The 67,829-nt window shown below is 41.0% G+C and overlaps 2 protein-coding genes and 1 pseudogene across 2 annotated transcripts; all 3 read right to left on the bottom strand.

Annotated features, from left to right (window-relative positions):
• Window positions 1-5,107: 5,107 nt before the first annotated feature.
• On the bottom strand, window positions 5,108-5,870 carry LOC109904814 (olfactory receptor 4E1-like; annotated as a pseudogene).
• A 9,970-nt stretch (window positions 5,871-15,840) lies between these two features.
• On the bottom strand, window positions 15,841-42,976 carry LOC116353708 (olfactory receptor 6N1-like). The gene is made up of 3 exons (XM_031791423.1): window positions 42,829-42,976; window positions 17,175-17,230; window positions 15,841-16,683 (listed from the first exon to the last, which is right to left on the bottom strand). Exons 1-3 carry the CDS (start codon window positions 42,974-42,976, stop codon window positions 15,841-15,843), a joined length of 1,047 nt encoding a protein of 348 aa, XP_031647283.1.
• A 10,261-nt stretch (window positions 42,977-53,237) lies between these two features.
• Window positions 53,238-54,456, bottom strand: LOC109904812 (olfactory receptor 1D2-like). Its single transcript, XM_031789419.1, has one exon. The coding sequence runs from the start codon at window positions 54,192-54,194 to the stop codon at window positions 53,256-53,258; it is 939 nt and encodes a 312-aa protein (XP_031645279.1). The 5' UTR covers window positions 54,195-54,456; the 3' UTR covers window positions 53,238-53,255.
• Window positions 54,457-67,829: the final 13,373 nt, after the last annotated feature.

Here is a 67,829-nt window from a genome sequence, read left to right as displayed (position 1 = left end):
CCCACCTGGGTTTGAACTTGGGGTATACTGATGTTTGTGATTTGCCACAAAGTCTGTTGAATTTCAGAAGTCCCCCCTCTGCACATTCATTACCTATAATACATCCCTGCGCAGCAAAACAGCGCCAGCTCCAAAGTAATTTTAGTTATCTGCATAACGTATACCTGGAGATTCAGGAAGCGGGTACAGAATGTGAGTTTAATAATAATCAACATGAAAAAAATACTAAACAGGAGAAGTGTACTGAACGTAACAAAAAACCAAAATGCCTGATGAGGGCTATATGAAGGGAGAGTAATCAGGGTGGTGATGATGTCCAGATGTGCTTAACGATTGGGAGCAGGTGTGCGCAATGATTGTTGCCAGGACTGGTGGCTAGTAGACCGGTGATGTCGGGCTGACCGTGGCCCCTAAGGCGAGGAGCAGGCCAGTCTGGACAGCAGAGATGGAAATCCCGGATGATGTTGGGGTCCAGGATGTGGACCCAAGAGCGCTCCTCAGGACCGTACCCCTCCTAGTCTACCAGGTACTGGAGCCAACCTCCATGACATCAGGAGTCCACGAGGGGCTTAACAACATAGGCGGAGGTTCCCTCGATGTCCATGGGGGGGAGGGGTGTTGCAGGGGATGGCGTCATCTAGGGGACCAGGAATCACCAGCCTGAGGGTAACATGAAAGCAGGGTGAGACAGGCAGTTGGTGGAGAGTTCTAAACGATAGGTTACCTCATTGACCCTCCGGAGGACCTTGAAGGGGCCCAGAAACCGGGGGCTCAGCTTCCGGCAGGACAGGCAGGAAGGGAGGTTCCTGATGGAGAGCCAGATGCGATGGAACACGGGAGGCTCACCGCGGTGGCAGTCCACCAGATCCTTCTGAAGGTGGGCTGGAGCCTCATGTGAGCGGCGTTCCACACCTCTGCTCGCCGGAACCACTTGTCAACTGCAGGGGCTGCGGTCCGGCTCAGAGTCTTCGGAGCCAAGGCCAGCTGATATCCCAGAACGCACTGGAAGGGAGTCAACCCGGTGTAGGTGTGACGAAGTGAGTTCTGTCCGTAATCCACCCAGGGAAATAACTGGGCCCACTCACCCTACCGGTCCTGGCAGTGATTCCTCAGCAACCTCCCCAACTCTTGGTTGGTTTTCTCCACCTGCCTGTTAAACTGAGGCCAGTACCTGGATGTGAGGCTGACCTTGGCCCCCAGCTTCACCATGAAGGCTTTCCAGACCCGCAACGGGAATTGGGGACCACAGATGGAAATTATGTCCTCCGGAAGGTCATTGAATGCATAACGAACATGAGTTGACATAGTGGGCGACGTCCTATGCCAAGGTGGGTCACCAGTATTTATTGGAGAGGGATTAGATGGTGCGGGGTGATACCCGGGTGTCCAGCAGCGAGGGATGTGTGTACCAGGTCAACAACCGATCTCTCACCCCTGTGGGGACATAGATGCGCTCTGGAGGGTAGGTGGCAGGAGCGAGTACCTTCCAGAGCCTGACAGATGTCCACATCTGCGTCCCAAAACACGGGGCCAACGGTACTGGAGGACCGATTGATGGGCTGGAGGACACTCACAGGACCCTCCACTGACGTGGAACCACAGGGTGTGGTAAAGCAGGTCGTCTGCATCCTGGTCCCTACGCGGTGGTTCTCATCTTTGACCAGGAGATGGTAGGGTTATGAAGTTTGAGCAAGTTGACAATCAGTTAATCTGAATATTCTATTATCATTGATTTAATTTACTTATAGTTGTCTAATGTTGGTGGGGTATATTATTTGGTTTTAATTGTACTCCAGAATCACTACAAGTATAATAGTTTTTCTTGAGTGTATTTTTAACAGAGCTGAAATTTACTTTGAAGTGTAAAGTGTAGGAATACATGTGAAATCAGTCATTGACAGACATGGTGGCATAGCAGGAATATCGGAATGCTATGCAGAAAGAGGTTGTGAGTTCAAATCCCAGGTGAGGACATATTTGAATAGTAATTACTGTATGAATGAACATGCACAATGTAATAATTTATGTCAAAAATGTTAGTTGAAAACATATGCTATGTTTTATATGGTAAAAGCACTGTGTAGGGGGGTTTCACTAACATTGCAAAAGACAAAGAACTGTGAATGGATCAGTGGTTCACAAATCAGGGGCTTGACAACAGTAGCAAGGGTGATGTGTAATGAAACAAGGGAATGCATGCTCTGGATATATTTGTTTTTTGGGGGGGGATGTTTCTTTTCTACCGTCAAGTGAAGTCCCCGGGAAAAACTGGGAACTAGACAAAATATCCAGGGGACAATGACACAATGTCCCAAGAATGTCCTACAAACGCAGTGGCGAACCGAGACTATTCAACCTTGTCCTTCAGAGGGAACAAAGATTTTAATAGCCCACATTGAACCAGACCAAAAAATCGAGAAAAATAACAGACAACATAGCTTCACTTAATGAGCTGAAATTCGAAGGGGATGGCCAGCATAGATGGGTGGGATGGGATGAGAGAAACTGAGGGTTGGAATCTGGAACTGAAAATGAGTGAGAGTGAAGTTGCTCCGTAAAATGACGGTATAAAATGACGGTAAAATGACGGTATAAAAACAAAAATTCAACAATGACACGAAAAAGGTTGTAACATCCAATGCCTGAGCTGGTTGCTCCTGTGAGTCGCTCTGGATGGGCACATCTGCTAGATGACTAAAATGTAATGTAAGTGTTGAGAAGCTTCACCGCAGGTGGATTGTTTAAAATTGTAAAAAAAAATGTTGTTTAAAATGTAAAAATATATATATTTTAAAAAAATTATAACATCATCCACCTTGAAGTTGATAACATCTGCTGCTGATGCAGTTGTTGTCGCCATTGTCACACTATTAAAACACACGCTAGCTACTAGTGGGAAGATTACTGCTTGCTATTGACACTGATTCTTTACTCTTGCGCACTTAGTAGTGACGTACATAGATAAGTCACTTTTTTGCTGTTGTACAGTACCACTCATTGCAAGTCAAAATGTGGTTGGTTCATTCCATTCTCACTCCACAATTATGCTCTAATACAGTTGAATGGCAGGGAAAGGGGATACCTAGTCAGTTCACAACTGAATGCATTCAACCAAATTGTGTCTTCCGCATTTAACCCAACCCCTCTGAATCTACATCATCAGTGCCCAGGGAGCAGTTGTTGTCGGGGGTTAACTGCCTTGAATGGGAGATTTTTGCACCTTACCAGCCCAAGGATTCGAATCATTGACCTATCGGGTACTGACACAACACTCTTAACCGCTAGGCTACCTGCCAAACCAGCTTCTGAAGGCCTAGGCAATGGCTGGCTGAACTAGCTGGATTTTCTACCCAGAGACCACCAAAGAAAAAATCCTGATATTTTCGCTTCAGTATTAACCATACTCTTTTACAAAATGAATAAAAAAAACAGAAGAGATGCAATCAGAATATAATTAAATTATTGAAAAGTCATTGGGGAAGCCCCCAGGATAAACCAGGAACAAAACAAAACCTCTAGGGGACCATGACACAACGTCCTGACCACCAATTTTGTGACGTTCTGGGGACGTCCTAACAACAAATTCCTGCCAAGGCCTAGTTCCTTTTTACAAGCCTGCCTGGTTTTAATGATCCTAATGCCATCACTCACAGGAAATCACTCACAGAATGAGAAGTATGGCTGGTGGCATTGTCATGCTGGAGGGTCATGTCACAATGAGCCTGCAGGAAGGGTACCACATGAGGGAGGAGGATGTCTTCCCTGTAACACACAGTGTTGAGATTGCCTGCAATGACAACAAGCTCAGTCTGAGGATGCTGTGGCACACCGCCCCAGACCATGACGGACCCTCCACCTCCAAATCTATCCCACTCCAGAGTATAGGCCTCGGTGTAACATTCATTCCTTCGACGATAAACGTGAATCCGACCATCACCCCTGAAGAGACAAAACACGACTCGTCAGTGAAGAGCACATTTTGCCAGTCCAGCGACGGTGGGTTTCTGCCCATAGGTGACCTTGTTGCTGGTGATGTCTGGTGAGGACCTGCCTTACAACATGCCTACAAGCCCTCAGTCCAGCCTCTCTCAGCCTGTTGCGGACAGACTGAGTACTCATGTAGGGATTGTGCATTCCTGGTGTAACTCGGGCAGTTGTTGTTGCCATCCTGTACCTGACAGGTGTGATGTTTGGATGTACCGATCCTGTGCAGGTGTTGTTACACGTGGTCTACCATGGCAATGACGAACAGCGCTTTCCCTGTAGCGCTTTCTTAGTCATCTCACAGTATGGACATTGCAATTTATTGCCCTGGCCACATCTGCAGTCGTCATGCCTCCTTGCAGCATGCCTAAGGCACGTTCACGCAGATGAGCAGGGACCCTGGGCATCTTTCTTTTGGTGTTTTTCAGTAGAAAGGCCTTTATAGTGTCTTAAGTTTTTTCATAATTGTGACCTTCAATGCCTACCGTCTGTAAGCTGTTACTGTCTTAACAACCGTTTTACAGGTGCATGTTCATTAGTTGTTTATGGTTCATTGAACAAGCATGGGAAACAGTGTTGAAACCCTTTACAATGAAGATCTGTGAAGTTATTTGGATTTTTACGAATTATCTTTGAAAGACAGGGTCCTGAAAAAGGGACGTTTCTTTTTTTGCTGAGTTTATATACTGCTATATACAGCTATTTTCACTTAGTTGGCCAGCGTAAGCCAAACACCTGAATCTGTCATTAACAACAAATGAGAGGGTCAAAGTTTTTCCACATAATGTCCATGAAAAATTATTCTGACTAAGGCCATTGATGGCAAAACATCATGATTTTAATTAAATTAAATTAAATTAGATTGTTTTATTGATTTAGATTTTAGATTTATTGATTTAGATTGATTGATTTAGATTTTTAGATAAAGTACCAAGAGTTTAATTGTGAGCGAGTTGCACCTTTTCCTTCCTAATGTCCAAATTACACATGAACATTGTTAATATATCTTTACGTAAAATAAAGTATATTGCACATTTTAGATCAACAAGAAAAATATGTTGATACACACAAGTGCATCACTACAATACATTTAGCATAGGGCAGGAAATTTAAGGTTGAACATCTATGCAACTTTATTCAGAATCAGAGTGAGTTTCATTCCATATATGATAAGGTTCACAAGAGGAGGCACAACTAGGAACTCCACTGCCATGATATTCCTCAGGGCCAGCAGGCTGGTGTTTCTGCCATAGCGAGCGTACATCCCATCCAAGGTGATGGATATGGTGAAGTTAGTCAGCGTGATTAGATGAGGTCTGCATGAACTTCCTCCTCTCCGCCCGGGAACGCATAGGAAATCAGGACGAATAATGTTTGAGAGACGTGAGAAAACGTGACAATGAAGAAGCAGAGGATGGTCAGAGTGGTGTCCACACATGAGAGCTTCACGACCGCCCAGTTTGAGCAGTGGAGTTTATTGCCGTAGACGCCACAGAGGGGTAACCCATCCCAATGCTATTTTCTAGCCATGAAAAAAGCCACGTAAGAAAAAGCAGTGTCCATACTTTGAGTGGTCATGATAGAATGGTATTGTAACGGCTTGCAGATGGCAACATACCTGTCATATGTCATCACTGTCAAGCTGGTGAATTCACAGAAAGCATAGGAGTAGATGACATATCTGGGTCAGGCACCCAATGTACATGAGAGTCAAATAAAAGGTCATAAAGTATCGTCGGGTAGAAAGCTGAAATGCCATAGATACCATTAATACACAGATTACAGAGGAATAAATACAACATTTTCGACAGAAAAATGTTAACAATCAGTGTCAGATTGACAAAAATGGTGAAGAGGTATAGGATGAGAGTCAATTCGAAGTAAATATGCCACGTTCAGTCCATGCAGCACAAACACTATCTCCTGGGTGGAGTTTAATACCATTTTTTGGGGCACTTTGCTACATTTTGAACATTACTTGTTGAGAGCATGGCCATATTTCTAATTGGAAATTTGGACCACATGGGTTCATTTTTCTTTGTCTTTAAAGGCTTTCCACAAAATGCTCAGATCTCAGCCAATTTTAGCTCAGGTCTGTGCAATTGTTTTTTTTTTACCACTGCTCAGCTCCATGAAGTGAATCAGAGGAGGGCTAGACTTTGGTAGTAGCTAGTTTTTGCACGAGTTAATGATTAAATCAAATGTTATGAAAAACATTTCAATTGCAAAATGCACTGTACAATATTGTCCGAAAAAAATGGTCTTTGTACAAAATACTATCTACCCCCAGCGGACTGTTCACAGGCCTCATGGCAGATGACCTCTTGATTGGCACAACACATCCAGCCAGGGGCATCATGCTCCCCAAAATGTTGAGGGGGCACTGATGAGCAAAATGTATATCTTTGAATATATCCACAAGTGTCACGGAACTCGTCTGAAGTCAATAACTCTGATGTGCCAATTTCTTTCTGTACCGTCCGAACCGTTTGAGCTTCAGCTGTTCCTCCTTTAAAAGTTTTGAGCTTGCACCGTGGGACTTAGAGGTACCCAGCATCACGGCTTCATTGCTCCAGACTACCACAAGGGGATGTTAGAGCACTCATTAAGCATTTGGGTCCCAAGGTTTTTATATGACCAACCATATCGAGTGGTTCCAATGACAAATTTTGACGTGAGCCACCCTTGGCTTGTGGCATTCTTCAACAAAGATGGCTGAAAAAACATTACGGTGGAACCAGATGTAAATTGTTATAACGTCATAACGAGTCAAGCAAAACATTTACAATTGAGAGGAATATGTTAATGCAGAGACAAACGTATGTGCATATTGAGGTCATGAATTTAAATTGATGAAAATCGCTATTTAGAAAGTTATCTGACTAGCTAACATTAGCCAGTTAGCAAGTGTTAGGAGAATTCATTTGTAATGTGTTGTTTAATGTTTTAGGGACTCCTGAGAAAACCAGCAAACCAGGCTGTCGTAATGTGAAACAGTGGCTGTAAAGAATCTAGCTAGCTAAAGCATTTACTGAAAATTGAATGTACAATTGTGTAAGCTTGCCTTGCAATGCAGCTGAAGTAACATAGCTAGCTAACTATTTACTTGCTTATTGTGTAGTGGAGGATAAAAATAACCGTATGCCTGTGGATGTGTGGCCAATCTGTGTATGAACCCTAAAACATTGGACCCTGAACTAATATTCATAACAATCGATGAACCTCAGCTATCATAGTTGTTGTATCAACTTCAAGCCTGAATGACATTAATGAAGCCTATGGATTGAGTAGAATATAATAACTTTATTGTGCCAAGGATGCAAGTCCTATATACACATGTACTGTAGTTATTACCATGCATGAGATTCCCACATTGTAGCCTGTACATTGAATCTATTCACTGATCATGTACTCTTCCTTGGCAGTTCAGGTATAAATCTCTGAGACATTCTTTTTCAGTCATATAAAACTCCATTATTTGAATGATGCTGTGTCTGCATGTATGTATTAGAATTATACACTTCAACAGTGTTTACCATTCCTGCTCCTGGGACATCAATGATTACACATTGTAACTATGCAATAGACTAGAAACATGATTGATTTGTATTTCATATATACAGAAAAAAAACTATGCATCTAACTCACATCAATTGCATTCATCTGAGGACACAGGATAGTATTTCAATGAGATAATTAATTTCAACAAGTGGAGAATGTGAAACGTTTTATTGAGAGAAGTTCATTATCCAGGTGTTATAAATACATAAATGCATTATAATTATGATAATTGTAATATTATAAATACAAGTTCAATCTGTACTTCAATGCACATATGGTGTGCATTATAAAACGAGGAAGAAAGACAAGGTGGGGAGAGAGGTGTAGAAGACAGAAAGGGAAAGAGGTAAGAACAGCGGCAGACAGCATTTGATTCATGAATTACAGTGCTACCCTAACATTCTCTCAGTTCATCACAATTGCTGTGTCTCGTAACCAGCCTTGGGGCCCGATGATTATCTTAAGAGAGGGTGAGGTGGCGATGACGGGACTGGCTTCCTCTCTCACATCAAAACATACCTGCAGACGAGTGACAGATGGATAGAGAGAGAGCATGAGTAAGCCTTGTTTTTTTAATGGTAATTTATTCTTATTTCAATGTAAAACATCTCTTTAATAATACTTCCTGTTGATCTGACCAAGTGACATCTCACCTATGATCATGCTGTGCCCTCTGTGTCAGGCAGTTCAGATGCGGGAGGGGTTCACCAAAACAACTGATATAACCTAGAAGATTTAGGGAGAAGGGGGAGAGGGATGAAGTGAAGAAGAGAGACTGTTATTGTGTGTGTGTGGTCTCACCTGGTGTCCACACTAAGTGGCTACAGAGTACTTTATGCTGAAAAACAGACACATGAGGACAAACAATAGAAGATAATGTCAATAGAAGATACTGTATGTGACGCAGACACCTATCGGAGTGTGCCTGAAACATTTAAATATAGAGGGCTATGTGTCTCACCACTTGGTTATTGCAAGTCTAACCCCCAGGGAACTCATGACTTGGCAGCAACAGATAGTCCAGTGAAAATGGCTGTGTTTATGTGGTGTAAATCTGAAAATTAGCAGCTGACATCTTAATTTTTTTAAATTAATGCATGTGAGACAGGTTCCATGTACAACAAGACAGGTGGAGATGGAGAAAAATAACACAGAACAGTTTAATTACCTCTGGTTATGGACACTTTTGCCAGCAATAAAGCTTCCACGGCCTGTTCGTCGGACAGTGAACATCTGGCAATATCTACATTTTCGACCCCCTGGTCAGCTCGCTCTCTGAAAGTAAAGAAAACAGCTTATTTTTGTTATTGATATGAAAACAATAACTGAGATATGACTGTTCAATCTAAAGCAGCATATGTCATTTTTAGGATACTTCAATACAGCCCAGTGCTGCTTACCTGAGATGCCATCTTCGTAGGTGTCCGCTTTGACTTCCTTTGTGTCGGAAAAAAAGTTGCTTTCAGAACAATTATTTTTGATAGAAAAAAAAGAAGGTTTTCCTCTTGACAAAAAGACATAGCATATAACAATTTGCCTGTGAATAACCACATCTTCATGCAAACGTGCTACTGTATGAAGAATTCTTGACGCACAACCGAAGATGCTGCCATATCCTGCCAGCACACCCACATGCGAGCCACTCAGGAGCAGAATGATGACACGTGGAAGAGGGAAAGGAATGAGATGGGAACAACAATTTGTTGCAAGTTGGGGAGGAGGGCTAATAGCTGAACAATAGACTATTCAACCTTTACTAAACCTAGGTGTGAAACCCCCCCTCCTATCACAGACCAGATTATCCCTAACGACCAAGGGGTAGCTTGCTACTCAATGTAATAAAGTAATTACTTTTCAAACAAGTTACCTTACATGTTATGTTGGCTGACAATTTGTTAGCTACGCTGTCCTTACGAACCACATAGCATATCATTACAGCAGTATATACCGGCATGTTAGCTTGCTACCTAACGTTAGTAGTTATACATCAAACTTGCCAGTATATTAACTATAGGCTATCTAACTACCCAACGTTTGACTTTATTATTCTCGTCATTCTTAGCTTAGCTAAATGGTATAGTTTTTGTGCTTTCTCAATGGACATTTGGGTGTTTTCGTAAATTCGCTCTGGCTCTCTATAGGCTGGACAGTAGAACGAGTCAAAATTTACCCAAGGCTGAAAAACGGCTTAAGAATGTTTGCTAAACTGGAACACTAGAGCGAGCCCATGGCAAATTAATGGAATCGAACGTTCGCAGAGCCTGTTTTGACTGGAGTGATGCTTAGAATTAAAAATGTATCCCTTTTTATTTTACCACTACAATCTGTTCGTCGTACGAAACTGGAAAAAAACGACTTGTGTAGAAAGTAAACATCCGCACCTCGATGGTGTCAACTGTGCTTATGTCTGTGTTCTGAAAAAGTAGGGAAAAATAAAAACTTTGGACTATTTCTGGTCTAGCGATCGATGACAAACGAGCTCGCTGCCCAGACTTACATAATGACAAAGAGGAGATTCCTGATTAAAATGGTGACCGTGTAACAGTTTTGCTTCCGTCCCTCTCCTCACTCCTACCTGGGCTGGAACCAGGGACCCTCTACACACATAGACAACAGCCACCCTCGAACCATCATTAACCATCGCTCCACAAATGCCGCAGCCCTTACAGAGCAAGGGGAACAACTACTTCAAGGTCTCAGAGTGAGTGATGTCACCGATTGAAACGCTATTAGCGCGCACTCTGCTAACTAGCTAGCCATTTCACACCGGTTACACCCAACTTGAAAAAAATCTAAATATACACATTGCGAGATATTTGGTGAAATAGACAGACATGCCTATATTTCCACCATAGGAAACAATGGGAAGACCGCAGAGTTCCAATATTATTTTGGTTGTTTACATTTTGTTGTTTACATTTGAACTATAAAACAATGTGAGCAGGTCTCATTGCCAACAATAGAGAAGTAGGCATTGTGACATTGAAAAATAAGCTTGGAATAGAATGTTCGGAAGGCGAGTTGGTGCCACAGTGCTCAGTAGATCTAATAGGATCTGGCAGTGTGAAAAATAAACTAAAATGAGGCCTGTTTTTTTGCGATTACTTCAAAACGACAGCAAACAGCTGGGAAATATGGTCATATTATGAAACTGGGCTCCACGGCGGATGCAATGAACTCGTTTTTTTTTTATCAGAAAATAACTTTGTTAAAAATGTCATGTGTCCAGCCTACTATCTACACAGATTTCAGAGCACACTCGTCTAAGTGTACCAGAGCGCAGAATAATTACTTTATGAGCACTCAACACCCATTGAATATGGCCGGTGTCAGTAAATGGTCAGAGTGGTCTCATTTGTGTCTGGAAGTAGCTAGCCAACGTTAGCTTGGGTGTTTGACTGCCGTTGTAAGGCCAGAACACTCAAATCAACCCAACTCCTCGGCCCGAATGTCCAGTATGTGCTCTGAGAGGGCAACTGTCTGATTTTACAAACTGACAATATTTCTCTGAATGGGAAACATCATAATATTATAATATTATTAATCATAATATTATTAATAATATTAATCTAATTAATTAAGCCAAATTTCTTGAAATCAATCCCATATACTATGTATTACAAAAATGGTTTTAAATTCTCTGGTAATGCCAATACGGAACACTATCAAATGCGTCTCAGAGATGCAAACTAGCAATAACTTGCAGAAACAGAAGAAATGGCTGAGAATTAAATGACGTTCCACAGAATGCTGCAGCAGCAGGCAGGGTGTGCCGCAGTATGACACAACTTTTAAAGGAGGAACCACTGTACATACTAATATGACCCCACTATGGAAAGGGGAGACTCATGAACTCGATGGCGTTCTCTGTTTTGCTCAGTGTCACGGGACTCATCTGAAGGTAACCCATGGAAGTATGGAGGTAGTTTTGTGCCAACAAAAATAAGGGGTTAAACATGTGTCCAAAAAAACACAAATATTTCCTTAGCTATTTTATATCTCCTAGATATATACCTGACACTTCAAAACCTTATTCGTTGTGATTTATGTTTGGATTGTCTTTTTGGACATTTATGACTGTGTTATTAATTGCGTTTTGATGGGCTGTAGTAATAAAGGCCAAATTCTAAATTTTATCAAATAATTTGTCAATATTTATTTTTCAAATACCTAAAGATCCTACAGCTGTAGTACACAGTCCTGACTAATATTAGGCTTAGGGATGACTGAAACACCTGCAACTTGACAGATGGCCACTTGTTTTAGTTTTGTTGGAAAATGCAATCATTACAAAGACAACTCATTTGGGATTTCAGTGTTTTGAAATGCACTCTATATGGGAATTTCTTCAAGGGAAGGTAAAACATTATATGTAATATTCTGTGTTTGATATATAACATAGTGCATACCACATAGAAACGCAGAGACATTGGGATGTTAAGTAACGACTTGGAGGCCTGTTCATTATCCTCATGCCTTAGGGTATGTAGAAGCTGGTCAATTGAGCAGGAAAACATGTGTACTGTATTTGTTTGGCCGTCAGTCTTCAGAAAACAGGTCATTAGTCCATTGTGTCTCTCAATTCCCTTGAAAAGCTTACAGCAACACCTACCTGTGAGATCAGAGAGAATGAAACAACAACAAAGGTAGGCCTTGGTTACTGTCTCTTGTCTCTTGTTAGGCCAATTGAAGGGTTAGTCCCAGGGAGGTTTACAGTGGCATTAGTCTTAATGGCCTCCCTTCAGACTGGTCAGATGTGAATGATGCAACAATACTGAACAGGGCCTAACAAGAAGTTGGCTGCACCGGAAAGATACTACAAACACATATTGTTGACACACACTATGTTGACCTGTGGCCTGAGAGTGAAAATTATGATAAGGTCAAGAATATGTAAAGGGGTGTTAGCTTCTCAAGCTCGATCTATCTGCTAGGAGAATAAAAATGGAGACAATTTCAACCAATGTGTTGAACTTTGGCTTGAACTGTGTGTCATCAAAAAGCTCTGTCACAAATACGCAATAGGGAAATTGGCATGTTCAGATATCTTGTACGTTAACATATACACCTCAACTATAAAGATTATTAGAATCTATTCTTACACAATAATCATTGCAGTTTGCCTAAATGTAACCAAATCTGGACAAACTGAAGCGATGACAACATGCTTCCCACATGTAGTAACTTTAAAAAACAGCAGATTTGATATTGAGTCATATATCACACCAAATTGGGGTGAAACTATCTGTATTTCTTTATTATTTCACCTGCTGTAAATTCAATAAACTATGAAGATAGAACACAAAAGATTGTCATTGCAATACAGAACAAGATATTTGTATATTGTGGACGATACATTTTTTTATTTACAGTGGGAGAAAAACAATTGATTAAATATAGTATATATTCTGTTATTACATGTAAAACGTGTATTTTGATACATCTGTAGGTGATATAAAGTTCTACACTTAATCTTGAGAAAAATAAGGTGTATCAACAATTCAGGACAACTGAAAGCTATGTGACACTCTATTGTTGCAAAACAAACATTGTTGCAAAACAGAGGTAACTACCCCTGGCACTGAAATAAAATAGTTAAAACTAGTTTGAGGTGTCTGTTATTGAATTTTGCACTTCCGTTGAACCCTATACTGCAACAACGTAGCTCTTTATAGTAGGCTATTTTACATCCTGTTGTGCTAGAAGAAGAAAAAATCACAACTACCACTACATCAGAGAGGGAAGAGCCCACAAAGCTACAATCAATGGTTGGCTAGTCAATATGTCAATCCAACTCAAGGTTTGTCCAATAACAAGTGTAAATCGTTTGATTTACTGCCTGAAGCTATACATAGCCTACTTTGTGCCATTTCTAAAACAATTATTCATACCACCATAAATCTGTAAAAAAATAATAATAATAATTTAAAAAAAAATTCAACTTCAGAATATGAATATGTAATATACGTTAATCTTGGATTTCTAAAAATGTAGTGATGTGATATTTCTGTTCGGTATTTCTTATATCTTGTTTATGCACATTATATCACTCTAAATGTGTAGCCTACATTCAACCATACTTTCTACATGCATATTATTCCTATTGCATCAATGCAACAATGAATTTTCTTCCAAAGTGGTTGTGAATATCCACTTATTTTGAGAGATACACTGAGGAGGCCTGGTCATAAGCACATAGATGCTTAATAATATTTAATAACCTAAAAAAAAGTGTATCTAATGGAACCAGCAGCCAAAGGATGGAAGACCGATATTCTGATGTTTTTTGAGAGCGCAATGTGAGTTTTTATTAGAGTCAGTATAGCAATGTAACATTATTGATCTGTCAGTTTTCCTATATAATTCCCTACATTTCACACTGACATGGTATAAACAGCTCTACAGGCCTCACTGTTATAGTGCATAGTCAGTACACAACATTATGCTCATCATGTCTTAGCATGATCAGACAGCAAGGGAAGGCCAGTCTAAAGAGCTCAGGTGACTTTTGCAGTATATTAATACAATCAGTGAATAGATACAAAGATCCATCTTGAGTTTATGGGTAGGCTACAGTCTGAGATCTGGGAATAATGGTCATTTCAATTATTGAACCATTGATTCTATTCTTGGATAATATAATGTATAAATGTACACCAAAGCAATTCATTGTCATGCCTCATCTGAGTTGGCTACATTCTGGCAGACTATGTTCTTTTGTCTCAGCATGTCTATAGATTCTTACTTTCCCTGTTTTTGTTTGCTTGGAAATGTTGATATTAAAATAAGAAACTATGTAACCATATATAGCAACTAAGAAATGCATTGCCATTAATTGGAAAGTTGGTCATCCTCCCACAATGTCACAAAGGATGGCAGAAATGTCAAGTTATGTATCACTAGATTTGATTTATTACAAGATTAAGAGTATACTGTACAACTTTGATAAGGTCTGGGTTACTTATGGAATGGAATGGAATACTGTATGACAAATGGGGTCTGTAATGAAAACATATTTTTAAAGTCAGTCACAAAATATAGATGTTTATACCACGAGACACCTATCTGATTTGCGCCTGTCTCTGTGGATGAATCCATTGAAGAGGCTGCGGGGAGGCCACCGTTCAAGAATATGGGGATTGTGGCTCTCTTCCTCCATATTCATTGTTGCATAACTTCAATGTGTGCATTGTTTGCCACCTCTATCAATACCCCATTACAAATATCACCAGTAGGAGCCTACATTTACTGTTAATTCACAATATTTCTAATCTGCAATGTTTATTTAGTTACGGTAATTTACCGTCTCAATGCCGGAGTGGATATTTGTATTGCAGAACTCACAACCTATGCTATATTGTGAGAAACAAGTTTTTGTTAATTTAATTTCATTTATGAGTTTTATCATTTTGTTCTTAGTTTTTTGTTTGAAACTCTCCTATCAATGTTTTTATTAAGTAAGGACTCACACCTGATTACGCATATAGAAGTATGACTAATCTACCTGGCCTGCGTGCAAATGTAGGCCTATAAATGTGCCCATTATATATATCCAAACTATTTCTGAATGTCTTATCTCACCACCACTGATGAGCTGTGGAGCTTCTCAAAGGATTTTTTCTCAACCTCAAACAGCAAGTAAACAAAGTCTGTTATTAGAATCTGTTAAGAAAGACAATAGTTCCACAAAGTTTTTTAACAATATTTCCAGCTCTCTCCCTTTTGATAACCACTCGGCATGAGAGGTAAAAATGTAATGCTCTGATCCAGTGGAAACGTCATAAAATAACTGACCCAGTTGATAGTTGATACATTGTTTCGAGTTTGTTGCAGACAGGCCATGGATAGCCAATGTGATTTATAGGATATTTAATTGTATCAGTATATTTTCTGCATGCAGGATGCATTGTTTTTATGGGTTGGCTTTAAGTCTGCTATTTTTACATAGTTGACAGTGGCACCAAAAGTTCCTTTTAGATTTGTATCATTTTAATTTATATTTATATTGTAGAACGTAGATTAACAACAGACAATGCTTTTTAGATACAAAGATTATTGTAAATTAAATGAAACTGTTCCACGAATATGTCCAGATGAAAATCTTAACTGTCTCGCAGGTTGGTAGAAATGGTAAGATAAATAGGCAACTAGGATGTGAGATGAGGATATGGAGAAATACATGTTTTAAAATTTAGACAAATCGATTGGTCGAAAGAAAAGACTACTCTTGACCAAGGCGCCATTTATCCTTGCTTCTGAGATCAGGAAATCTCCCTGTTGTGTAGGATCACGTAACTAATGTCTCATATCAATGATTTTATGTGCATTACACTTTCTAAAAACTGCTCTTCGAATCTGCTTGAGGTTAAGTCCATATATGAGAGGGTTAAAGACAGGTGGTATAACAAGGAATTGTACGGCCATTGCATTACGCATATTTAGTGTAATATTTACATTATTCCACCCTTGCAAATTGTCAAACAGGGTCACTGTGATGAACATAAATATTGTTATTAAATGTGGCACACATGTCTGTGTGAACTTAATCCTTCCCTTAGACGACTTTACACAAGTCCTGACAATCTGACAGTAAGAAAATACAATGAAAAGTATCTGTAAAACATGAACCAATATCATACATTTGTTCAAAATCTGATTAATGGTTATGGGTAAACATGCATGTTTCAGTATAGACGGATTGTCACAGAAGATCTTATCAATGCGAGATCCACACAAAGGAATTCTGACTGTTAAACTAAGTGCTATTAGTGATATGAATAAAGGATAACACCAAGAAAATAAGAGTAACTTTCTAACAGTTAAAGATGTCACAATGGTATGGTATAGTAGTGGTCTGCATATTGCCACATACCTGTCGTAAGACATCACCGTTAGAGTAGAAATTTCACACATGACAGATGTGTATATTACATAGGCTTGAGTGAAACATCCACCATAAGATATCACCTGAACATCTGACTGAAGGTCCAGTAAGAACTTGGGGTAGAAACCAGCAGTTCCATACAATCCATTGATACATAAACTACACAGAAAGATATACATGGGCTCATGGAGACCTTTCTCCTGAATGATTGTTATGATCAGAATCAGATTCACACCAAGGGGTGCACAAGCATTCTTTTGCCATAGCACTACATAGCTTATTCAAATAATAAAGGCTTGATGATGAGTTGATTATTTGAATCAGCTGTGTAGTGCTAGGGCAAAAAACAAAACGTGCACCCCTTGGTGTCCCCATGTAAAATTTTGGGAAATGCCGCTTTAAGGGTTTCAGCGAGATGTTATCCCACTGATGTTCTGAGAACATTGTAGGAACATTAAAACATGACATTAACATTGGGACCATAAGAGGGCGTCTGGTCGCAGTATAATGTTAGTATAACGTTAGGTAAGATGGCCCTGGAGCAGAAGGCAGATGTTTTACGTACCCCCAACCGATTGTGTTTTTTGTTGGTTTAGCTGCATTGTTTGTAACTTAATTTTTTACTCATTTTGTACATAATGTTGCCGCTACCATCTCTTATGACCAAAAATAATTTCTAGACATCAGGACTGTGATAACTCACCACGGACTAGCAGAAACCTTTTTCATCTTTCACAACTCTGACGAGCCCGAGGCGGAGGATATATGGCTCGCTCGGGAACAGGCCCTGAGCCCCATGATCTGCGAGAAAAGGAGATGGAGAAAGAGAGGGACAGAGAGTGGGCTGCCTGCTGAGAAGTCGAAACCCCCACTTCCCTCAATTCTGCTAGCAAATGTGCAATCTTTGGACAATAAAATTGACGAGTTACGTGGAATATTAAACTGCCAACGGGACATTAAAAACTGTAACATCTTATGATTCACTGAGTCGTGGCCGAACAACGATAACATACAGCTGGCTGGTTATACAATGTACCGGCAGGATAAAACAGCGACGTCTGGACGTCAGGTAAGACAAGGGGCGGCGGTCTATGTATTTTTGTAAACAACAGCTGGTGCATGATATCTAAGGAAGTCTCGCGCTTTTGCTTTCCTGAGGTATAGTTTCTCATGATAAGCTGCAGACCACACTACCTACCGAGAGAGTTTTCATCTGTATTCTTTGTAGCTGTTTATATACCACCACAGTCATAGACTGGCACTAAGATAGCATTGAATGAGCTGTATTCCACCATAAGCAAACAAGAAAACGTTCACCCAGAGAAGGCGCTCCTAGTAGCTGGGGACTTAAATGGAAACTTAAATCAGTTTTACCTATTTTCTATCAGCATGTTAAATGTGTATCCAGAGGGAAAATAACTCTGGACCACCTATACTCCATCCACAGATATGCATACAAAGCTCTCCCTCGCCCTCCATTTGACAAATCTGACCATAATTCCATCCTCCTGATTCCTGCTAGCACCAGTGACTAGATCAATAAAAAAGTGGGCAGATGAAGCAGATGCTAAGCTACAGGACTGTTTTCTTATCACAGACTGGAATATATTCCGGGACTCCTCCAATGGCATTGAGGAGTACATCACATCTGTCATTGGCTTCATCAATAAGTGCATGGATGACATTAAAGGTGATATAAATAAATAAAGGTGAAATATTTATTTATTTATTTTTAAACATTGTCCCCACCAGAAGCCTTGGATTACAGGCAGCATCCTCACTGAGCTAAAGACTAGAGCTGCCACTTTCAAGGAGAGGGACTCTAACCCGAAAGCTTATAAGAAATCCCGCTATGCCCTCTGACGAACCATCAAACACGCTCGTCTTATGTGGCAGGGCTTGCAAATCATTACAGACTACAAAGGGAAGGACAACCGAGAGCAGCCCAGTGACACGAGTCTACCACATGAGCTAAACTACTTCTGTGCTCGCTTTGAGGCAAATAACACTGAAACATGCAAGACCTTTAGACAGGTCAACAACAGGCCGCAGGTCCCGACGGATTACCAGTATGTGTACTGCGAGCATGCGCTGACCAACTAGCAGGTGTCATCACTGACATTTTCAATTGTCCGAGTCTGTAATACCAACATGTTTTAAGCAGACCACCATAGTGCCTGTGCCCAAGGACACTAAGGTAACCTGCTAAATGACTACTGACCTGTAGCACTCACATCTGTAGCCATGAAGTGCTTTGAAAGGCCGGTCATGGCTCACATAAACACCACCATCCCAGAAACCCTAGAACTACTCCAATTTGCATACCTCCCCAACAGATCCACAGATGATGCAATCTCTATTGCACTCCACACTGCCCTTTCCCACCTGGATAAAAGGAACACCTATGTGAAAAATGCTATTCATTGACTACAGCTCAGCGTTCAACAGCAAGCTCATCAATAAGCTCAGGACCCTGGGACTAAACACCTCCCTCTGCAACTGGATCCTGGAATTCCTGACGGTAAGGGTAGGTAACAACACATCCGCCACGCTGATCCTCAACACAGGGGCCCCTCAGGGGTGCCCCCTCCTGTACTTCCTGTTCACTCATGACTGTGGTTGTCCCATCTAGCTATTTTAAGATGAATACACTAACTGTAAGTCGCTCTCGATACGAGTGTCTGCTAAACTACTCAAATGTAAATGTGTATCTGGTACTCCGATTTCTCAATAATAACAGAGTAAGATGTCCAAATCAGGCAACAGGTCCCTCTTGTTATTATCAAGAAATTATCTGGGATTTGTTAGGAGAGAATAAGCTATCCATATTAGACAACAAGTTTCTCTTGTGTCCCTGGTAGTTGCCTTTCTGGTATGACTCTTATGATTTCTTAGGAATACCAAAGCTGTTAATCTGTCAGATAGCTGGCACACAGATATCATATTACATAGAACAGTTGTCCCTCAGAAAACATGACATGCATCCAGATCTCAGGCAGAATTTAGTTTGAGATCTGTATTTCCTTAGATTTCTCTCTCAAACTGTCAAACAATTCCCAAGCTTTTATGTACCCTACAGGGCTTATTTTCCATAAACGAACTATGTAAGGGTGCCAGTTGGGCTATAACGTAGGCTTACTTTTTACACATTTACATCTAGTGTATCGATCCAGACAGTTTAGCATTTCTAGATTTGTTACATACTTAGATACAGCAGCCTCTGGCAAAACTGTAAATTTAAGTAAGGAATTCAAACTTAGCAACTTCTGTTGTTTTTATTTAAATAATAATTTAGTAGAGATTGTCAGGAAGGGAATTCCAAAGGCGTGTTGCGTGGGAGCAAAATAAACGTTCCACCACTGTGTTAATACAGGTCCTGCTGGCATGGAGCAGCTTGGCGTGGCTTAAATGTAGGGTACTTGGAGGTTCATAGGGGAAGAGTAGGTCTTACAGGTAGGTCCGATTCCATTCAGGGATTTGTAGACAAGGAGGTGCATTTTAAAGTAAATTCTTTGAGGGACAGATAGTCAATGGAGATCAGAAAGTGAATAAAACGCCAATGACAATATTAAACAAATCAGAAAATGTTTTACAAGTCTGATTTTCACCATCCTCACCCCCTTTTATTATTGTGACTATAAGTAACAAAACACACAAGTCAACATCACAAAAATTTAACAATCAGGACAGGTCACATTAATGCTTAGCTTATGTTTTAGGGTACAGACCTACAGGTAGTATGTTATTACAAGCCTGTCTGATTTTAGCCATCCTAACTCCAAACACAATACAATTTAAAAGTGGCTGGCACATGAGATAGTACACCAATAAAATACAGTTCGAACATTTTTCATAGACCTATCAAATCTAACCTGGAGCAGATTTAAGAAACAACAGAAAGTGAAGTTGAGCAGCGAGGCCAGATGAGGAATTCAGGTGCTGAAAGCTTTCTGTCTGGTCTCGATGAACACATAGTAATTTAAGGGATCGCGACAGTCAAAACAATACCACAGAGTCCATAGATCTTATTAACTGTCATGTCTGAAGTTGAACAGGCAAGTTTTACTACCAGGTAGTTGTCACAATACACTTTGTCTATAATGTTCCCTCACAATTGCAAAAGAATGGTTAAAGACAGTGTTTTGATGGTTTTAGCAAAAGAGTACAACCATATTACACAAATTAAAATACACACCCTGCTGGGTGTCATGATGTTGTTATACTGTAGCGGATAACATATAGCAAGGTACCTGTCATAGGATATCGGCTGCTAAATTGCTGAATTCAATAGTTCCATATGTGTACATGCAAAATATCTGTAGGTAACAGTACACAGTGGAAACTGTATGGTCATCTGAAACCAAATAAATCATGAGAGCAGGAAAATAGTACCGATAAAAGTATATGAAAATAAATACCGGATTTAAGTCTAGATCACCTGATATCTTTCTCCAGACTGCCGTTGTGTGGACATAGGTCTACTGTATGTTCTGTGTCAGTGGGCTATTCCACACTAAAGTACTGTCACATCCCTGACCTTTTATACCTTTTAAAGGAAGAAAAAACCCAGTATACAGCAGTGTGTTTACTTAAACTCCAATGACATGAAGAATTCAATTGTCATGGAGTTCATCAGGAAGAATCTGTGGATAGATTCAGCATTCGAACAAAACTGAAGTGGGAACCATCGCATTTAACCATAGCAAGTTGACTGGGATTATGATCGAATACAAACAGTGTAGTTATTCTTTCCGTATATCAAGCAACAGGCAAATCGTCAGTACAGAGACAAAGTCGCAATTCAATGGCTCAATAGCTCAGACGTATGAGGCAGGGTCTATAGACAATCATGGATTGCAAAGGGACAACCAGCTAATTTGCGGACACCGACATCTTGCTCCCAGACAAGCTGAACACCTTCTTCACCCGCTTTGAGGATAACACAGTGCCACCGACGTGGCCCGCTCCCAAGGACTGTGGGCTCTCATTCTCCATGGCCGACATGAGTAAGACATTTAAGGTATGTAAGGGAATACCCCCCTGAAATGGACAAAAATGAATGGGAAAACATTGGCATTGGACAAACCATATACACGGTGTCCAATACCACCCAATGTGGCGTTGATTCGTGTAAAGTTGATTGCAAATGTCATATGGCAAATGCCAGTTGTAACACTTCAAAAATCCAACAGGTGGCGAGTGCGCTCCATCTTTGGTTTTTCATATTGGAAATGCAACACAAGTCAACATCCAAAAGCAAAATTTTGAAAAAGCGATTTTTTTTTCAAAAACGTATCATCCCCCCCCAAAAAGTGCTTTCTGGACCGTTTTTCGAAATTATTTAGATTTTTTTGTCAATTACACATGTGTAAGAACTGTATGAATATACTTTTGTAAAATGTTATTATCATTATTTTTTTTACATTTTACTTGCGCATAAGGAATGTGTTTTGTCCATTTGCAATATGATTTCATAGGAAGTGAAAGTCAAAAATAGCAAAATTTTATAAAAAACTTCACACACCCTTAAAAAAGTGCTTTCTGGACCATTTTTCGAAATTCTTTGGATTTTTGTGTCAATTACACATGTATAAGAACTGTATCAACATACTTTGGTCATATTTTATTATCATTTTTTTTAAACTTGTGCATAAGGCATATGTTTTCTCCATTTGGAATATGATTTCATAGGAAGTCAAAAGTCAAAAGTCAAACATAGCAAAATTTTATTAAAAACTTCCCACACCCCTACAAAAGTGCTTTCTGGACTGTTTTTTGAAATTCTTTGAAATTTTGTGTCAATTACACACGTATAAGAACTGTATCAACATACTTTAGTCGTATTTTATTATCAATATATATATATTTTTTATTTTTTACTTGTGCATAAGGCATATGTTTTGTTCATTTGCAATATGATTTCATAGGAAGTCAAAAGTCTAAAATGTGAACTTAAAAAAAAAACTTATCACCCTCGTAAAAAAGTGCTTTCTGGACCGTTTTTCGAAATTGTTTCGATTTTATGTCAATTAATCATGTGTAAGAACTGTATGAATATACTTTTGTAAAATTATTATAATATTTTTTTTTACTTGTGCATATGGAATATGATTTGTCCATTTGCAATATGATTTCATAGGAAGTCAACTTTTTGGGGGGCCAAATGCCATAAGAAATTTGACATGTTCAAAAATCCTGCAGAAATGCAAAATTGACATACCTGATGAACACAGGATGGCCGGGCAGTGATAGTTGCTCCTTTCCATCTCTCGTTGTGTTGATTTCATCATGTCCATTTGGTGATGTTTTTTTCACTATTGAATCATATTGCAAATGCACGTGCATTTGCAATATGTTTCAATGGGAATTTACCATCACGAATTTGGCATGCTCAAAAGACAAACTATACTTTTGTCAACTTTTATTATCATATTTTTTTTCACTTGTGCATAAGGCATATGTTTTGTCCATTTGCAATATGATTTCATAGGAAGTCAAAAGTCAAAGTCAAAAGTCACTTTTTTGGGGGCCAAATGCTAAAAGAAATTTGACATGCTCAAAAATATTGGAGAATTGCAAAATTGATTGACCTGATGAACACAGGATGGCCGGGCAGTGATAGTTGCTCCTTTCCATCGCTCGTTGTGTTGACTTCATCATGTTCATCTGGTGATGTTTTTTCACTGTTGAATCATATTGCAAATGCACGTGCATTTGCAATATGGTTCAATGGGCATTTACCATCACAAATTTGTCATGCTCAAAAATCCTGCAGAAATGCAACATTGACTGGCCTGATGAACACAGGATGACTGGGTATTGATAGTGGGTCTTCTCAATCGCTCGTTGTGTTGATTTCATTATGTCCATTTGTTTATGTTTCCTCACTTTTGCAAAGTCACTGTGCATTTGCAATATGTTTCAATGGGCATTTACCATCACAAATTTGTCATGCTATAAAAATCCTGCAGGAATGTGAAATTGACTGGCCCGATGAACTCGGGATGGCTGGGCAGTGATTCTGGTTCATCTCAATCGCTCGTTAGGGTTGATTTCAGAATGTCACTCTGGTGATGGTACCTCACTGTTTAAACATATTGCAAATGGACAAGAATCAGCAGCAGGTCACCGTCCATCAGTCAATTAGATATCATTCTGACACCAAACTGATACAAACTGACACCAAACCCACTTTTTCCAACTCGTTTAGTAGCCAACTATCACATACTTCAGAGCAGGCCCAAAATTCACAACGCCTTCGGTTCAAAAATAAAAAAAAACGTAAAACACGTAGTTACGTTCTAGTTGCGGGTCCAGTTCTGATATTATGTGTAGGCCTAACTGAGGCGACCCCTATTTCCAAGTTTCGGCTCGATAGGTCATTTGGTGTCCGAGCAAGACCCTAATTGGTGCTGAAAATCCACTTTTTTCCATGACTTGCTACGGGGTCCTTGAATGAGCTATCGGACAGAAACGTTGGGGTCCGTCTATATGGGCCGAGACGGTCGCAATGCACCTAGTCTTGCAACTCTGGGACATTTCTAAATGTCGTCATTTTCGTGATGCAAAAATGAATTTAAGTCATTGCAAATGTAGGAGGCTGTTTCTCGGTCCGAGAACCTTCTAGAGCCACATAACTCACCACGCACTATTGACCTAAGGTCTAGAACAGGTTTCTAAAGTTTCGGAACTCTAGGTCTGACGGTTCTTTAAAAGTTCCAACAAGGTTAACTAATGCAGGCAGTGTATGTCTCTACGCACCCCAATGTGTCCCTCCTTCCAAGCTGTGTGTGTGTGTGATTTATTTTTCCTTTGAAATTTTATGGGAAAAATGACTGTTTTACAGTTCATGGTGGTTGCCTAATCACACATATGAAGTTTTGGACAGACTTTTTAACCCCTCGAAACAGCCCCTGAGACACCAATTATGGCACTTCCGGTTGGCACAAGAAGCTATACGTCAACACATATCCTCATTGGGGTTTGCTTTTACAGAATCCTGAGTTTTAAGTCTTTACGTTAAAAACTGACTGATTTACACAGGGTTGAATGCACTATCAGTTTCTATCAAACTGCAGGCAGGGTATGGCTATACACTTTTAGGGTGATTTTAACCACTTCCGGTTGGTCCAGGAAGCTTAGAATCAACACAGGTAGACCTCATAGTGGCCTGATGGACTGTTACCGAAGACAGGTTCATACGGCATTCATAACCCATATAGGCTTCAGGTTGAATTTAGGAGTGCAGGCAATGTATTCCTATGGGGAGAGATGTCATTGTAATCTGTGAGATCAAAACCCCCTGTTTTACTGTTAAGGGTTAATGCCACACGGTCAAGGTTAGGCTTGCACAGATCGGGAGGACCGTAGGAACATTCCTGTGGTTGAATTGTCCTTCTAAACCTAACGGTTCCGCCGCTGTCACCCAAAAGCAAATGACGTTGTGGTGCAGGCTTCATTTTGGGCCTACTTTTCTAATGGTCGCTGCGCTTAGACCGAGCGAGCTACGGTCAAGCGGGATATCTCGTTGAACTCGGCACGGCCTAGGGATTATGGTAATGCCATTGCCTGCTCTCTGTGTCTTTAAGCACCACACTTTGTCACTCCATCCTTCCTGTGTGTGTGTGAGGGAGCTTTTCTTTGAGATCTGTTGGGAGAAATGACTGATTTACAGTTCAGGAGGGTTACCTAGTCACACATATGAAGTTTTGGAGAGATGTGACTTTTCTAACCCTTCGAAACAGACACTGTGACCCAATTAAAGGCACTTCCGGTTGGCACAGGAAGCTATAAGTAAACACGTGTCTTGATTGAGATAGCCACTTACAGAATCCTTAGTTTTAAGTCTTTAAGTTAAGAATTGACTGATCTACAGAGGTTTGAATACAGTGATTTTCATAATGACAGGTTATGTGTTTCAAAACACTTTTAGGGTGATTTTAACCACTTCCGGTTGCTTCAGGAAGCTTAGAATTGACACAGGTAGACCTCATAGTGGTCTGATGGACTGTCATAGAAGACAGGTTCATAAGGCATTCATAACCCACATAGGCTTCAGGTTGAATTTAGAGGTGCAGGCAATGTATTTCTATGGGGAGAGAAGTCAATGCAAACTGTTTGAAGTAAACACCTTCTTTTAACTGTTAAGGATTAATGCCACACGGTCAAGGTTTGCACGGATCGGGAGGACCTTAGGAACGTACCTGAGGTCAAATTGTGCTTCTCACCCTAACGGTTCTCTCACTGTCACCCAAAAGCAAATGACATTAAGGGCCAGGCTACGGTCAAGCGGGATATCTCGTTGAACTCGGCACGGCCTAGGGATTATGGTAATGCCATTGCCTGCTCTCTGTGTCTTTAAGCACTGCACTTTGTCACTCCATCCTTGCTGTGTGTGTGTGTGAGAGCTTTCCTTTGACATCTGTTGGGAGAAATGAGTGACTTACAGTTCATGGGGGTTGCCTAATCACACATATGAAGTTTTGAAAAGATCTGACCTTTTTAACCCTTGGAAACAGCCACTATGACACCATTTATGCCACTTCCGGTTGGCACAGGAAGCTATAAATAAACTCATATCCTGATTGGGGTATGCCTTTACAGAATCCTGAGTTATAAGTCTTTACATTAAGAACTGAGTTATTTACGGAGGGTTTAGTGAGTGTGTGTTATTTCAGAAAATCATAGAAAATCACAGAAATCTCGCAGAGCTCCGCAGCACACTTTAAAAAGATTTGTATGAACACCCTGCAACTGGATCTGTAACTGTTTTTAAAAAACACCTATCTTTGAACATCACCAATTTGTTATTGTACGATTTCTCTTAAATGACGATAGATAAATGGCTGGTCCTTTTTTTATTGACACCGGAGGCTCCTTGACTTTGACGTGAAGTGGAAAAATTATTTCTCTATTTTCATTTTGGACCTTTAATCCCAGAGAAATGGCCATAACTCAAAAACCGTTGAGGCCTAGACGCCATCTTGTTCGGGGCCAACTGCCCATTATGCTAAACCTACGCTCACCAAGTTTCGGGTTCGAAATATTTTCCGTTTTGGAGATAAGGCCACGTCGTGATTCGTGATGTTTTGTACAATTGCAATATGATTGCTTATGCCCTCTTGTGGGATTTTCCGCGACAGCGGGAAAATGACAAAAATTTGATTATTTTATAAAACGGAAACCGAATGTCCGAGAAAGTTCATTTGATGACTTCCCGGTAGGTCCGGCCCTGCCGCCGTCCGCGATTTTTAGAAACGTTTTCGGACGTCTAGTAAGGGACCGTACATTTGCAATATGGACTTTCTCACTAACCATACAGCAAATGTCAAAATGTTCCCTTAAGGTATGTTAATTCTCTCAAGGCTGCCCGGCCCAGGCGCACAGACCAGCTGACTGGAGTGTTTACGGACATATTCAATCTCTTCCTATCCCAGTCTACTGTCCCCACTTGCTTCAAGATGTCCACCATTGTTCCTGTACCAAAGGAAGGTGACTGAACTAAATTACTATCGCCCCGTAGCACCCACTTCTGTCATCATGAAGTGCTTTGAGAGGCTAGTTAATGATAATATCACCTCTTCCTTACCTGACACCCTATACAGATTTCAATTTGCATATCTCCCCAATAGATCCAGAAATGATGCAATCGCCATCACACTGCACACTGCCATATCCCATCTGGACAAGAGGAATACCTATGTAAGAATGCTGTTCATTGACAATAGCTCAGCCTTCAACACGATAGTACCCTCCATGCTCAGCATTAAGCTTGCAGCCCTGGGTCTGAACCCCACCCTGTGTAACTGGGTCCTGCACTTCCTGACGGGACGCCCCCAGGTGGTGAAGGTAGGAAACAACACCTCCACTTTGCTGATCCTCAACACAGGGGCCCCACAAGGGTGCGTGATCAGCCCCCTCCTGTACTCCCTGTTCACCCATGAGACTGCCTATAGGGAGGAGGTGAGGGCCCTGGAAGAGTGGTGCCATGGAAATAACCTCTTCCTCAACATCAACAAAGCTAAGGAGCTCATTGTGGACTTCAAGAAACTGCAGAAGGAGCATGCCCCTATCCACATCAACTGCACCGCAGTGGAGAAGGTGAAAAAGTTCCTCGTCGTACACATCACTGACAATCTGAAATGGTCCACCCACACAGACAGTGTGGTGAAGAAAGCGCATCAGGACTTTTGCTTGGCTCCTAAGACCTTCACACATTTTTACAGATCCACAATTGAGAGTATCCTGTTGGGCTGTATCACTGCCTGGTATGGCAACTTGCCAAATTGCATCACCTGCAACCGCAGGGCTCACCAGAGAATGGTGCTGTCTGCCCAACTCATTTATATATTTACAGTTGAAGTCAGAAGTTTACATACACTGAGGTTGGAGTCATTAAAACTTGTTTTTCAACCACTCCACAAATTTCTTCTAAACAAACTATAGTTTTGGCAAGTCGGTTAGAGTCAACTAAGTTGACTGTGCCTTTAAACAGCTTGGAAATTTTCAGAAAATGATGTCATGGCTTTAGAAGCTTCTGATAGGCTAATTTACATCATTTGAGTCAATTGGAGGTATACCTGTGGATATATTTCAAGGCCTACTTTCAAACTCAGTGCCTCTTTACTTGATATCATAGGAAAATCTAAAGAAATCAGCCAAGACCTCAGAAAAAAATGGTAGAGCTCCACAAGTCTGGTTCATCCTTGGGAGCAATTTTTAAACACCTGAAGGTACCATGTTCATCTGTACAAACAATAGTACGCAAGTATAAACACCATGGGACCATGGCACCACACAGCCGTCATACTAAGTGCAAATCAATCCCAGAACAACAGCAAAGGACCTTGTGAAAATGCTGGAGGAAACATGTACAAAAACATCTATATCCACAGTAAAATGAGTCCTATATCGACATAACCTGAAAGGGCGCTCAGCAAGGAAGAAGCCACTGCTCCAAAACCGCCATAAAAAAATCCAGACTGTGGATTGCAACTGCACATGGGGACAAAGATCGTACTTTCTGGAGAAATGTCCTCTGTTCTGATTAAACAAAAATAGAACTGTTTGACCCTAATGACCATCGTTATGTTTGGAGGAAAAAGGGGGAGGCTTGCAAGCCGAAGAACACCATCTCAACCGTGAAGCACGGGGGTAGCAGGATCATGTTCTGGGGGTGCTTTGCTGCAGGAAGGACTGGTGCACTTCACAAAATAGATGGTGTCATGAGGATGGACAATTATGTGGATATATTGAAGCAACATCTCAAGACATCAGTCAGGAAGTTAAAGCTTGGTCGCAAATGGGTCTTCCAAAAGGACAATGACCCCAAGCATACTTCCAAAGTTGTGGCAAAATGGCTTAAGGATAACAAAGTCAAGGTATTGGAGTGGTCATCACAAAGCCCTGACCTCAATCCTATGGAAAATTTGTGGGAAAAACTGAAAAAGCGTGTGTGAGCAAGGAAGCATACAAACACGACTCAGTTACACCAGCTCTGTAAGGAGGAATGTGCCAAAATTCATCAACTTATTGTGGATGCTTGTGGAAGGATACCTGAAATGTCTGACCCAAGTTAAACAATTTAAAGGCAGTGTCTGTAAATTTCTGACCCACTGGGAATGTGATGAAAGAAATAAAAGCTGAAATAAATCATTCTCTCTACTATTATTCTGACATTTCACATTCTTAAAATAAAGTGGTGATCCTAACTGACCTAAGACTGGGAATTTTTACTAGGATTAAATGTCAGGAATTGTGAAAAACTGAGTTTAAATGTATTTGGCTAAGGTGTACGTACACTCCCGACTTCAACTGTATATACAGTGGCAAGAAAAAGTATGTGAACCATATGGACTTACCTGGATTTCTGCATAAGTTTGTCATAGAATTTGATCTGATCTTCATCTAAGTCAAAACAATTGACAAACACATTGTGCTTAAACAAATAACGCAAAAATTATTGTATTTTTCTTGTCTATAGTGAATATATCATTTAAATGTTCACAGCGTAGGTTGGAAAAAAGTATGTGAACCCCTAGGCTAATGACTTCTCCAAAAGCTAATTGAACTCAGGAGTCAGCTAACCTGGAGTCCAATCAATGACACGAGATTAGAGATGTTGGTTAGAGCTGCCTTGCCCTATAAAAAAACTCACAAAATTGAGTTTTCTATTCACAATAAGCATTGTCTGATGTGAATCATGCCTCAAACTATGAGATCTCAGAATACCTAAGATTAGGAATTGTTGACTTGCATAAAGCTGGAAAGGGTTCCAAAAGTATCTCTAAAAGCCTTAATATTCATCAGTCTACGGTAAGAGAAATTGTCTATAAATGGAGAAAGTTCAGCACTGTTGCTACTCTCCCTAGGAGTGGCTCCCCTGCAAAGATGACTGGAAGAGCACAGCACAGAATTCTCAATGAGGTTAAGAAGAATCATGGAGTGTCAGCTAACGACTTACAGAAATCTCTGAAACATGCTAACATTGCTGTTGATGAATCTACAAAATGTGAAACACAAAAAAATAATGGGTTCATGGGACTACACCACAGAAGAAGCCCCTGCTGTCCCCCAAAAATATTGAATTACATCTGGAGTTCTCAAAAGAGTCCCTGGATGTTTCACAGCGCTACTGGCAAAATATTCTGTGGACAGATTAAACTTAGTTGTGTTGTTTGGAGGGAACACACAACACTATGTGTGTGTGTAAAAAAAAAATCACAGCACATCAACATCAAAACCTGATCCCAACTGTAAAGTATGGTGGAGGGAGCATCATGGTTTGGGGCTGCTTTGCTGCCTCAGGTTCTGGACAGCCTGTTATCATTGACTAAAAAAGTTTATCGAGACATTTTGCAGGAGAATGTTAGGCTATCTGTCCACCAATTGAAGCTCAACAAAAGTAGGGTGAATGCAACAGGACAACAACCCAAAACACAGAAGTAAATCAACAACAGAATGCCTTCAACAGAAGAAAGATACGCTTTCTGGAGTGGCCCAGTCAGAGTCCTGACCTCAACCCGATTGAGATGCTGTGGCATGACCTCAAGGGAGACATCCCAAGAATATTGCTAAATTGAAACTGCTTTGTAAAGAGGAATGCTCCTAATTCCTCCTGACCGTTGTGCCGGTCTGAACTGCAAATACAGAAAATGTTTGGTTGAGGTCAACCAGATCGAATGAGGTGCCCAAACTAAACTGCCTGTTACCCAGGCCCAGATGCTAGGATATGCATATAATTGCGTCCCACTTGCCCAATAGCCAGGGAAAATGCAGAGCGCGAAATTCAAATAAAATACTATAAAACTCAAACTTTCATTAAATCACACATGTAAGACACCAAGTTAAAGCTACACTCGTTGTGAATCCAGATTTCAAAAAGGCTTTTCGGCGAAAGCATCTGATGATAGCACAACAGTAAACAATGAGAGAGCAGCATATTTCAACCCTGCAGGCGCGACACAAAATGCAGAAATAAAATATAAACCATGCCTTACCTTTGACAAGCTTCTTTTGTTGGCACTCCAATATGTCCCATAAACATCACAAATTGTCCTTTTGTTTGATTAATTCCGTCCATATATATCCAAAATGTCCATTTATTTGGCACATTTGATCCAGAAAAACACTAGTTCCAACTTGACCAACATCATTGCAAAATATCTCAAAAGTTACCTGTAAACTTTGCCAAAACATTTCAAACTTTGGGGCGGCAGGGTAGCCTAGTGGTTAGAGCGTTGGACTAGTAACCGGAAGGTTGCGAATTCAAACCCCCGAGCTGACAAGGTACAAATCTGTCGTTCTGCCCCTGAACAGGCAGTTAACCCACTGTTCCTAGGCCGTCATTGAAAATAAGAATTTGTTCTTAACTGACTTGCCTGGTAAAATAAAGGTTAAATAAAGGTAAAATAAATAAAAAATAAAAAATGGTTAAAATTGATGGGAAGATGGATGGAGCCAAATACAGGACCATTCTGGAAGAAAACCTGATGGAGTCTGCAAAAGATCTGAGACTGGGATGGAGATTTGTCTTCCAACAAGACAATGATCCAAAACATAAAGCAAAATCTACAATGGAATGGTTCAAAAATAAACATATCCAGGTGTTAGAATGGCCAAGTCAAAGTCCAGACCTGAATCCAATCGAGAATCTGTGGAAAGAACTGAAAACTGCTGTTCACAAATGCTCTCCATCCATCCTCACTGAGCTCGAGTTGTTTTGCAAGGAGGAATGGGAAAAATGTCAGTCTCTCGATTACTGAATCAAGCGCGACATCTAAACAGACTTTTTGGGATATAAAGAAGGACTTTATCAAACAAATCGACCATTTGTTATGTAGCTACCCTTGGGATTGCAAAGGAGAGAGATCTTCAAAGTTAAGTGATTTATTTTATCACTATTTCTGACTTTCGTGATGCGTCTGCTTGTTTGGAAAATGTTTTTAATGCTTTTGTATGTGGGGCGCTGTCCTCAGATAATTGCATGGTTATGCTTTCGCCTTTTTTAAAGCCTTTTTTAAATCTGACAAAGCGTCTGGATTAACAAGAAATTAAGCTTTTAAACAATGTAAGACACTTGTATTTTCATGAATGTTTTATATTACGATTTTTGTATTTTGAATTTCGCGCTCTGCAATTTTACCAGATGTTGTCGACATGGGTCGCTAGCACCCCACCTTTCCCAAATAGGTTCCAATGTTCACATACTTTTTTATATCCTGCACCGTGTAGACGTGAAAACATATATACTTTTTGTGTGTTATTAGTTTAAGCAGACTGTGTTTGTCTATTGTTGTGACATTGAAAATCAGATCAAATTGTATGACCAATTTATGCACAATTCCAGGTAATTCCAAAGGGTTCACATACTTTTTCTTGCCACTGTGTTTCTTTATTCCAATCTTTTACTTTTAGATTTGTGCACATTGTTGTGAATTGTTAGATACTACTGCACTATTGGAGCTAGGAACACAAGCATTTTAGTACACCCACAATAACGTCTGCTATATATGTGTATGTGACCAATGCAATTTGATTTGAATATCATATAGCATGTTTGTTAACAGCTAATGATATGGGGTCTTGGAGGTGTGCTTTGATGTGGGTGTTTATTTTGTGTGTCTTTGCAAGTGGGAAGTGTTTGTACATGTAAAACACTAACATAGTTACAGTCACAGGATGGCATTTATTTTCAGAGTCTTGTCCTGGAAGCAGAACTGAGTTTTCCCCTTACATAGGCCAGTTGCAAAGTCAAAATTGGCTATATTGTGAAAATTCAGGAACAACTATTTGCTTTTTGGTATTCATTTAGGGTTAGTCATTAGGGTTAGCAGTGTGGTTAAGGTTAGGTTTAAAATCAGATTTGGACTTTGTGGCTGTGCCAGCTAGTGAACACTCTGCAGAGCTCTGGGTCGTCACCGATGGAACCGGGGATGCCTAGCCAGCTCCTCGGGCTTCCACGCCCTAGCTGGGTCGAGAGGTTTCCTTGCCCCGGTTGGCTCGGATGATGCCCATCCCACGTCGGGCCTCAGCCGGATCGTCAGTTCTTGTTCGCCCAACCGGTCCAGGAGTTTTTTTGTTGTTGATTGTTTTGTTGGTGACGTCGGGGTGGATTCCGCCGCAGATGGAACCGGGGGTGCCTAAGCCAGCCCATCGTGCTTACACACCCTGGCTGGCTCGAGAGGTTTCGTTGCCTCGGTTGGCTTGGCAGGTTTCCATCCCACGTCATGCTCCGCTGGATCATCGGGCTCCCTTTCTACAGCGGGATCGACAGGTGTTTTGCCTCAGCCGGATCGTCAGGCTCTCATGCCTCAGCCGGCTCGCCAGGCTCTCACACTCCTACCGGTTCGTCGGGCTTTCACGCCCCAACCAGCTTGCCCAGCACCCATGTCTTGACCGGTTCATCCATTTGGGATGCCGGGTGGCGCCCCAAGAGGGGGCGGTACTGCCACGTCTGTTCCCGCTCCTCCCTTCCCCTGGCGCTTGAGGGTGCCAGATTACCCTGCATCACGCACTCCTGCCATCCATCATGCACACCAGTCATAAATCACTTAACTTTAAATCACTTTACAAATGTAATCTATTATTATATATATAAAAAAATAACACATGCTCATTACTTTGAATTCCTTACTTGAATGTACAGTTTTGACAAAGGCTGCTTTATCAATGCTTTTAACAAATCTAGAAATGCAAAACTGTCTGGATCGTTACACTGGATGTAAATGTGTAAAAGGTAGGCCCACCTTATAGCCCACCTGGCACCATTATGTCCATCCCTTATGGAAAATAGGCCCTATATGGTATATACAGTACAAGCTTGGTGATTGTTTCACATTTTGAGAGAGAAATCTAGGGAAATACTGTAGTATGAAAACAATTTGTATTCTGTCTGAAATGCGGATGCATGTCATGTTTTCTGAGGGCAAACTGTTCTACGTAACATGATATCTGAGTGCAAGCTATCTGACAGATGACCAGCTTTGGTATTCCTCAGAAATGTTGAGTCATACAAGAAAGGCAACGACCTGGGACACAAGAGAGACTTGTCTAATATGGATAGCTTATTCTCTCCTAACAAATCCCAGATAATTCCTTGATAGTAACAAATATAGTGCATATACTGTATTAAGTTTTATTGCGAAATCAGAGAACCAGATATACATTGACATTTTAGTCATTTAGCAGACACTTGTATCCAGAGCGACTTACAGTTAGTGTATTTATTTTAAAATAGCTAGGTGGGACAACCACATACCAATCTTGTTTTTCCAGGGTCACTGTGAGATATGTTTGACCGACAGAATAAAATAATACAGTAAGGTTAATGACGATGTATTGTATGTATAACACACATTGGTCATGTACTCCATCCACCCTGTAAAAAGATGTAGAAAGTTTTGTAGTTCTGTCAAAAGAAAATGATGTGAGAAACACCCGTATTGTTTTTACTCCATGCAAAAAAATAAGCCAATAACAAGAGCATGATAAACATGTTTATTGAGTCATTAGGTACCAGGTCATTAGTCCACTCTATCACCTCGTTCCCTGGGACCCAATTAATGCAGCTATTAACCTGTAGTGCTCTGAGGGGCTCAAGGAGAGGCACGGCTTGGCTTCAAATGCATACCAAATGGTACCCTATTCCCTATATTGACCAGAACCCTCTGGTCAAAGGTGGTGCACTACATAGGGAATAGAGTGCCATTTGGGATGCCCACCTTCTGTCATTGCCTCTGGGAGTGTAGACCCTGAAAGTGTACTGCAGGCCTAGGATATCCAAGAGTGACAATAAGGGTCCTCACTTTTACCTCAGCAGGAATAGCTCTGGGCCTACATTTATAAGTATAAATATGACTTAGGGTCCAGAGTTACTCTGTTTTCCCTGGTTAGGTTATATGGTCCGGGAAACTGTTCCTTTGTCAGAGGCTTTGGATTAGTTTCACCGAACCATTTCTTTCTTGTACATGGTGCACAATACATAGCACACAAACTCCTGCTAAAGAGTTAATGATAGATCTGATAGCTTTGTCAGCCCAGCACATTGGTGATGTCACATACTTCTTTTACAGTGTAAATTACCGGGCTAAAGGGTCCCCACACATATATTATTTTAACAGGATCATTGGCCACTTACAGTCTGTTCAATAACATAACATTAAGGATGTCTATTCTTCTGATGTGCTGTACTATCCTACCAATACACTATTTTTTATTTAGGAATGTCACTCTGGCCATGTGTAACAGTGTTGCTTCCGTCCCTCACCTTGCCCCAACCTGGGCTTTAACCAGGGACTCTCTGAACACATCGACAACCGAAATGGCCTGTCTAAATTTTGTGTTTAGCGTACTTTACATGTAATACATTTATTATTTTGCCTTTAAATTTAATAAGTAATATTTTAAGGAACTCAGTCGATCTTTCAACCTGCTCTTGAAAGTTGTAATAGTAGAATGCACAAGGTGCAATTTCGAAATTGGGTAATGCATCAGCAGTTTTCTGCTTGTCATGTCAGTCATTGCAGACCTTGCAGACCCTCAGAAATGTCCAGACCAACTAGCTCATGTCAGCAAACATTTTTGAACCAGGTTTTTTAGACCATTGATTTTGTTGTAATGTTTGAGTCACCAGATATCACATGAACACACATAAGACATGTTCCCCAATGACGAAGGGAGGCCCGAGTGAAAATGTTGGGATACCACCACTTTACTGTTTAACAATATTATGAAACCTAAAATAATTAGTGGCTTAATTCTGCTGTCCTGGTTCTATTATTTTTCATCAACGCCATCCCTATCTCCCTGAGTTTGCAACTGCAATTTTGTGGTAATGTTATAGACAGTGTATTGTGACAACAACACGGTAGTCAAGCTTTCCTGTTCAAATATTACACAAAAATATAATATGGGGTCTTGTTGTAACTGATTTCTTTGGCTTGTACTATATTTCCTAACATATACTCATATGTAAGAATTTTGAAAAGAGACCCTTTAACATACGTTTTCTCTTCCCCCCATAATTTTTGAAATGCAAGAGAAAGGCCATACATTAAGATAGGAGCATACGTGTAATTTAGATTTTGTCCAAAAGATGGCAGCAGTGTGTGTGCAAAGTTTCAGACTGATCCAGTGAAGAATTACCTCCCTACGCAATATTTTCCATCAAGTCTGCCAGGAGTTGCCCAAATGTGCCGAATTGGTCAATTTATACATTTTCAAGTACATAACTATAGAGAACATACAAAAATGCTATGGTAATACAAAATGTAAGTTTACACACTCCCAGAAATGACATAGCATGGCATTTTCTTCTGTAATAGCTGCTGTAAATTGGACAAGCAGTTAGATTAACAATAATTTAAGCTATCTGCACATATAAGACATGTCTATGTCCTGGAAAGATGTCTGTTGTATACAACGTTTTCTAGTCACATGATCGCATATTGATCAAGAACCGTTCCGGTTTAGGGACACCAATTTCATAGAGGTTAGGAGGTTTTACCACTTGCACACCACATATAGCCTCTTTGCTGAACCTCTTTTTTGGCTGTATATTTGTGAGTATACAATACAGATATGATACTGCACATCAAATCAAATCAAATCAAATACTGCACATCTTCCACATTACCTTTTTATTAATTTACTTTCTAATAATGTCTACCACTTTTCAACCCTATTATGAAAAAGTTTGGGGTCACTTAGAAATGTCCTTGTTTTTGAAAGAAAAGCACACTCCGGGATGCTGGCCTTCTAGGCAGAGTTGCAAAGAAAAAGCCATATCTCAGACTGGCCAATAAAAAGAAAAGATCAAGATGGGCAAAAGAACAATGTCATGTTTTAATGTTCTTACAATGTTCTCAGAACATCCGTGGGATAACGTCTCGCTGAAACCCTTAAAGCAGCATTTCCCAAACGTTGACCTGTGGACCACAAGGGGTGCATGTTTAGTTTTTTGCCCTAGCACTACACAGCTGATTCAAATAATCAACTAATCATCAAGCTTTTATTATTTGAATTAGCTATGTAGTGCTGGGCAAAAAAATGCTTGTGCACCCCAGGACAGAGTTTTGTAAACGCTGCCTTAAATGGACCTAATGTCCTTAGGACATCCGCTGTTTGCTGGGTTAATACATAAATAGAATAAATATAATCAAATTAGTTGCTTGTCATAAACTCAATGTAGTTCCATCTCTATGGAGTGGTTACATGTTGACACTGAAACTACAATCCCATGTGATCATACACTATGATATATTTAGAGGCTACCAGCACAAGTTATTGGAGCAGTATCACTCTCTCAAGCAAGAAGACACATGGACACAAGTTTCTGAGCCTAAACTATATCAAATGATTCACTCTTGAATTCATTCACCTCCATACACACTGAAGCCTTGTAAGGACTAAGAAGTTTTGCATTGACCAGAGGAAGAAAATTAACAAAAGCTATGGAGAACTCAACCCAAAACAATTTATTTTATCTCTTTGGCTTACAAGAGACATTTAACAACAAATCAGTCTATTTTATCTTGTCTCTTATCACATACCTTCTCATCATCACTGTGAATCTGACTCTGATCATAACAGTCATTCAGGAGAAAGGTCTCCATTGAGCCCATGTATATCTTTCTGTGTAGTTTATGTGTCAATGGATTGTATGGAACTGCTGGTTTCTACCCCAAGGTCTTACTGGACCTTCAGTCAGATGTTCAGGTGATATCTTATGGTGGATGTTTCACTCAAGCCTATGTAATATACACATTTGTCATGTGTGAAATTTCTACTCTAACAGTGATGTCTTACGACAGGTATGTGGCAATATGCAGACCACTACTATACCATACCATTGTGACAACTTTAACTGTTAGAAAGTTACTCTTATTTTCTTGGTGTTATCCCTTATTTATAACACTCATAGCACTTAGTTTAACCTTTGGAATTCCTTTGTGTGGATCTCGCATTGATAAGATCTTCTGTGACATTCCGTCTATGTTGAAACATGCATGTTTACCCATAACCTTCAATCAGAATTTGAACAAATTTGTAATAGTGGTTCATGCTTTACCGATACTTTTCATTGTATTTTCTTACTGTCAGATTGTAAGGAATTGTGTAAAGTCAGCTAAGGGAAGGTATAAGTTCACACAGACATGTGTGCCACATTTAATAACAATATTTATTTTCATCACAGTGACCCTGTTTGACAATTTGCAAGGGTGGAATAATGTAAATATTACACTAAATATGCGTAATGCAATGGCCGTACAATTCCTTGTTATACCACCTGTCTTTAACCCTCTCATATATGGACTTAACCTCCAGCAGATTCGAAGGGCAGTTTTTAAAAAGTGTAATGCACATAAAATCATTGATATGAAACGTTAGTTACATGATCCTACATAACAGGGAGACTTCCTCATATCCGAAGTCAACAAAAATCAAGGTAAAATCTGACAAAATTGTTGCTACGTTAAATGGCGCCTTATTTCTTGATACCTTTCTTGATAACTTTGGTTTTAGAAATGTAGGGGGGGCAACTTTGGTTTTAGAAATGTAGGGGGGGCCCTCCCTAAATATGGCATCTAATGCTAATTTCCTGCATTTCTACTAGTGCTGTACACAACAAAAATCTTGGTCGACCAAGATCTTGGTCGACCACATGTATTTTTCCATATATAGACACATCTAGCGTGCCTATTTATCTTACCATGTCTACCAGCCTGCGAGACGGTTGTGATTTTCCGAGGCACATATCGTGGAACACTTTAATTTAATTTATAATAGTCTTTGAATATCAAAATCATTGTCTGTGGTTTATCTACAATCTAAAATATTAATCTAAATGTAAATTATTTAAATCTAAAAGTAACTTTTATTGACACTGCCAACTATGTAAAAAAATCCTACATAAAGCCAACACAAAACATTGCACCCTGCATGCAGAAAATATATAAATATGTTTTAGCATAATAATGCACAGCCCCATATATATAAATATAAATACCTTATAAATCAAATTGGCTACACATGACCTGTCTTCAACAAACTCTCAAACTCTCATTGTATCAACTATCAACTGGATCAGGTATTTTATGACGTTTCCACTGGATCAGAGCATTACATTTTTACCTCTCATGCAAGAGTGTTTATCGAAAGAGATGGAAATATTGTTCAAATACTTTGAGGAACTATTGTCATTCTCAATTTAACAGATTGTTTCCTTGCTGTTTGGTGAAGAAGAATTACTTTGAGAAGCTCCACAGTTCATTAGTGGTGGTGAGTTAAAACAATCAGAAATACTATCAGACATCCCCAAATGGGTACGTTTATAGGCCTACATTTACACACGGCCAGGTAGACTAGTCGTACTTCTATATGCGTAATCAGGTGTCATGACTTGCCCTTTTGGGTAAGGATCACAGGCGCTAAGTTCCCCCCCTCTCTCACTCTGTCCCACCATAGTTTTATGATGGTCAGAAATACCTACAGGAAAACTCGTTCTCCCACTCTTTCAGAAATGGAAGTTAAATCCCTTTGTTACCACAGAGAGACGTTGCAGTACGATAACATCAAAAGGTTGAATAATGAAACAATATTACTGTAATCCAAGCAGTTGTAAGGGTCTGTGGGTACTTAAATAACAATGTCAGATCAGTTGTTTTGGGATCTCATTAAGGACGGTATGACAACATAACCAATTCTGGATGTATATATTTCGGAGTTGTCAGATTTACATCCAAATGATGTGGAATTAATAGGATTAAAACTCTCTGAGAAGATTAAATGGTATCTTGGCCTTCATGTAAAGTTGTTTTTCATGTAACGTTCATCCAGTCAGTAACCATGCCCACGTGATTAGACATTATGCCAAACATAGTGACACTTTTGCCCCAAGTGTTTAAAAGGATTCGCTGAAGAATTCACATCTTAGACCAAAACAAGCCAGGTTGCTGCCAGTGTGTGAAGTGGTTCCAGCTGAATATGGTTAAAACTACAAGACCAGATAATGGTAAGACACTCTGAAACTCTTGAGTGAAGATTAATACACAGGAACATTCAGTTTGCAGCTGTTTAAAGCAGGCCTTAAGACTCTTCTCTATAAACCTCCCCTCCTCCTAGACTTTGTTGTTTCATGATTTGGATATATATATATACACATTTTATGCAATTTGAGATTGTATAATAATCACTTTACAAATGTGTGTAATAATCACTTTACAAATGTAATAAATTATCATGCAAAGAAAAAACCCAGAAGTTCATTATTTTGAATTCCTTACTTAAATTGACAGTTTTGCCAGAAGATACTATCACATTTAGGTAAGACCCAGATGCAGACAGTGTAGAAACAAGAGTTTATTACAACCACGGGGGAAGGCAAACGACAGGTCAAGGCTGGAAGGGCTCAGTAATCCAGGAAGAGTGTACAAGGTATATTCTGACAAAGTATATTCTGTCTGAAATGCAGATTCATGTCATGTTTTCCTGAAGGCCAACTATCTGACAGATGACTAGCTTTGGTAATTTTGAGATGTATCAGAAGACCAACTACCAGGGATACAAGAGAAACCTGTTGCCTTATTTAGATATCGTATTCGGTCCTAAAAATGTCCAGATCATTCCTTGATAATAACAAATACTATATTTTGATCATTTTTCCAGGGTCACTGATATAGTACTAATCAAAAGTTGACACACCTACTCATTCAAGGGTTTCTTTATTTTTACTATTTTCTACAATGTAGAATAGTGAAGACATCACAACTATGAAATAACAATTATGGATTCATGTAGTGAACAAGTGTTAAATCAAAATATATTTATTTAGATTCTTCAAAGTAGCCACCTGGTCACAACACAACTGATTGGCTCAAATGCATTGAGGAAAGAAATTCCACATTTACAAGGTACACAAATTATTATTTACAATTATAGTCTATCAAAAGGCCACCTGCTGGGATTGGGGCTGGGATTAAAAATGTAAATAGGACAACACACACATCACGACAAGAGAACAAAACATAGTGACCTAAGACAACATAGCAGGCAGAAACACATGACCACACATCATTGTAGCAGCACAAAACATGGTACAAACATTACTGGGCACAGACAACAGCAGAAAGGTCAAGGAGGGAGAGGCAACAAAACATCACGCAAAGCAGCCACAACTGTCAGTAAGAGTGTCTTTGAATGAAGAGTTTGAGATAAAACTGTCCAGTTTGAGTGACTTTTCCAGATTGTTGCAGTCGCTTTCTGCAGCGAACTGAAAAGACGAGCGACGAAGGGTTGTCTGCTTTGGGGACCTTTAACAGAATGTGACTGGCAGAATGGGTGTTGTATATGGAGGATGAGGGCTGAAGTAGATATCTCCGATAGGGGAGTGAGGCCTAAGAGGGTTTTATAAACAAGCATCAACCAGTGGGTCTTGCAACGGGTATACAGAGTGTTGGGGATTAATCAGAATTAGTTGGGTAACATAGATAAGATGTTTTATTTTCATGATATGCTTATGAGTTATTTCTCATAAGAATGTATTTTGTTGTACTATAGTGGTGGCCATTTGCAGTTATCTGTTCTCTGTCAGGACTAAGTTACTTGGGCCGCAGAGAGGGGAGAGGTCAAGGTGTCATCATGTGCAAATATATATTTTAAACCATGTGAAGGGATGATTGATAGGGAACCAATTATCTCTTGGCTCCACTGTGTCTGTGTGCCAGTCACTCCCTACTTCTCCCATCGGGGAGAGGAGGATGGCAGTGTCTGGAACCATTCTATGTTCCCTCTCTCGTTGCCCTATCTTGACCTAGAGGCTCACTTTCCTCTCCGTGAGCTTGTCCAGAATTGGTTGTATTTAGGATGGGAGTATCTAAAATGACAATTTGATATATATCATTGGGTGGGGGTAATGTCTTGGTACCATTTTGTACCAAGGACGAGATAAGAGCTTTGTTTAGGAGACCAAACTGAATGATAATTTATAGCCAATTCTGTCTGGCTAGGGGATATTCCTCTCTGAAGAAAAGTCTTTCTTTGTGTAAGTTCCTAAGACCTGTGGTTTGTCATGTCGTCTAGGGGGGGGGGGGGGGATCTTTGCTATAAAGGATCCCAGTTGCCATTATGTTGACCACTCTCAACTTTTCATTAGAGATACTGAACTGTTGAAAGTCAAAATGCTATTGCAAAAGCTTAAATATTATTAAAGGTGAAGATTGAGCATAACTCTGACTGGCGTGTGATTTGCTCTCTCATCATTTGGTAATTAAGGAAATGTCCACGACAAGAGATGGCCAGTTTACAGAGGAGTATAGAGAGCAGTGATGTGTCTTATAAGGAGCATTGGTGGCAATTCGGATGGCCAAATAGTGAAGAATATCTAGCTGCTCGAGAGCACCCTTACCTGCCGATCTATAAGTTATGTCTCCGTAATCTAGCAATGGTAGCATGGTCATCTGAGCCAGGGTTAGTTTGTGGAGGTGCACTGGAGATCTGGAGTGTAGAGCTGACACAACCCGTCCCGGCTGGATGTTTATTTTCGACAGGGCGCTGGCACAGGACGCACTGGGCTGTGTAGACTCACCGGAGACAGTACGCAGAGCCGGTACAGGATATTGTGGCCCAAAGAGGTATACTGGAGACCAGGAGCGCTGAGCCGGCACCCTCCTTCCTGGCTGGATGCCCATTCTAGCCCGGTCAATGCAAGGAGCTGGAATAGAGCGCACCGGGTTAGAATAGCGCACTGGAGACACCGTGCGCTCTACCTCATAACACGGTGCCTGACCAGTAGCATGCTCCCCACAGTAAGCACGAGGAGTAGGCTCAGGTCTCTGACCTGACTCATGAAATCTCCTCATGTGCCCCCCCCCAAAAAAAATTATAGGGGCTGCGTCTCGGGCTTCCGTATCGCAGTTCCTCTATTCTCCGGTATTTCTCCTCGTAGTATCGCCGTTCCGCTTTCGCTGCCTCTAGCTCCTCCTTAGGACTGCGATACTCCCCCGCTGTGTCCAGGGTCCTGCTCCATCTAATATCTCCTCCAAGGTCCATCTCCCCATTGAGGGCTGTTCCTCCTTTTCACACTGCTTGGTCCTGTTTTGATGGGTTATTCTGTCACATTCATCGTATAGAGGAGACCAAGGCGCAGCGTGATACGACTACATTCTTCTTTTAATAAAAAGAACACTAAAAAACAACCGTGAAGCTATATAGAACGAGTGCTGACATGCAACTACACATAGACAATACCCCACCAAACCAAAAGGGCAACCTAACTAGGATCCCCAATGAGAGACAACGATAAACAGCTGCCTCTGATTAGGAACCAATTCAGGTCACCATAGACCTACATACCTAGACATACAAAACCCCATAGATGTACAAAAACACTAGACAGGACAAAAACACATATACCCACCCTCATCACATCCTGACCTGACCAAAATAATACATAAAACATAGATAACTAAGGTCAGGGCGTGACAGGAACATTTCTTTGCTGCTAATGAAATATCGGATGCCACTATACAGAATCCATACTCAAATCAAATCTAAATTAATTTGTCACATACACATGGTTAGCAGATGTTAGTGAGTGTAGCGAAATGCTTGTGCTTCTAGTTCCGACAATTCAGTAATAACCAACAAGTAATCTAGCTAACAATTCCAAAACTACTACCTTATAGACACAAGTATAAGGGGATAAAGAATATGTACATAAAGATATATGAATGAGTGATGGTACAGAGCGGCATAGGCAAGATACAGTAGATGGTATTGAGTGCAGTATATACATATGAGATGAGTATGTAAACAAAGTGGCATAGTTAAAGTGGCTAGTGATACATGTATTACATAAAGATGCAGTAGATGATATAGAGTACAGTATATACGTATACATATGAGATGAATAATGTAGGGTATGTAAACATTATATTAGGTAGCATTGTTTAAAGTGGCTAGTGATATATTTTACATCAATTCCCATCAATTCCCATTATTAAAGTGGCTGGAGTTGAGTCAGTGTGTTGGCAGCAGCCACTCAATGTTAGTGGTGGCTGTTTAACAGTCTGATGGCCTTGAGATAGAAGCTGTTTTTCAGTCTCTCGGTCCCAGCTTTGATGCACCTGTACTGACCTCGCCTTCTGGATGATAGCGGGGTGAACAGGCAGTGGCTCGGGTGGTTGCTGTCCTTGATGAACTTTATGGCCTTCCTGTGACATCGGGTGGTGTAGGTGTCCTGGAGGGCAGGTAGTTTGCCCCCGGTGATGCGTTGTGCAGACCTCACTACCCTCTGGAGAGCCTTATGGTTGTGGGCGGAGCAGTTGCCGTACCAGGCGGTGATACAGCCCGACAGGATGCTCTCGATTGTGCATCTGTAGAAGTTTGTGAGTGCTTTTGGTGACAAGCCAAATTTCTTCAGCCTCCTGAGGTTGAAGAGGCGCTGCTGCGCCTTCTTCACGATGCTGTCTGTGTGGGTGAACCAATTCAGTTTGTCTGTGATGTGTACGCCGAGGAACTTAAAACTTCCTACCCTCTCCACTACTGTTCCATCGATGTGGATAGGGGGGTGTTCCCTCTGCTGTTTCCTGAAGTCCACAATCATCTCCTTAGTTTTGTTGACGTTGAGTGTGAGGTTATTTTCCTGACACCACACTCCGAGGGCCCTCACCTCCTCGATGTAGGCCGTCTCGTCGTTGTTGGTAATCAAGCCTACCACTGTTGTGTCGTCCGCAAACTTGATGATTGAGTTGGAGGCGTGCGTGGCCACGCAGTCGTGGGTGAACAGGGAGTACAGGAAAGGGCTCAGAACGCACCCTTGTGGGGCCCCAGTGTTGAGGATCAGCGGGGTGGAGATGTTGTTGCCTACCCTCACCACCTGGGGGCGGCCCGTCAGGAAGTCCAGTACCCAGTTGCACAGGGCGGGGTCGAGACCCAGGGTCTCGAGCTTGATGACGAACTTGGAGGGCAGTATGGTGTTGAATGCCGAGCTGTAGTCGATGAACAGCATTCTCACATAGGTATTCCTCTTGTCCAGATGGGTTAGGGCAGTGTGCAGTGTGGTTGAGATTGCATCGTCTGTGGACCTATTTGGGCGGTAAGCAAATTGGAGTGGGTCTAGGGTGTCAGGTAGGGTGGAGGTGATATGGTCCTTGACTAGTCTCTCAAAGCACTTCATGATGACGGAAGTGAGTGCTACGGGGTGGTAGTCGTTTAGCTCAGTTACCTTAGCTTTCTTGGGAACAGGAACAATGGTGGCCCTCTTGAAGCATGTGGGAAAACAGACTGGGATAGGGATTGATTGAATATGTCCGTAAACACACCAGCCAGCTGGTCTGGCCATGCTCTGAGGGCGCGGCCGGGGATGCCATCTGGGCCTGCAGCCTTGCGAGGGTTGACACGTTTAAATGTTTTCCTCACGTCGGCTGCAGTGAAGGAGAGTCCGCATGTTTTAGTTGCGGGCAGTGTCAGTGGCACTGTATTGTCCTCAAAGCGGGCAAAAAAGTTATTTAGTCTGCCTGGGAGCAAGACATCCTGGTCCGTGACAGTGCTGGTTTTCTTTTTGTAATCCGTGATTGACTGTAGACCCTGCTACATACCTCTTGTGTCTGAGCCGTTGAATTTAGATTCTACTTTGTCTCTATACTGACGCTTCGCTTGTTTGATTGCCTTGCGGAGGGAATAGTTACACTGTTTGTATTCGGTCATGTTTCCAGTCACCTTGCCCCGATTAAAAGCAGTGGTTCGCGCTTTCAGTTTCACGCAAATGCTGCCATCAATCCACGGTTTCTGGTTTGGAAATGTTTTAATCATTGCTATGGGAACGACATCTTCAACCCACGTTCTAATGACCTCGCACACCGAATCAGCGTATTCGTCAATGTTGTCGTCTGACGCAATACGGAACATATCCCAGTCCACGTGATGGAAGCAGTCTTGGAGTGTGGAATCAGATTGGTCGGACCAGCGTTGAACAGACCTCAGCGCGGGAGCTTCTTGTTTTAGTTTCTGTCTGTAGGCAGGGATCAACAAAATGGAGTCGTGGTCATGTTTTCCGAAAGGAGGGCGGGGCAGGGCCTTATATGCGTCGCGGAAGTTGGAATAGCAATGATCCAAGGTTTTTCCCGCCCTGGTTGCGCAATCGATATGCTGATAAAATTTAGGGAGTCTTGTTTTCAGATTAGCCTTGTTAAAATCCCCAGCTACAACGAATGCAGCCTCCGGATATATGGATTTCAGTTTGCAAAGAGTCAAATAAAGTTCGTTCAGAGCCATCGATGTATCTGCTTGGGGGGGAATATATACGGCTGTGATTATAATCGAAGAGAATTCCCTTGGTAGATAATGCGGTCTACATTTGATTGTGAGGAATTCTAAATCAGGTGAACAGAAGGACTTGAGTTCCTGTATGTTGTTTTGGTCACACCACGTCCCGTTAACCATAAAGCATATGCCCCCGAACCCTCTTCTTACCAGAAAGATGTTTGTTTCTGTCGGCGCGATGCGTAGAGAAACCCGCTGGCTGCACCGTCTCCGATAGCGTCTCTCCAGTGAGCCATGTTTCCGTGAAGCAAAGAATGTTACAGTCTCTGATGTCCCTCTGGAATGCTACCCTTGCTCGGATTTCATCAACCTTGTTGTCAAGAGACTGGACATTGGCGAGGAGAATGCTAGGGAGTGGTGCACGATGTGCACGTCTCCGGAGTCTGACCAGAAGACCGCTTCGTTTTCCCCTTTTTCGAAGTCGATTTTGGGGTCGCCGGCTGGGATCCATTCCGTTGTCCTGGGTGAAAGGCAGCTTCGCGAAAGTCATATTCTTGGTCGTACTGATGGTGAGTTGACGTTGCTCTTATGTTCAGTAGTTCTTCTCGACTGTATGTAATGAAACCTAAGATGACCTGGGGTACCAATGTAAGAAATAACACGTAAAAAAAACAAAAAACTGCATAGTTTCCTAGGAACGCGAAGCGAGGCGGCCATCTCTGTCGGCGCCGGATAGTACACAACGCAGAACAGAACAACCAGGATCGGGGTCAGTGGCCCAAGCCCGCGAACAGGAATTTTCCAAGTTCAGACAGAAGGGAGGAGTCAGATCCCTCTGATCGCCAGGAACTTTACTTTTGGTGTATATTTTTAATTGTTGCGCTACTGGTGCTGACTGCTGATGTTAGGTAGGCAGCTATAGTAGTTGAATGGTGTTAACATCTTCGGGTTTTGTTTCATTAAATGTATTTTATTTCATCTGGGTGCTTGCGGCACCTACTAACACCCTGGTACTACCCGTAGCTCCCGTTCTCCTCATTCCGAGAAAACACTGAGAGAGAAACCATGACCATGGTTACTGAACAAAACCTTAGAAAAACCTTGACAAAGTACAGGCTCAGTGAGCACAGCCTTGCCATTGAGAAGGGTAGACATAGGAAAACCTGGCTCCCTTTAGAGGAAAGGCTGTGCAACCACTGCACAACAGCTGAACCTGAGACGGAGCTGCATTTCCTGACAAAATGTCCTGACAAATTTCCCCAAATTTGAAACCCTTATTTGGGGGAGGACACAGAGAGCTGTTGGTTGGCAGCGCACTACATTGCTGCCTGCCATAAGTTGAGGGACAGTGTCTGACAGACCAATCAACCTGCACATGTACTTTACTGTATGCTTATTGTTGTTGTTCAATGTATGGTTATTTTGAACCTTGGTTATTATTGTGACTGTTGCCCCGTTGACAATTTTGATTCTCATTATTTTGATATTGTAAATATGCAAAATTAGCTTTGGCAATATGTACATTGTTACGTCATGCTAATAAAGCTAATTTAATTGAATTGAGAAAAGGTATATGTTGCAGATTACTCCTTTGTACAAGTCCATAACGTGAAATAAATCAAACATCCCAAGGTTAATGCTGTAGATATTGTTATAAGGGAGTGTGAGACTATTGAAACATGTAACTTTCAGAGTTTTATTGTTGTTAATTAATATAGTTTACAGAGTGCTAAAAAGTGCTGCTGTTGCTTGCTAGCAGGCCTTTCTGTGATGCAGACGATTAGTTGAGCTGCCGACTGGTGCTGGCATTGCGTTACGGGAGATGTAGTTTGGTCCTCTAAAGTCTGAATGGGATGGAGGTGATTTCACGTTGTAACTTGTTTGGTTTGCAGTGTTTTTGTACTGTCAACACTGAAAGCACCTAGCAATGTATTGGGGATGTGAGACAGGATATGTGTTTTACCTTTCTTCATGCTCCTATATAGAACAACTTGTCAGATGGGTCATTGGAGACTGATGTGTTCCTGTCCTGTCTTTTCACAATACAATTACAGGTATGGTTCTATTGTCTAAGAATGAACTTCTTTGGGGTAGGGGGCAGTATTGGGAATTGTGGATGAAAAGTGTGCCCAAATTAAGCTGCCTGCTACTCAGCCATAAAAGCTAGAATATGCATATAATGAGTAGATTTGGATAGAAAACACTCTGAAGTTTCTTAAACTGTTTGAATGATGGCAGGCAAAATAACTCATATGGCAGGCAAAAACCTGAGAAAAAATCCAACCAGGAAGTGGGAAATCTGATGTTTTTCAACTCATTCCCTATCGAATGCATAGTGTCTATGGGGTCAAATTGCAATTCCTAAGGCTTCCACTAGTTGTCAACAGTCTTTAGAACCTTGTTTGATGCTTCTCCTGTGAGGTGGGGGAGAATGAGAGGGGAATGAGTCACAGGTCTGGCAGAGAGCCACAAGCTGGCCATGCGCGTTCACGTGAGAGTTAGCTTGAGTTGCATTGCATTTCTGAAGACAAATGAATTCTCGGGTTGGAACATTATTGAAGATTTATGTTAAAAACATCCTTAAGATTGATTCTATACATCGTTTGACATGTTTTTACGGACTGTAACGGAACTTTTTGACTTTTTGTATGCACCTAGTAATCACGCGTCATGAATTTGGATTACTGGGCTAAACGTGTGAACAAAAGGAGGTATTTGGACATAAATGATGGACATTATCAAACAAGACAAACATTTATTGTGGAACTGGGATTCCTGGGAGTGCATTCTGATGAAGATCATCAAAGGTAAGTGAATATTTATAATGCTATTTCTGACTTCTGTTGACTACACAACATGGTGGATATATGTGTTTGTTTGTCTGAGCGCCGTACTCAGATTATTGCTTTTTCTGTAAAGTAAAAAAAAAAATCTGACACAGCGGTTGCTTTAAGGTTTATCTATATTTCCATGTATAGCACTTTATTTTCATCAACATTTATAATGAGTATTTCTGTAAATTGATGTGGCTCTCTGCAAAAACACCAGATGTTTTGGAAGCAAAACATTACTGAACATAACGTGCCAATGTAAACTGAGATTTTTGGATATAAATATGAACTTTATCGAACAAAACATACATGTATTGTGTAACATAAAGTCCTATGAGTGTCATCTGATGAAGATCATCAAAGGTTAGTGATTAATTTGATCTCTATTTCTGCTTTTTGTGACTCGTCTCTTTGGCTATAAAAATGGCTGTGTTTTTCTGTGACTAGGTGCTGACCAAACATAATCGTTTGGTGTGCTTTCGTCGTAAAGCCTTTTTGAAATCAGACACTGTGGTGGTATTAACAACAAGATACTCTTTAAAATGGTGTCAAATTCTTGTATGTTTGAGGAATTTTAATTATGAGATTTCTGTTGTTTGAATTTGGCGCCCTGCACTTTCACTGGCTGTTGTAATATAGATACCGTTAGCGGGATTTCAGCCGTAAGAAGTTAAAGAGCAGGGGGGTACAGATACAGAGTCAATGTGTTGGGGCACCAGTTAGTTGAGGTAGTATGTACATGTAGGTAGAGTTATTAAAGTGACTATGCATAGATGAGTCGTGGAGTCGTGGAAATATTGAATAAAATATTTCTCAGATACCGGAGCTTGTCAATTCAAATAGACTTTATTACAAAAAGTAACAAAGCCGAGCAATTCCATGGAACGACTAAATTCTCTTGCCACAGACCTCAGGCCTTATAGGTTTCCACCTTCAGATAACACACATGTTCACTCCCCTCTATGTAGATGATTAACACCCCAGTGGCCTCTCGCCACCATTATCTTTCTGCCTCAATTCTTGCTTGTTTACAGATTCTATTGAAGGCGTATCCATAGCAATGATACAACAAATAAGACACACACATAATGCTATTGTCTGTCCAATGATACTCATAGGACTACACAATGGCTCTCCCCATGCCTGTAATGGCGCAGACATACATATACAATACAACTACATGCCCTAATGCCAGTCACACGACCAGGCAATGACTTCCCTCAGGCCTACAACAGCACAGGCATACATTCATAATGCAATTGCATGTCTCAATGCTAGTCACAGGACCAGGTAATGACTTCCCTCATGCCTATAACAGCACAGGCATAGATATTCTGCATACAGTATGTTCTGTTTTTACATGTCTAGTGATTAACTCCATGTTGACCCAGCTCTGTTCATTCACCTGAGCTCTGCCTTTATTCTGCTTGCACATGTCTATCCATTAATAGATCTGCTTACTACTTCTGGGAGAACAGTCTAGATACTGGAAAATCACCCATAGTCATGAATGTTCTCCTACAGTAGCAGCAGTGTAAAAGAGTGGGGGGAGGGGGGGTAGAAGCTGTTTAGAGGCCTCTTGGACCTAGACTTGGCGATCCGGTACCGTTTTCCTTGCAGTAGCAGAGAGAACAGACTCTGACTAGGGTGGCTGGAGTCTGACCATTTTTAGGGCCTTTGCAGTATATTATAACAATTTGTGAATGGGTTGGCTACAGTCTGAGATCTGGGAATAATTATCCTTTCAATTATTGAACCATTGATTCTATTATTGGTAATATAATATATAAATGTACACCAAGGTAGTTCTTTGTCATACTTTATCTGAGCAGGATCAGATCATGACAGGTGTCTCAGTAGGGTCAGGCAGTCAGGGAAGACCAGTCTGTGACTGCTGAGGGGAACTTTTTCAGATGCAACACTTTATTCTCTCAGTGCAGCAAACACTGGACAAGCCAGAAGATTCAAAGACTGAAACTATTTTAAGGCAGTCTGACAGACCTCTAAAGTTGATTTCCAAATTCTATCAAGGTTTGATAGAGGCTTTTCCTGATGACACAATACATGTCAAACAAAAGGAAGACCTGGGAGACTGTCACGTTCTGACCTTTACCTTTGTTTTGTCATTATTTAGTATGGTCAGGGTGTGAGTTGGGGTGGGCAGTCTGTTTGTTTTTCTATGATTTTGGGGATTTCTATGTTTCGGCCTAGTATGGTTCTCAATCAGAGGCAGGTGTCATTAGTTGTCTCTGATTGAGAATCATACTTAGGTAGCCTGGGTTTCACTGTTTGTTTGTGGGTGATTGTCTATGTTAGTTGCTTGTGTCAGCACAGTCTCTTATGATAGCTTCACAGTCGTTATTTGTTTATTGTTTTTGTACAGTTTACTTTGTGTTTTTTGTCATCTATTAAATTATGCATTCACACCACGCTTTGGTCCGCTTCTTACGACGATCGTGACAGAGACACTATTGATGATGATGGATGAATGCACAGTCATGTTCATATAATCTCAGACATAAATCACTGCAGTGTAAGACCATCCATAAAACATATTATATGCCAGTGAAACTGAATATCAAGCACTCAGAAATGTAACTATTCTGCTGGAGGTGTACAACACAAAAGGGGACATATTTGAATATGTGTGAAGGCTGGCTGAATTATGGCAAAGACTTCTTTTGTCTCAGCATGTCTACAGATTCTCACTTTCCCTATCTTTGTTTGCTTAAATGTTGATACTGGAGGCTTTTTAAGAAGAAACTGTGTAACCATAGCATTTATAGCAGCTAACCTTCATTGGAAGGTTGGTTATCCTCCCACAATGTCACAATGGATGGCAGAAATGTCAAATTATGTATCACTAGATTTGATTTACTACTAGATTAAGGATATACTGTACAACTTTGATAGGGTCTGGGTAATGAAAACATAAAAAAAAAATTGTCAAGCAGTCACATATATATACAGTATATATATATATATATTTTCTGATTTGCGCCTGTCTCAGTGGACTTATCCATAGAGGAGGCCGCAGGGGGTCCAAGACTATGTGAATTGCGCTCTATCCTGCCATTTTGTGGATATTCATTGTTTCTTGGCAAACAATGTACACAATGAAGTTATGTCTATCAATTCCCCATTACAAATTTCACCAGTAGTAGTTCATATTTCCCCTTAATTACCATAATGTCTACTCTGCAATGTTTATTTGGTTACGGTAATTTCATTGAATATATTATTATTACAGTAATTTACCGTTCTCAATGTCGGAGTGGACATGTGTTTTGCAGAACTCACAACCTATGATAAACTTGTGAGAACCCAGATTTGCTTATTTCATTCCATTTACGAGTTTTGTCAATTTATTCATTGTTTTTTGTTTGAAACACTTCTGTAAATTTTGGTTGAGGACGTGCACCTGATTACACAGAAGTAGGATCAATCTACCTGGCTTTCGGGCAAATGTAGGTCTATAAATGTGCCCATTTGGGGATGTCTGATATTATTTCTGATTGTCTTAACCCACCACTAATGAGCTGTTTAGCTTCCCAAAGTAAATTTTATTCACCTCAAACAGCAAGTAAACAAAGTGTGTTTATAGAATCAGTTAAGAAAGACAATAGTACTTCAAAGTATTTGAACAATATTTCCACCTCTATCTCTTTAGGTAATCACTTGGCATGAAATGGAAAAATGTAATGCTCTGATCCAGTGGAAATGTAAGAAAAGACCTGACCCAGTTGATACAATGTTTATAGTTCATTGCAGACAGGCCATGCGTAGCCAATGTGATTTATTGGATATTTATTTTTATCATTATATTTTCTACCTGCTGGCTGCAATGTTTTTATGTGTTGGCTTGATGTAGACTATTTTTACATAGTTGGCAGTGGCAATAACAGTTACTTTTAGATCTGTGTCATTTTCATTTAAATCACGATTGTAGAATGTCGATTAACCACAGAATTTGTTTTGAAATACAAAGACTATTATAAATTAAATAGAAATGTTCCACGAAAATGTGCAAATGAAAATCACAACTGACATGCAGATTGGTAGAAATGGTAAGATACATAGCTACATAGGATATGTCTATACATGGGAAAATACATGTTTAAAAATGTTGACAAATCAATTGGTCGAAAGAAAAGACTATGCTTGGTCGACCAAACCTTTTGTTAGACGGGTACAGCATTAGTAGAAATGCAGGAAATTAGCATTAGATAATGTAATTAATGTCTCACATCAATGGTTTTATGTGCATTACACTTTCTAAAAACTGCACTTCGGATCTGATGGAGGTTAAGTCCATATATCAGAGGGTTAAATACAGGTGGTATAACAAGGAATTGTACAGCCATTGCATTACGCATATTTAATGTAATATTTACATTACTATTCCATCCTTGCAATGTGTCAAACAGGGTCACTGTGATGAAAATAACCATTGTTATTAAATGTGGCACACATGTCTGTGTGAACTTAGTCCTTCCCTTTGCTGACTTTACACAAGTCCTTACAATCTTACAGTAAGAAAATACAATGAAAAGTATCTGTAAAAAATGAACCACTATTATACATTTGTTCAAAATCGGATTGATTGTAATGGGTAAACATGCATGTTTCAACATAGACGGAATGTCACAGAAGATTTTATCAATGCGAGACCCACACAAAGGAATTCTGACAGCTGAAATGAGTGATATGAGTCCTGCAAATAAAGGATAACACCAAGACAATAAGAGTAACTTTCTAACAGTTAAAGATGTCACAATTGTATGATATAGTAGTGGTCTGCATATTGCCACATACCTGTCGTAAGACATCACTGTTAAAGTAGAAATTTCACACAGGACAGATGTGTATATTACATAGGCTTGAGTCAAACATCCACCATAAGATATCACCTGAACATCTGACTGAAGGTCCAGTAAGAACTTGGGGTAGAAACCAGCAGTTCCATACAATCCATTGACACATAGACTACACAGAAAGATATACATGGGCTCATGGAGAACTTTCTCCTGAATTATTGTTATGATCAGAGTCAGATTCACAGTGATGATGAGAAGGTATGTGATAAGAGACAAGATAAAATAGACCGATTTGTTGTTAAATGTCTCTTTTAAGCCAAAGAGATAAAATAACTTGACTTGGGTTGAGTTCTCCATAGCTTTTGTAAAAAGAAATCCTCTGGTCAATGCAAAAATTCTTAGTCCTTGCAAGGCTTCAGTGTGTATGGATGTGAATGAATGCAAGTGTGAATAATTTGATTCTGTGTCGGCTCAGACTAAACACAATAGTTTTAACAAAACAAATTCAAATTGTCCCTCAAACTCTTATCATTCTAAAAATGAAAAAGTTCCTTATAATATCTGTACATTATCAGATTTCCGAGGAGTGAAAAAAATGAAGAAACTTGTGTCCATGAAATGTCTTCTTGCTTAATAGAGGGATTACTGCTCCAATAACCTGCCCTACTAGCCTCTAAATATATCACAGTGTATGCTCACATGGGATTGTAGTTTCTGTGTCAACATGTAACCCCTCCATAGAGATCTATATTGAGTTTATGACAAGCAACTGATTGGATTCTATTTACTCTATTCGGTCCCTTTAAGGCAGTGTTTCCCAAACTCTGTCCTGCGGAGCACAAGGGGTGCACGTGAATGTTTTTGACCTAGCACTGGACTTGCCTATTTTAATCAAGATTAAATAAAAAATAACAAAACAAACATAGCTGATTCAAATAATCAAAGCTGAATCAGTTGTGGTTTGCTAGGACAAAACCCGTTTGGTTCCCCAAGTCAAAGTTTGATAATTGCTGCTTGATTAAGGGTTTCAGTGAGATGTTATCTCACTGATGTTCTGAGAACATTGTAGGAACATTAAAATATGACATTAACCTCGGGACCATAAGAGGGAGTTCAGTACAGATACCGGTTTGGTTGCAGTATAACGTTATGATAAGTCATACTGAACAAAAATGTTAATCAGTCATTTGAAATCAATTCATTAGGCCAAAATATGTGGATTTCACATGACTGAGAATACAGATATGCATCTGTTGGTCACATATACAGTACCTTTAAAAAAGGTAGGGGTGTGGATCAGAAAACCAGTCAGTATCTGGTGTGACCACCATTTGCCTCATCCAGCGTGACACATCTCCTTCACATAGAGTTGATCAGGCTGTTCATTGTGGAATGTGGAATGTTGTCCCACTCCTCTTCAACGGCTGTGCAAAGTTGCTGGATATTGGCAGAAACTGGAACACTCTGTCGTACAAGTCTATCCAGATGATCCCAAACATGCTCAATGGGTGACATGACTTGTGAGTATGCAGACCATGGAAGAACTGGGACATGTTCAGCTTCCAGAAATTGTGTACAGATCCTTGCAACATGGGGCCATGCATTATCATGCTAAAACATGATGTGATGGCAGCGGATGAATGGCACGATAACGAGCTTCAGGATCTCATCACAGCATCTCTGGGCATTCAAATTTCCATCAATAAAATGTAATTCTGTTTGTTGTTCATAGCTTATGCCTGCACATACCACAACATTGACATCAGCAAACCGCTCGCCCACACGACGCCATACAAGTGGTCTGCAGATGTGAGGTCGGATGGACCGTCATCCGCATTTTCTAAAACAATGTTGGAGGCTGCTTATGGTACAGAAATTAACATTCAATTTATTTGGTCAGGCCAGGGTGTGGCATGGGTTTTTGTATGTGGTGTGTATGTATTGGGATTGTAGCTTAGTGGGGTGTTCTAGTTAAGTCTATGGCTGTCTGAAGTGGTTCTCAATCAGAGGCAGGTGTTTATCGTTGTCTCTGATTGGGAACCATATTTAGGCAGCCATATTCTTTGAGTGTGTCGTGGGTGATTGTCCTTAGTGTCCTTGTCTCTGTGTTAGTTTACACTAGTATAGGCTGTTTCGGTTTTCATTACGTTCTTTGTTTTTGTAGTGTTTGTATTGATTCGTGTTTACGTTTGTTTATTAAACATGGATCGCAATCTACACGCTGCATTTTGGTCCGACTCTCCTTCACCACAAGAGAACCGTTACAGTTTTTTCTTTGCAACTCTACCTAGAAGGCCAGCATCCCAGAGTCGCCAGAGTCGCTTTTTTTTTTACCCCCTTTTTTCTCCCCAATTTCGTGGTATCCAATTGTTAGTAGTTACTGTCTTGTCTTATCGCTACAACTCTCGTACGGGCTCGGGAGAGACGAAGGTCGAGAGCCATGCATCCTCCGAAACACAACCCAACCAAGCCGCACTGCTTCTTAACACAGCACGCATCCAACCCGGGAGACAGCCGCACCAATGTGTCGGAGGAAACACCGTACACCCAGGAGTCGCTAGTGCGCGATGAGACAAGGACATCCCTACCGGCCAAACCCTCCCTAACCCGGACGACTCTGGGCCAATTGTGTGTCGCCCCATGGACCTCCCGGTCGCGGCCAGCTGCTCTGCTCTCTGGTGGCACAGCCTTAAACCACAATTGTACAAACAATAGTACGCAAGTATAAACACCATGGAACCATACAGCCGTCTTAGGCGCATTCTGTCTCCTAGAGATGAACGTACTTTGGTGCGAAAAGTGAAAATCAATCCCAGAACAACAGCAAATTACCTTGTGAAGATGCTTGAGGAAACAGGTACAAAAGTATCTGTCTTGTTTTGCAAGCTAATAAAATGCAGTACTACAGGATATTTCTTAACGTAGGTATTTATTAGCTAGCTACAACTGGCATGTTCACGTATCTCCAACCATGATCAACTGACCATGACCTAACCCTCTGGGTGGTCTTAACCAATCATAGCACTGTATGATACGGAGGTAAAATGCATCCAATTACAAATCAGTATGTTTACACATATGAATATTACATCCCCCTTCTTTTAAAACAAAATAAATATGTTTTACATATTCTAAGTGTTTCTTTTGAGTACATGCTCTGTAGTTTGAACTCAAGGTAAGTAACCATTTATATTGCATTCAACTGAATCAACAGACTCTGAAACAATGATCCAACATACTGTTACTTTTCGAACAAGGGATTCTCAGCAACTCAGCTTTCACTGTAGAAATGACATCTTAACATTTCAAACAAATACAATACCAAAGCATTTCAAGTGAACTTTCAAAAACAAGTTTACAGTCTGGAACTCTTTTAGGGAAGCAATCCGCCTACATCCTTTGACATTTCAGAGGTCTAGGACAGCTCTGGGCTTAACCTCTCTTCCTGACCTTGTGTGATATGATGCTGAGCATGCTTCTGTGTCAGTCAACAGTTCTTGTGGTGTTGCAGGTAAGTATGTTGTGCTGTGTATGTGTTTAGTCCATCACGTTCTTTTTCAGTCGAACAGTTAATCTCATCAGCGTGTTGTTCTTTTGTGTTCAGTAGGTGACGACGATTGCGGCGGTACACCACTCCTTCTGCGGTGCGGACGTGATATGAACGTTCAGTGTCAGCTGGCTGGATGACGACTGCTGGCTTCCATAGGCCATACTCCTGGATTCTGACTCTCCGTCACTCAGTGGTGGCAGTGGTCTAGCAGACCTGTCGTAGTATCGCTTTTGTTGTTGTTGTCTCTGTGCACGTTTTTCATGCATTTCCTTGTAGCTGACGACCTCCGGTTACAACTGCTGGTTGGTGCTGGGAAGGATTGAGCGAAGCCTGCGGCTCATCAACAGCTGGGCTGGTGATTTGAAGTTGTCAACTGGAGTATTGCGGTATTCAAGGAGACTGAGGTAGGGGTCTCTCTTGTCTGCTTTTGCTTTGTCCATGAGTGATTTAGCAATCTGCACAGATTTTTCAGCAAGGCCATTACTTTGAGCATAATGTGGGCTTGTGTGCTGTCCCCAGTCTACCTGGCCATGCTGCTGCTCCAGTTTCAACTTCCACCTGACTGTGCTGCTGCTCTAGTTTCAACTGTTCTGGCTTATTATTATTCGACCATGCTGGTCATTTATGAACATTTGAACATCTTGGCCATGTTCTGTTATAATCTCCACCCGGCACAGCCAGAAGAGGACTGGCCACCCCACATAGCCTGGTTCCTCTCTAGGTTTCTTCCTAGGTATTGGCCTTTCTAGGGAGTTTTTCCTAGCCACCGTGCTTCTACACCTGCATTGCTTGCTGTTTGGGGTTTTAGGCTGGGTTTCTGTACAGCACTTTGAGATATCAGCTGATGTACGAAGGGCTATATAAATAAATTTGATTTGATTTGTGGTGACAAGTGTGAACTCCCACGTTTTTATGAAGGATTCAAACTCATTTAATTTGTAACAGGGCCCATTGTCAGATATTAAAGTTTCTACAATGCCATGCCTGGCAAAGGCTGCTTTCAGCTTGTGTATCACAGCTGCAGATGTGGTGCTGTCTGTAAAGGATTTCTTCCTGGGAAGGAGAGGCGGACCAAAACGCAGCGTGGTTATTGTTCATGTTTTTTAATAAGAAAACTAAACATGAAGATAATACAAAACCATAAACCGAAACAGTCCTAACTGGTGCAGAAAACACTAAGACAGGAAACAGACAAACTAGACATCCAACATAGAATGCCCACTCAGATCACACCCTGACCAAACAAAACATAGAAACATACAAAGCAAACTATGGTCAGGGTGTGACAGTACCCCCCTGGCTGACTGGCGGCTACGGAAGATCCTGGCTGACTGGCGACTCTGGTGTCTCCATGCTGACTGGCGACTCTGGCGGCTCCATGCTGACTGGCGACTCTGGCGGCTCCATGCTGACTGGCGACTCTGGCGGCTCATGACAGACGGGAGACTATAGCGGCTCATGACAGACGGGAGTCTCTGGCAGCTCATGACAGATGGAAGACTCTGGCGGCTCATGACAGATGGGAGATTCTAGCAGCTCTGGACAGACGGGAGACTCTAGCAGCTCTGGACAGACGGGAACACCTGTAGGCACTGGAGAGGAGGAAGGCTCTAGCAGCGCTGGACAGGCGAGGCGCACTGTAGGCCTGGTGCGTGGTGCCGGCGCTGGTGGTACTGGGCCGAAGACACGCACAGGAAGCCTGGTGCGGGGAGCTGCTACCGGAGGGCTGGTGCGTGGAGGTGGTACTGGATAGACCGGACCATGCAGGCACACTGGAGCTCTTAAGCACCGAGCCTGCCCAACCTTACCTGGTTGAATGCTCCCGGTCGCCCTGCCAGTACGGCGAGGTGGAATAGCCCGCACTGGGCTATGCAGGCGAACCGGGGACACCATGCGTAAGGCTGGTGCAATGTATGCCGGCCCAAGGAGACGCACTGGAGACCAGATGCGTAGAGCCGGCTTCATGGCACCTGGCTCGATGCCCACTCTAGCCCGGCTGATACGCGGAGTTGATATGTACCGCACCAGGCTATGCACCTGCACTGGGGACACCGTGCGCTCCACAGCATAACACGGTGCCTGCCCGGTCTCTCTCGCCCTCCGGTAAGCACAGGAAGTTGGCGCAGGTCTGGCTACCTGGCTTAGCCACACTTTCTGTGTGCCCCCCCAAGACATTTTTGGGGCTGACTCTCGGGCTTCCTTGCAAGTCGTGTTCCCTCGTATCGCCGGTTCCTCTCTCCGGCTGCCTCTGCTCTCCTAGCTGCCTCCACCTGTTCCCATGGGAGGCGATACTTTCCCGCCAGGATCTCCTCCCATGTGTAGCAACCCTTGCCATCCAAAACGTCCTCCCATGTCCAGTCCTCCTTGCACTGCTCCTGCTGCCGCTGCCTGTCACCACGCCGCTTGGTCCTGTTGTGGTGGGTGGTTCTGTAACGGCTTTCTTCCTGGGAAGTAGAGGCGGACCAAAACGCAGCGTGATTATAGTTCGTGTTTTTTTAATATGAAACATAATACAAAACAATAAACCGAAACAGTCCTAACTGGTGCAGAAAACACTAAGACAGGAAACAGACAAACTAGACATCCAACATAGAATGCCCACTCAGATCACACCCTGACCAAATAAAACATAGAAACATACAAAGCAAACTATGGTCAGGGTGTGACACTGTGAAGCTTGTCGAGTTCGAAGTATCTGCTGTAGTAGTCCACTGTTACGATGTAGTCCTCGTTGTTCCAGGTGAACAGATCGGTTGCCACGACATGCCAGGGTTGGTCTGGGAAACAATGAGGTAACATTGGCTCTTTGGCGTTTGTGGGGCATCGTTCAAGACAGATGGCGCATTTACCAACAATGTCCTCTATTTGTTTGCACATTCCGCTGTGAGAAGATGTCCGAAGTAGCTGACCTCTGTAGCGTCGACTGTGCTCTTCTCGGGGTTGAGCCGGACTCTTCTCTCGCGGGACCTTCGCAGCATCATGCAGAGGTTTCAGTCGTGCTCCTCTTTGCTTCGACCATAGACAAGGATGTCGTCCACAATTGCCACAACTCAATCGAGGCCTTTGTACACTTCGTTGATCTTTCGCTGAAACTCGTCTTGGGCTGAGATAATCCCAAAAGGCAGGCAATGGAAGCTGTACCGTCCAAACGGTGTGTTGAATGTTGTGAGCTTAGATGACTCTTCTGTGAGCTTGATAGCCCTGTAGCCTGATCTAGCGTCCATGGCACTGAAGTAGTGTGCTCCCGCTAGCTTGTGTGTGATGCCATCTAGCGTCAGTAAAGGGTAGTGGGGGCGTTTGATAGACTTGTTCAAGTCTCTTGAGTCGAGACATACTCTGAGCTTGCCTGTGCGTGGTTTCTCCACCACCACTAACGCGTTTACCCAATCAGTCGGTTCTGTAACCTTGAGGACTTTGTCAGAGTGCTCCATGTTCTCCAACTCTTTCTTCAGACGGGCATGGAGAGCAAAGGGGAATCTTTCTCTGTGGGTAGACCACAGGGGTTGCGTCTGGATCAAGGTGAATGGTACATTCTCCTGGGAATAATCCTATTCCTGTAAAAACATCAGCAAACTCCTCCAGTACATTGTCTGTCTCTACTGGTGCTGTCACTGTTAAAACTAGCTTGATCTGGCAGCATCATGTTGTGGGGGTGCTTTGCTGCAGGAGGGACTGGTGCACTTCAAGTAGTAGGACAGTAGGACAATTTTGTGGATTTTTTGAAGCAACATCTCAAGACATCAGTCAGGAAGTTAAAGCTTGGCTGCAAATGGGTCTTCCAAATAGACAATGACCCCAAGCATACTTCCAAAGTTGTGGCAAAATGGCTTAAGGACAACAAAGTCAAGGTATTGGAGTGGCCATCACAAAGCCCTGACCTCAATCCTATAGAAAATTTGTGGTCAGAACTGAAAAAGTGTGTGTGAGCAAGGAGGCCTACAAACCTGACTCATCTACACCAGCTCTGTCAGGAGGAATGGGACAAAATTCACCCAACTTATTGTTGGAAGCTTGTGGAAGACTACCCAAAATGTTTGACCCAAGTTAAACAATTTAAAGGCAATGCTACCAAATATTAATTGAGTGTATGTAAACTTCTGACCCACTGGGAATGTGATGAAAGTAATAAAAGCTTAAATAAATAATTCTCTCTACTATTATTCTGACATTTCACATTCTTAAAATCAAGTGGTGATCCTAACTGACCTAAGACAGGGAATTTTAATTTGGATTAAATGTCAGGAATTGTGAAAAACGGAGTTTAAATGTATTTGGCTAAGGTGTATGTAAACTTCCGACTTCAACTGTATTTTTTTGCAACATCATCCGCCTTAAACTTGATAACACCTGCTGCTGCAGAAGTCGTCCTCGTACACACTATTAAAACACACGCTATAAGGCCTAATACCTTTTTTCAAGCCTGTCTGGTTTTTCACGATCCTAATGATATACATAACAGGATTGAAAAGTGGTGGACATTAGAAAATAAACTAATAAAAGTATAGGTGGAAGATGTGCAGTATCATATCTGCCTTGCATAATCACAAATAAACCGCCAAAGGAGAAGTTCTTCTCTTTTGAAGACAAACATATTTATACAATTCTTACATATGAGTATATGTTAGGAAATATAGTACAAGCCAAAGAAAGCACAGTTACAACAAGACCCCATATGATATTTTCGTGTAATATTTGAACTTGCAAGCTTGACTACCGAGTAGTTGTCACAATACACTCAGTCTATAACCTTACCACAAAATTACAGTTACAAACTCAGGGAGATAGGGATGGCGTTGATGAAAAAATATTAGAACCAGGACTGCACTAATTGTTTTAGGTTTCATAATATTGTTATACAGTAGAGTGGTGGTATCCCAACATTTTAACTTGGGCCCCCTTCATCATTGGGGAACATGACTTATGTGTGTTCATGTGATATCTGGTGACTCAAACATTACAACAAAATCAATGGGCAAAAAAAATGTTAGCTGACATGAGCCAGTCGATCTGGACATTTCTGACAAGTTACAGTATAAACAGCAGTCTGTCTGCAATGACTGACATGACAACAGGTAAACTGCACTACCCAATATCGACATTGCACCTTGCATTCGACTATTATAACTTTCAAGAGCAAGTTGAAAGCCCGACTCAGATCCTTAAAACATTACTTCTTACATTCAAAGGAAAAGTAGTAAATTGATTACATGTAATGCCGGCTGTAGGCTGTCATTGTAAATAGGAATTTGTTCTTAACTGACTTTCTTAGTTAAATAAAGGTTCAATTAAAAAAAGCGATTGTCACCTTATTGTCACTCTAGGCTATCCTAGGCCTACTGTATGCTTTCAGGTCCTACACTCCCAGAGGCGATGACAGAAGGAGTGCGTCCGAAATGGCACTCTATTCCCTATATAGTGCACCACCTTCGACCAGAGGGCTCTGATCAATATAGGGAATAGGGTACCATTTGGTATACATTCAAGACCGGCCGTGCTTCTCCTTGAGCCCCTCAGGTCTCTACACGTTACTAACTGCATTAATTGGTTCCCAGGGAACGAGGTGATAGAGTGGACTAATGACCTGGTACCTAATGACTCAATAAACATGTTTATTATACTCTTGTTATTGGTTTCTGATTTCCCAATGTTAAGATATATGGACAAAAAAATAGATACTGGTGTTTTGCACAGCATTTTCATTGACAGAACTACAAAACTTTCGACAGCTTTTTACAGGGTGGATGGAGTACATGACCAATGTGTGTTATACATACAGTAAGGTTAATGATGATGTGTTGTATTATTTTATTTGGAGGGACAAACATATCTCACAGTGACCCTGGAAAAACAAGATTGGTATGTGGTTGTCCCATCTAGCTATTTTAAGATGAATACACTAACTGTAAGTCGCTCTGATTACAAGTGTCTGCTAAATGATTAAAATGTAAATCTATATCTGGTCCTCTGATTTCTCAATAAAAGTAAATACAGTATATGCACTATATTGGTTATTTTCAAATAATTATCTGGAGTTTGTTAGGACAGAATAAGAGCTCCAAATTAGGCAACAGGTTCTTCTTGTGTTCCAGGTAGTTGACTTTCTGGTATGACTCAACATTTCTGAGGAATACCAAAGCTGGTCATCTGTCAGATAGCTGGCACACAGATATCATGTTACATAGAACAGTTGTCCCTCAGAAAACATGACATGCATCCAGATCTCAGGCAGAATATAGTTTGTGATCTGTATTTCCTTAGATTTCTCTCAAAAAATGTCAAACAATCCCCAGGCTTATATGTACCCTACAGGGCTTATTTTCCATTAGCGATGTACAGTATTAAGGGTGCCAGGTAAGGGTACCTTTTACACATTGACATCCAGTGTATCGATCCAGACAGTTTAGCATTTCTAGATTTGTTACAGACATAGATACAGCACCCTCTGGCTAAACTGTCAATTTAAGTAAGGATTTCAAACTAATTTACTTTTTTTTAAATGAAATAATAATAATAATTATTTATAAAGTGCTTTTCATTGTGAAATTGTAATCTCAAAGTGCAGAAAATAATAAATGAGCTAAAAAACGAGTAAAAAACATATATAACCAAATCATGAAAGCAACAAAGTCTAGAAGGAAAGATAAAGGCTTATAGAGATGAGTCTTAAGGCCTGCTTTAAAGGCCCCAACAGTCTGAGCAGCCCTGAGATTGTCAGGAAGCAAAATAATTGGCCCTCCATTGTGTTTATACAGGTCCTGCTGGCATGGAGCAGCTTGGCGTGGCATAAATGTAGGGTACATGGAGGTTCATAGGGGAAGAGTAGGTCTTACAGGTAGGCGGGTCCGATTCCATTCAGGGATTTGTAGACAAGGAAGACATTGTAGACATTTGTAGACATTTTAATGTAAATTATTTGAGAGACAGATGGAGATCAGAAAGTGAATAAAAGGTCAATGACAATATTATACAAATCAGCAAATGTTTTACAAGTCTGAATTTCACCATCCTCACCCCCATTCATTATTGCACCTATAAGTAAACATAACAAAAATCGAACCATCAGGACAGGAAAGGTCACACTAATGTTTAGCTTATGTTTTAGGGTACAGACCTACAGGTAGTATGTTATTACAAGCCTGTCTGATTTTAGCCATCCTAATTTAAAAGTGGCTGGCACATGAGATAGTACACCAATAAAATAGTGTGTACAGTTGGAAAAATTTGAATTTTTCATTTTTCCTATCAAATCACACCACTGACATATTCTTGACCTTATCATAATTTTCACTCTCAGGCCACAGTTCAACATAGTATGATCAACAATATGTCTTTGTAGTATCTTTCCGCAGCCAACTTCTTGTTAGGCCCAGTTCAATATTGTTGCATCATTCACATCAGACCAGTCTGAAGGGAGGCCATTAAGACTAATGCCACTGTAAACCTCCCTGGGACTAACCCTTCAATTGGCCTAACAAGAGACAAGAGACGGTAACCAAGGCCTACCTTTGTTGTTTTTTCATTCTCTCTGATCTCACAGGTAGTGTTGATGTAAGGTTTTCAAGGGAATTAAGAGACACAATGGACTAATGACCTGTTTTCTGAAGACTGACGGCCAAACAAATACAGTACACATGTTTTCCTGCTCAATTGACCAGCTTCTACATACCCTAAGGCATGAGGATAATGAACAGGCCTCCAAGTCATTACTTAACATCCCAATGTCTCTGCGTTTCTATGTGGTATGCACTATGTTATATATCAAACACAGAATATTACATATAATGTTTTACCTTCCCTTGAAGAAATTCCCATATAGAGTGCATTTCAAAACACTGAAATCCCAAATGAGTTGTCTTTGTAATGATTGCAATTTCCAGCAAAACTAAAACAAGTGGCCATCTGTCAAGTTGCAGGCATAAGGGTATTGTGTTTCAGTCATCCCTAAGCCTAATATTAGTCAACCCTGTGTACTTCAGGTGATCTTCAGGTATATGAAAAATAAATATTGACAAATTATTGAATTTGGCCTTTATTACTACAGCCTATCGAAACGCAATTAATAACACATTCGTAAATGTCAAAAAAGACAATCCCAAAATAATGAATAACGAATAAAGTTTTGAAGTGTCAGGCATATATCTAGGCGATATAAGAAAGCTAAACTAATATTTATGGTTTTTTGGACACATATTTTAACCCCTTATTTTTGTTGGCACAGAACTACCTCCGTACTTCAATTTGTCTGTATGGGTTACCTTCAGATGAGTCCTGTGACACTGAGCAAAACAGAGAACACCATCGAGTTCATGAGAGTCTCCCCTTTCCATAGTGGGGTATTAAATGTATTTGTAGATAGCTCAAACGGTTCGGGCGGTACAGAAATAAGTTGGCACATCAGAGTTTTCGACTTCAGACGAGTTCCGTGACACTTGTGGGTACATTCAAAGATATACATTTTGCTCATCAGTGCCCCCTCAACATTTTGGGGAGGATGATGTTTCTGGCTGGATGTGTTGTGCCAATCAAGAAGTAATCTGCCATGAGGCCTGTGAACAGTCTGCTGGGGGATAGATAGTACTTTGTACAAAGACCAGTTTTTATATGCTCTGGTAATATTTTACAGTGCATTTGGCAATTGAAATATTTTTCATAACATTTTATTTAAGAATTCATTCATGCAAAAACTAGCTACTACCAAAGTCTAGCCCTTTAAGACTGCTCGAGCTGAGCAGTGGTAAAAAAAAACAATTGCTCAGATATGAGCTAAAATTGGCTGTGATCTGAGCATTTTGTCGAAAGCCTTTAAAGACGAAGAAAAAGTATCCCATGTGGTCCAAATTTCCAATTAGGAAAATGGCCATGCTCTCAACAAGTTCTATCAAGTTCTGTAGCAAGGTGCCAAAGAAAATGGTGTTAAAGTCCTCCTAGGAGATTGTGTTTGTGCACAATGGACTGAACGTGACATATCTACATCGGATTGACTCTTATCCTATACCTCTTCACCATTTCTGTCATTCTAAAACTGATCATTACCTTTTTTCTGTAGAAAATGCTGCACGAACCTATGTATTTATTCCTCTGTAACCTGTGTATTAATGGTATCTATGGTGATTCAGCTTTCTACCTGAAGATACTTTATGACCTTTTATTTAAAATTTTAAAAAATTACATGTTATTTCTTACATTGGTACCCCAGGTAATCTTAGGTTTTATTACATACATTACATCAACTCACCACCATTATGACCAGGAATACGACTTTCCCGAAGAGGATCCTCTGTTTTTATGCCCACCACCCAGGACAATGGATCGGATCCCAGCCAGCGAACCAAAACAACGACGCTGTAAAAGGGGCAAACGAAGCGGTCTTCTGGTCAGGCTCCAGAGATGGGCACATCACACACCACTCCCTAGCATACTACTCGCCAATGTCCAGTCTCTTGACAACAAGGTTGATGAGATCCGAGCAAAGGTAGCATTCCAGAGAGACATAAGAGACTGTAACGTTCTTCACTTCACGGAAACATGGCTCACTCGAGACACGCAATCGGAGTCGGTACAGCCAGCTGGTTTCTTCACTCATCGCGCTGACAGAAACAAGCAACTTTCTGGTAAGAAGACGTGGTGTGATCATAACAACATACAGGAACTCAAGTCCTTCTGTTCACCTGACCTGAATTCCTCACAATCAAATGTCGACAGCATTATCTACCAAGATAATTATTTTCGATTATAATCACAGCCGTGGCCCTGAACAAACTTTATTTGACTCTATGTAAACTGGAAACCACATATCCTGAGGCTGCATTCATTGTAGCTGGGGATTTTAACAAGGATATTCTGAAAACAAACTCTATCAGCATATCGATTGTGCTACCAGGGCTGGTAAAACCCTGGATCATTGTTATTCTAACTTCCGCGATGCATATAAGGCCCTCCCCCATCCTCCTTTTGAAAAAAGCTGACCACGACTCCATTTTGTTGCTTCCAGTCTATAGACAGAGACTAACAAAGGAAGCTCCCGCGCTCAGGTCTGTTCAACGCTGGTCCGACCAATCTGATTCCACGCTTCAAGATTGCTTCAATCATGTGGACTGGGATATGTTCCGCATTGCGTCAAACAACAACATTGACAAATACGCTGATTCGGTGAGCGAGTTTATTAGCAAGTGCATCGGTGATGTCGTACCCACAGCAACTATTAAAACCTACCCAAACCAGAAACCTTGGATTGATGGCAGCATTCGTGCGAAACTGAAAGTGCGAACCACTGCTTTTAATCAGGGCAAGTTGACCGGAAACATGACCGAATACAAACAGTGTAGCTATTCCCTCCGCAAGGCAATCAAACAGGCTAAGCATTAGTATAGAGACCAGGACCAGGATGTCTTGCTCCCAGACAGACTAAATAACTTCTTTACTCGCTCTGAGGACAATACAGT

The sequence above is a fragment of the Oncorhynchus kisutch genome, linkage group LG15, assembly GCF_002021735.2.
Source record: "Oncorhynchus kisutch isolate 150728-3 linkage group LG15, Okis_V2, whole genome shotgun sequence".
NCBI lineage: Eukaryota > Metazoa > Chordata > Actinopteri > Salmoniformes > Salmonidae > Oncorhynchus > Oncorhynchus kisutch.
Note: the sequence above shows the minus strand (reverse complement) of the source record. Positions and strands in the feature narration are given on the sequence as shown.

What these genes read in the sequence shown, in the direction of transcription:
- LOC116353708 (XM_031791423.1), bottom strand. Translation starts at nt 42,976, where the DNA reads ATGGACCTTGGAGGAGATATTAGATGGAGCAGGACCCTGGACACAGCG. An exon ending in AGAGGAACTGCGATACGGAA is followed by an intron (nt 17,231 to 42,828) that starts GCCCGAGACGCA and finishes CTTTTCTCGCAG; the next exon opens with ATCATGGGGCTCAGGGCCTG. An exon ending in ATATCCTCCGCCTCGGGCTC is followed by an intron (nt 16,684 to 17,174) that starts GTCAGAGTTGTG and finishes CTATGGCAAAAG; the next exon opens with AATGCTTGTGCACCCCTTGG.
- LOC109904812 (XM_031789419.1), bottom strand. Translation starts at nt 54,194, where the DNA reads ATGGAGAACTCAACCCAAGTCAAGTTATTTTATCTCTTTGGCTTAAAA.